At 43.2% G+C, this 63,836-nt stretch overlaps 4 protein-coding genes across 7 annotated transcripts in view; 2 read left to right on the plus strand and 2 right to left on the minus strand.

The window, feature by feature from the left end:
- Window positions 1-3,926, plus strand: part of LOC139215173 (cell division control protein 42 homolog) — a 12,791-nt gene extending 8,865 nt beyond the window's left edge. The window contains exons 3-6 of the mRNA XM_070846049.1: window positions 1,777-1,849; window positions 1,965-2,074; window positions 2,692-2,889; window positions 3,785-3,926. Of these exons, the coding sequence (XP_070702150.1) occupies window positions 1,777-1,849; window positions 1,965-2,074; window positions 2,692-2,889; window positions 3,785-3,874 (471 nt within the window). The 3' untranslated portion in view covers window positions 3,875-3,926. The remainder of the gene's footprint in view (window positions 1-1,776; window positions 1,850-1,964; window positions 2,075-2,691; window positions 2,890-3,784) is intronic.
- Window positions 3,927-23,456: 19,530 nt separating this feature from the next.
- Window positions 23,457-48,580, plus strand: chd4a (chromodomain helicase DNA binding protein 4a). 4 transcript variants are annotated; one of them, XM_070847124.1, is made up of 41 exons: window positions 23,457-23,636; window positions 24,122-24,278; window positions 26,787-26,896; window positions 27,579-27,821; window positions 30,939-31,057; window positions 31,378-31,643; window positions 31,931-32,061; window positions 32,181-32,319; window positions 33,221-33,390; window positions 33,737-33,970; window positions 34,683-34,886; window positions 34,984-35,192; window positions 35,493-35,624; window positions 35,709-35,808; window positions 36,025-36,216; window positions 36,942-37,142; window positions 37,287-37,424; window positions 37,778-37,899; window positions 38,403-38,576; window positions 38,712-38,853; window positions 39,167-39,298; window positions 39,458-39,575; window positions 39,788-39,912; window positions 40,111-40,203; window positions 40,493-40,631; window positions 40,736-40,905; window positions 41,131-41,320; window positions 42,146-42,235; window positions 42,603-42,694; window positions 42,825-42,958; window positions 43,298-43,442; window positions 43,808-43,961; window positions 44,061-44,170; window positions 44,274-44,541; window positions 44,865-44,930; window positions 45,046-45,222; window positions 45,343-45,451; window positions 45,809-45,941; window positions 46,348-46,543; window positions 47,011-47,180; window positions 48,261-48,580. In XM_070847124.1, the coding sequence occupies exons 2-41, from the start codon at window positions 24,218-24,220 to the stop codon at window positions 48,273-48,275; spliced, it is 5,913 nt and encodes a 1,970-aa protein (XP_070703225.1). In that variant the 5' UTR covers window positions 23,457-23,636; window positions 24,122-24,217; the 3' UTR covers window positions 48,276-48,580. The 4 variants fall into 4 exon arrangements, with proteins under 4 accessions (XP_070703225.1, XP_070703227.1, XP_070703226.1 ...); XM_070847126.1 differs by having other exon boundaries at window positions 41,131-41,308; XM_070847125.1 differs by having other exon boundaries at window positions 33,224-33,390.
- Window positions 48,581-51,874: 3,294 nt separating this feature from the next.
- On the minus strand, window positions 51,875-56,555 carry vamp1a (vesicle associated membrane protein 1a). Its single transcript, XM_070846810.1, has 5 exons — window positions 56,542-56,555; window positions 56,339-56,453; window positions 55,579-55,737; window positions 52,493-52,544; window positions 51,875-51,891 (listed from the first exon to the last, which is right to left on the minus strand). The coding sequence occupies exons 1-5, from the start codon at window positions 56,553-56,555 to the stop codon at window positions 51,875-51,877; spliced, it is 357 nt and encodes a 118-aa protein (XP_070702911.1).
- Window positions 56,556-63,393: 6,838 nt separating this feature from the next.
- iffo1a (intermediate filament family orphan 1a) overlaps window positions 63,394-63,836 on the minus strand; it is an 11,879-nt gene continuing 11,436 nt past the window's right edge. The window contains exon 9 of the mRNA XM_070846621.1: window positions 63,394-63,547. Within this exon, the coding sequence (XP_070702722.1) occupies window positions 63,394-63,547 (154 nt within the window). The remainder of the gene's footprint in view (window positions 63,548-63,836) is intronic.

Genomic DNA, 63,836 nt, shown 5'->3' on the forward strand with positions numbered 1-63,836 from the left:
ACTGTGTGAGATGCAGCTGTCAGTAAGATGTGACACCTACGCAGTCCTGATGAAGTGTCCTGTTTCCAGACCTCTTGAGTAACCGCCCACGCCTCTGATTTGCTCACAGAGTTGGTCTGATGTTGTGCTCATTAACTGTTGTTTCCCACAGTTGGTGAAATAATTGACCATATAATCAGAACTGTGTTGGCGGGATCAAGACAATGCGTCATGTTCTCGTGCCAGAGCCAGGAAAGTATTAACTGGAAAAATGGTCACAAACATGCCAACGGGGGATCAACACGACTGTAATTTGTTCCAAGTTGATGTGCAGGAATAACGCAGCCTGACAATGATGGACGACCGCAGCGTTTATGTTTCTTTCAGGCAGCGTGCAGGAATTCAGCCGTTTCTTTTGCATGATTTCATTGGCTTTACAGACTCGTCTACCAGGCGCAGATTCGGCAAATTCACTGTCCAAGCAACCGCCGCTGCAGCATTTGTGTGGACTAGAAATCGTCGAACTTGAACAGAGTCTTCAAATAAAGTGACTCAGTCTGATTATCGGGTTCCTTGTTAAACTTCTTCTCTCCATTGGAGGAGCCCCGGTGGCTCACGTGGTGGAGCGCCTACCATTAAGGCTTAAGTCAGAAGCCCAGGTTCGATTCCAGCCTGCGGCCCTTTGCTGCATGTCTTCCCCTCTCTCTCACCTGTTTCCTCTCTCACTGTCCAACAAAGGCCAAAATAATAATCTACTATGTTCTAAACTGTGATCTTTGCCCAGATGTTTAATGTCAAACACAAAACCTTCAGATTTAAAACCAAGTTTTCAGTTCTTTCAGAGTCGGTTTGTTAAAGGTCTTCAGCCAGCAGTCAATATACACCTCCTGTGTAACACACACATGTATATATTCTATATTTTTTCTTATATTTTTGTATTTTTATAGTCATTATATCCCTTGTTTTTGCACTGCTTCTGTCTCTTGTCTCTCTGCTGCTGTAACAGGTGAATTTCCCCGGTGTCGGAGAAATTAAGTCTCTCTTATTTTATCTTAAAATGTGCTTGTCAATGGTCACCACATGCAGTACAACAGTGTACAAAGAAGGCAACATGGTTCCCAGCAGTTTCAGGCAGTTAACTGTTCATTTAATAGCTAATAAAAGATGTATATGTGTTGTTGGAGACATTTAAAACCAGCTTCAATACTTCATGTCCACCTTTGACATGTGCAGGGTGGAGGGACAAAAAAGGAAAATGTGGCTAAAGGTTTGGCCTCAGGAGCCCAACTTGCTAATTTTGTGCAATAAAACTCTCACTTTGTATGGAAACTAGTTGAAATGCTCCAGTTTGGCTGTCTGTCCAAAGAGCTGTGTACTCTGTTGGAGCGGACATGAACAAACTAACGTCTCCCTGAAGCTGCCGTCGAGGCTGCAGTGATGATGTGAAAGCCTTTGCTGTGTGTAATTTCTATCAGGACCTCTGTGACTCAGACCGAGAGGACATTTTTGGTGAATGAAGACATTTTTGTCTGGTCCTCACTTCTTCAAAGTGGCCATCTGGTTGCAGAATTAGGTTTAGATTGTGAGCAAGGGATTGTGGGTCCGTACGGGTGAAGTACATAACATTTTGTGTGTGCGTGTCTGTCATAGGACGCTCACGAGCCTCGTAAAGATAACTTCCTGTTTTGTTTTGAAGGATGTCTGAGATCATATGTCTTTTTTTACATTATTACTTCCCGATTTTCACCTTCCGACCTCACCCTCTCCTCTCACCCCTCACCCTCTGTCCCCCCGCAGGTTTTCGATAACTATGCAGTGACGGTGATGATCGGCGGGGAGCCGTACACTCTGGGTCTGTTTGACACTGCAGGTAAAAATGGAGTCTGCGAGTAGTTTCTAAGATCCTGTGGGGGGTTTGTCTTGGCTGTATTTTACCTGCTGGTGTTTGTTGTCTGATGTGAGTGTTTGTGTGTCTCCCCCTGCAGGTCAGGAGGACTACGACAGGCTGCGGCCCCTCAGCTACCCTCAGACAGACGTCTTCCTCGTCTGTTTCTCCGTCGTGTCGCCTTCCTCTTTTGAGAATGTCAGAGAGAAGGTGAGTTTAGACGTTTAGTGCGTTCGTCTTTTCCAGTCTGGGGTTCAGGTCAGTTTGCATCGCGGTTTTAAACACAACAGACTAAATAAGATGATGTGTTTGATTTGCATCGTTCAGAAAGAAGCACTGGGCTTCATGCTAGATAACGGGACCATCTCGATACGGGATTGCAGGATTGTCTGATCCTCAAACTAAATGTGGAAGCATACATAGAACACACAGCTGAATATCTGAATCCAGATGTAATTTTAATCCAATAAGACCGCTCACTAACTACTCACTTGTAATAGCACATGTTGCCATACTGATATTTAATCCATCTGAAGAGATCTCTCAGGAGTTTGTCTTGTGTATGAGCTACAGGAGCTCAGAGAACTCCTACTGTAATGATCTAAGTTGAAGTGATTCAGTGTGAAACATCGTAAATTAAACCGTAAATCAAATGTATTAATAAAATCTGTTTACTGCCCAGCTGTAATGGAAATATCGAGGTTCCTTTGGTGTGTTTTTCTGGTCTTGTATTGGTGTGTTGTATTGGGCTGATAACTCTGGTTCACACTCCAACAACAGTTTTAGTCCTGCGTGTCTCACTCCTCTCCGACCTCGTCTCCTCACAGTGGGTGCCGGAGATCACACACCACTGCCCGCGGACGCCCTTCCTGCTGGTCGGGACTCAGGTGGATCTGAGAGACGACAGCAACACTCTGGAGAAACTGGCCAAAAACAAACAGCGAGCCCTGACCTGCGAGAGCGGAGAGAAGCTGGGCCGTGAGCTCAAGGCCGTCAAATATGTGGAGTGTTCAGCTCTTACTCAGGTACGTCTGATGTCTGACAGGGAGGAGCGGTCTTAGAGGTTCATGTCTTGTCACATGAAGTTTCTAGAATTGGTGAAATAAAAAGAACCTTCCAGGAAGAGAAGCTCAGATAAGTCGTGTTTTTGTCGTGTTGCAACATCACAAGAGGAGACGCGTCCGGACCTGCCTGACTGTGCACAGTGATTGATCGATTATGTCTTTGCTGATTGCATATTTCCTTTGCACAATGTGGGGAAAACAGGAAATGATCCAGATTTTTTGCCTTAGTCAGTCTTAAGGAGCCGGGGATGTGTGAGGAGTGACTTGCTGCTCAAACAGAAGACTGCAGACAGGACGTTTGTTAAAGAATGAATAAGGAAACATTTAACATTAGAAGTTTTCCAATAAATAGTGATTGATTGATTAGTTTTAGATTTTTGTTTTTGATTTTAAAACACCAAACATTTGGATGTTTCAGCTTCTCCAACGTGAGGATTTGCTGTGTTTCACTGGAGTGAATGAAACTTCTTTGGGTTTTGGGGAGGACTTTTTTTTTTTTTTATACATCAAACGCAGGATACTGGGGTTCGAGCCATGTGGGAAACCACGTTTTTCAGTCGCAGCTTGGTTATGTTTAGGCAACAAAGGTACTTAAACTAGAGGCATGTTATGAAAACTAAATAAACTAACAACATTTTATGATATATTTCTTAAATCCAAGTCACTGAAATCATGTCTAAATGAAAACAATTTACATAAACTCTAGATATTAAAGGCTTTTTTCTTGGGGAGGATAAACACTTGGTGTCTACACACGGGTGCAAATACATCTGCCGGGTATTTTCCACTTTTTTATGAACAAAGGGAGCTGATAAGATGGACATGTATCTCATCAGTGTTTCCGTGTCTTTCTCAGAGGGGACTGAAGAACGTGTTCGATGAGGCCATCCTGGCAGCTCTGGAGCCTCCAGACAACAAACCCAAAAAGCGGTGCGTCCTGCTATAGACGCCACAAGAGGAGGACGAGGAGGTGGAGGTGGATCGAGGAGGGGAGGGGGGCGGATGAAGGTGGACGAGGTAGACACATGTTTAAACAGTGCCTTCAGCCGTAGTGACTTAACGTGGGTGTGGTGTTGGAGGTGACGGGCTCTCGACAGGCTTTAATTTCGCCATAGAGACGTGTTGCTATAATATGACTAACACATGCAAACAACACGCCTCACCGAGCAGGAAACGGGGGGGTTAACTACAGGAGGAGGCAGGTTGAGCAGTAGAGAGGTTTGAACCTCAGGCGCCTTAAAGATACAAACGGTGGATGGAGTCACGGTTCCTGCTGAAACTGGCAACCACCCTCTCAACACGATGACATTTCTCTAAAGATCTCTACACAAATTACAAGTCTTAAACTTTAAGAATTTTAGATCCTGCTGCTGTGTTCTATTTCTCGCAAATCTATCGTGAAACTGCCGTTCTGTAGAGAAGAAAGGGCACTACAGCGACGGGGTGCATTCCAAACTGTTTCTGTCAGCTTCTTTCTTTTCCACCGCAGCCAAACTAAAAACAATTGTTGTGATATTTTGTCTTTTCTTACTTCGGGCATTCCCATGTAGGTTTTTACAGCGATGGAAACATAATATTTGTAGAACTAAACTGGTTTCCAGGTCCTGATGAGTTTGAAAGTGGCCATACAGGTTTTCCTCTGGAGAGACACTGAAAGATGCTGCTCAGTATTTTTCTAAAACTACAACCTTTAGTGGATTTAGGTCTCTCGTCAGGAACATTTTCACTCCAATCACACCTACGTCAAATCAACAGGACTAAGATCTCGGAAAAACCTTCTAAAGTGAGCCGACAGTTACGTCGTCGCACTTATAACTGATTTAAAATGTGTCTTTGCATTAATATAGAGGAAATCTCTCCAGAAGCAGAATCATTGAAATCTTTCTTTCAGCCAGTTGCATTTGGAAATTAAAGCCTTGTAGTCTAGTTAAAAAAAAAAAACAACATTAATGATATTTGTTACCATCCACTGATCTGATTAAAACAACGAGAAGAGGAGCGGGTGGAGGGAAAAAAAAACACACACACATTCCTCGAGCAAAAATAACGCTGCGTTTAATTTAAAGAGACAGACATTAAAACGTGACCCAGTTAGTGAGCAACATTCCCCGCAGCTCAGCGGACCATCGGGGGCTCAGCACTCGTTTTCTCGTTCACTCTGTTGTGTGTTGCTGCTTAAAACAAAAAAAAAAAGTGGTGACTGTAACCCGACTTCATCCATGTCAGTAGATAAATGGAGTAGAACTGAAAATTAGTTCCAGTAGAGCTTTACTGAGCTCTAAGAGGTAGTACACACACGTGAGCACAGTAGTTAATGAGGATAATAATGCCAACACTCTTACTTACAGCGATGGTCGAAGTTACTCACTTGACCTCGACCTAATCTGGCAACATGAAAAACCTGAAGTAATCTGCAAATTGTCATCACGGCCTCGTCTGTGCAGTCCACCGCAGGAAATAAAGTATTAACAGTTTGAAGTCTCGGCGCAGACGATTTTTGTTTTTTGTTTTCATTTGCGGCGTAAACGTGAAAAATGTGGACGATCTTCCGCTGATGTGAGATGGACGCCGGCGGTAATGAAGCCCAATGATTAGCCACAAAACCGCCTTAATGTTCCCGCAGCACCAACACCAGACCTCACCTCATTGATTCATTATTGTTTGTGTGTACTGAAGCTTCCGGCTGCCACAGTGAACGACTGTTAACACCTCAAAACGTTAAACCACAAGAACGTTGCTGCCTTATTGCTCGAAGCCATTCAAATCCTGGAAAGTCATATTCAGTAAATCCACATAGTGAACGGTTTTGGGGGCAAACTTTGTGAAATGCTCCTTTTTTACTCCTTAAATCTGTTAATTCACACGTTTTTGAGTCCAGTTGTTTTTGTGTGTGTGGTTACAGTTAACCAGCACAGTTTTATTTGACCAGCTCTCCTCCACATGGCCTCCTGATGTCAAGGTGCCAAATGAAATTTAAAATTAAAAGATGTCTCTACGATAATCTGAAGCTACGGCAAAGACTGTGTAAAGATGGACGACATGACGGCTCCCCAAAAGTGAAGCCTGGCTAAAGTCCCCCCCCCCTCTCTGTTAGCAGAGCGGCATTAGACAAACTAAAAAATCGAATTAGACGTCAGATAGATTTTTCTCAAAGATGGTTTCTGTCACTTTAAATAGTTCTTTCCACGCTGATGGATGTTCAAGTGTTTGTTTTTCTGATCGCTTTGGTTTTAATTTGTTATTTGATGGTGTGAGATCATAATTGACAGCTGATATTAACCCAGATTAAGTCGGGTGGGTGTGTGTGGGCGGGACCTCGATGCCGAGCGTACTCCGGCTCCAAATGGCGTCACATTTCAAGATGTCCGCGACTGTATCCCTGATATTTTGGCAGCGTCGTCGTGCAGTGGGAGGAAGTAGAGACTAGTCGTCCGTCATGTTCAGTCTATGAGCTGGAGCTGGGTTAGCTTAGCTTAGCATCAGGGCTGGAAATATGGAGAGGAAGCTGCCTGGCTTTGTCTAAAGCCGACAAAAACATTTTTACATTTCAGTTTTTGTACAGATTAAACAAAAGAGAGTTAATGTCTTAATTACTTTACTTTAGATGGGTGTTGCCTTTGGACGGGGCCACACTAGCTTTTTCTCAGTTTCTACTCTTTATGCTAAGCTAAGCTAAGCTAACCAACTCATGGTTCCAGCTGTGTATTTCTCCAGCAGACATGAGGGCGGATAGATTTCCTCACCAACTGTTCCTTTAAGCGATAATGGGGTTTGATGAAGATCTCATCAAATGGCCTCAGTTTCCCAGCAGCACCCTCACATTTGCCAAAACAACACTGAAAACACAGCCAACACTGTAAAATAAATAATTTTTGATGACCCGGAGCTAAATGTCAGCATCACACCTGATGTAACTCTTCTCCTTCACTGATATTTTTGTCGGGCTCCAGATATTTGGGGCCTTTTTTAGCCTTTAGTTTGGGAAACGATACACTCCGCTGCCTCTGTGGACTAAATCCTTCACTGTGCCGTTAAATGGGATCTCTCATGGCTACTGCTGTTGGAGTAGAAGTGCCTACTGAGCACGACACACATTTCACACGTGACTTCCTCATGCGGTCCGCTCCCGCTTCGCTCTCCTCCGGGCCGGACTGGAACCTCCTGGAGGCCTTAAAGGGGAATACCGCTCAGTTTAAAGGTTCATCTGTGTTGTTGCTTTGGCCGGCAGCGGGCTGATCAGTGTGTGTGTGGACGATTTAAGAAACCAGAAGACTGGTTACTCCTGCAGATACAGTAGACGTCATTAAGCAGCCTCTCAGATGAAGAGTTTTGGCCAAATTAATTAGTTTTTTATGGCTCTTATCATCTTAAAATGAGAACATGCAGCCACGTCCTTCTGAAAAGTCCCCCCCCTCCCCAGTCCTCTATCTATCTCTGTCTAAATGTAAAGAAAATCCTGATTCTTCCTTCATTTCCACTTAATTATATGCATCAAACACACTGCGGGCCTGCAGGCTAGTGTTTCTGTTTAATAGCTGATGATCCTTTTGTGTATAATAGGTTGTAGTCTGTGGCAGAGAGGCTTTGATATTCTTTGACCAAAGCGATAACACTTTAAATCCTTAAACTGAAGGTGTTCCTCGTTAAAATGAACTAAAATTCCACTTTGCTTTTTTTTTTTTTTTCCACTGTTTTGGAGATTTTTTTCTGATGATGTTTGGATCATTACAAGTATTATATATATATTTTTTTCTTTGCTCCTTATTGTTTCTTGGGGAACATTTATTTTAGCAGTTTCTTTTGGACACTTTGGTTTTTTTTACTATTACTTGACGGTTGAGTGCCAACGGTTTGGCCGGGTTTGACAAACTAAACAATCCTCATAATAAGCTTCTAATGGCAGGAAAAAAAACAGCTGGAGCAATAATTACAGATGTGGAAAAGTGCTCTGTAACGAAAGATGAATGTTGGAACTGGTGGGTGTTTGGAAATAATAAAAACAGTACTTGAATGTTGTTTCAACTCGACTTGATTTTGTTTGTATGAATTCACATTTGAACCATTTTATTCTCCCTCTGTTCCAAACTTCACTCCTTTTTTATATCATCTGCGTTTTCTAATTTTCTTTATTTGGAGTCAAACTGCTTTGTTTAGAATAAAAATGCATCAAAGAATTATTTTGTGATTAATGGGGAAAAAAAAAAAATCTTCAGATTTAGTTTGAATTGTCTTTTATTCATAGATATTATAGCTTGTTCAAGAAATCATTTGCACTGCAGTTTCTAGGTGATTTGTTTTTTCCAAATAAATTCTCAAACTTTTGACTTTATCTTTGGTTTTTTTCTTATTGTTACAAAAAAATGTCTCTCACTTAAAAAAAAAAAGTATTTAAATTAAAGAGGTTATTATGGAAATGAATAAATGGACTGTAGGATGAAATATGAGACGAATACACATTTATAAACAGAATAACAAAAAGTAAAATTCATTTATTCCTTTTATTTAAAGAAAACATTTAATGAAACACAAACAGCCCTGAGCAGAACAATCAAATAAAAAACATTAAAACTTTGCTTAAACTCCACACAAGCTCACAGACACAAACTTTAATTCTTCAACATAAACTAAACAAAAGCTGCTTTTAAAAACTCCTAATTGTCTTTTTATGTGATGTGCATGTTTACACGTGTGTGTATATTCACACGTGGATTGTTGCTGGAGATGATAAACGATTATTTCATCCCCTGAAGAGTTTAAACATGATGTCTCGCTTCTAGAAATAATAGTATTTGACATACTGAAAGATCTTTTAGTGGCATCATAGAATAATTAAGTTGACGATAAAGTGGCTCATTTCAGCTTCCTGCTTTGTAATTATATGTTTGTTTGCATTATATATGATATTGTATGATATATCAGGGTTATTTTACATATATCTAGGAGGAGATGGTGTCTTGACTTCATTAACTGTTCACAATGATTCTGTCAAAGCCTAAATTAAAGACGAAACACATAACAATCAAAGATCTTTAGGTCACAGTTGGGAGCTGGAGTTGGTTCTCGGCCGACTGTTCAGGAGGAGACCAGACTGAACTGTGGGATCTGAGTTAAGTTTTTTATTTTGTACTAAACAAATTAAGCTGAATTACTAAACCGTGAAGTGTTCTGGTGTACAGATGTGCTCTTTATGTAGATCTTAAGCATCTGTCTGTAACGGAGCTCCCAGAGCCAAAGTATGAATAAGTACAAGTGCACTGATTCAACCGCAGTGACATTGAACATCTTGAATCAAGAAAAACTGGAACGGCTGTTTAATCTTCGTGTGTTTTGTCTCTAAAGTCTGGAAACGAAGGTGAAGATTGATGATTAAATGAGTATTTATCCTCGTTTTTTCCAGCACTGCTCAGTAAATGCTGTAATTGTCGTTGCAGGTTTGAAGATTGTGAAAGAAGCTTTAGCTGCATTTATCTAAGAGTCTGCACACATGACCTTTGACAGGCAGAGGGTTGGTGTAGTACCCCCCAGTGAGCGCTAGGGGGAGGTGTCCCACTGGTTTTGAGCGGCCTCAGTGACTACAGTATGTAAATGACCTGGGCTCATTTTGATTGGCAGTCTAAAATGGATCCTCAGACCGACGTGGCATGGAGGCTCAGAGCCACTCGTCCTTTGTCTGACTGACGAGACAGAAGGAAAACCGTTGGGCTACTCGCTCACACACCAGTCTAGTCTTCTCCTCAGCCCCCTTTTCCCATCATCCCTCGCTCTTCTTCTTTAATGTCTTTGGTTTGAGGTTTGAGGTCTTGAGGATTGAGTCCTCTCAGCTGAGGTCGTCACCAAGGACTCGATTTCACAACAGTTTCTAACTGATACTTCTCACTATTGCTTCTCATCTAAACTTCTCCCGGTGTCGAGCACTAATTTGGGAACATGTCTGTGGCACTGAAGGTGAACTAACGGCAAAGAGTCTGCCAGGTCAGCCCCAGCCGAAGACATGAGCCATGTGAGGCGTTTAAAGGCCATTTATCACAGCCAGCTCAGTACTTTTCTATTAAGAAGAACCAAAGTGGCCCAAAACAAGTCAGACAGTATGTTTATATACTTTATTCTTTCAACTATATATATATATATATACTGTATATTTTATATCTCTATATTGTGGTCCTGATGTTTGATATTTAGAAAAGTCTCATTAAATCCTCTTTAAAATAAATTCAGTTTGTTTATCATGAAGTGTTTGGGTTGGAAAGGAAAGAAAGGCAAGAAGATATTCAGATAACAGTTAAATGTTCACTTCAGGGAATGACCTGTTTTTAATGAGCATATTAGCTGATTTTTAGATAAAAATATTTGTCACGTCAGCACTTCCTGTCATGAATGAACTTCATAAGCTGTTCGCAAAAGGAAATTTGAGGTTTCATATTTCAAATCTTTGATCATTAGACATGTTTTGTGCTACTTCCTCTACATAATGTTATTGTGTGTCTTGTCTCATGCAGGTAGTTGTGCAAAGTACCCTAACCGCCTAAGTACAGTTTTAGAGGTGATTAGAATCTGTTTCCTTTTGTTTGACAGATCAATAACAGATTCAACATCAGCTCTGATTCGCTCACACGGCAGACGGAGGACGATATTTAATTTTTGCTCCGCTTGGTTTTTGCTGATAAGACCTCAAACCTTTTAATGAAGTAAATTTTTGTGTTTTAAACCAAATCAAACTTCTTTGGTGTCCAAACTTTACCTGACAATAGGTAAATAAAAGAGGGCGTGGCAGCAAACGCCCTGATTCCAGATCACTTTGGGTTTCTCTTTGTGTGACTTGGTGAATCAGTGCCAACTTATTGTATTTATCTGGCGGCCATCTTGTCTTGTTGCTGATTCAGCCCCTGACACTTTGACTGCTGTCTGTCCCAACGCGCCTCGCTCTCTGCCGCTTGCTGGTTTGGCTGGTGAATATTATTGGATGTCCATCTGACCTCATTATAAGTGCGTTGCCACTGGCAACCAGCTTGGAGGAGGAGGAGGAGGAGGAGGAGGGGAGAGGGGGAACAGAACAGTTGCATCATGGGATAGAAACCTGACCTCTCTCTTTTTCTTGTCTTCCTATTTCTCCCCTCGTCTCTCAGGGGACTCGTGGCTGCGGGTGCATGAGCTGCACGTGCACACACGGTTTGCCTAAACAAAGATGCATTAAAGAGGAGCAGAACCGGCACGTCGAGCCTCTTTATTCCGACTCGGCACAACAATACGACATTTGTTTGTGGCTGAATGTAAAGAAAAGCAAAACACAACAACACTGACACACACTGGACGCTGTTGTTGAGGGAAACCAACAGTGTGTGTCCGTGTTTGTGTATGTTTTTTTACTTTTGTCCGTTCATGTCCTGTCGAGTGTTGTTGGAAGTTGATTTGTCATTTAAAAGAAATATTTAAAAATCTGTTCAAATTGAACATAAATTTTGCAGAACAAGTGCAAATCTGACAAAACCAGCATGAAGACAAAGACATTTAATTTCTATTCCTGTTCATTTTGTCTATTTTGTCGGACAAAAAGCGCAAAACCTTAAAAAAAAAACCTGCGAGTTAATGTTATAGTTGGCTATATTTTCTCTAAAAGAAGAACAAACGACTCCCCTGAAAGCTTCTGTTGATTAGAAAGATGTGTTTGCTGTGCTTCTGATAGCATTTAGTAAAAGTTGAATTTACTTGCTGAGCGTTACGTCACTCTGTTCGCTGCTCTGATTGGTCGAACCAGTTGCGTCCAGCAGCATTTTGGTCTACGCCCACTGATCACACCCCTTGGAGCGATGAGGATCCAGACAAAATCACATTTGTGAAACGGTCCAGCGATGTCGGACTGTGAATTTTGTGTAAAATGTGTTGAAATCAGAATTTTGTTTGACGTGTTTATTGTTTTCTGAGCTCATGTGTCTGTGATTGTTTAGGTTTAGTGTTGTAGTTTTGTGTTTGTGCGATGAATCTTGAGTGCATATAACATTGTGTTGAATTCAGATTGGTGTAAATGGATGCATACGTGTATTTCTGAGTCTCTCTTCATATGTTGGCTTTAGTGTTAATACTTTTTTTCCTGAAGTAGATGTGTGTCTGTGTTTGCACCTGTCTGTCTGTGCACCTTTGTGTCCTGTGTGGATCATTCTGCGCTCTGACCTTCTGTTGGTGTCTATATATAATTGTTTGCTAAGTTGAATGCAGTATTGTCCATTTGTGTGACTGTGTGACTGTTCATGCTCGTTTCAGTATGTTTTGAGCCTGTACTTTTAGTCTACCTCCTGTTTGTTTAATTTTGCGCCCATTTTCTGGCTGTTTTTGTGTTTTTCAGGGTGCACGGTTGTGTGAACATATCGGAGTTACAGCATGTACGTCGACCTCTCTGGCGTTTATTTCGTTTTGTGTGTTTTTGTTCATGTTTTTGATGCATGTTTGTCTCCACAGCCTTCATTTGTGTCTTTTGTCTTTGTTTCGTACACTAAATCTTCTGCTTACGCTCCTTTTTAATTTTTCATGTCTCTGTTTGTGTCTGTGCGTTTAGTTCTTTTGTGTGTGTCGTGTACTTTCGTCTGCCTCAATGTTCTTCTTCATGAGCACCATTATTTATAAGGACTTTTATGTGTGTGTGTGTGTGTGTGTGTGTTTCTGGGTGTGTACATGTGGCTGCATGCGCTCTTGTGTTTTAGCATGTGTGTCTGGATGTATACCGGTTAGCCTGTAATTTTGTGTCTGTGTGTGTTCTCGTGTGTGTGTGTGTGTGTGTGTATGTGGGAGGTGTGTATGTGTGGGTTTGTGGAATGTTTGTGTGTAATTTTGTGTATCCTCAGTGTGTGTGTTTATTTATGTATGAAGTGAGCATTATCTGCAGACACAGATGTATGAATGTGTGACTGTGTGTGTGTGTGTGTGTCTGTGCTCATATATACAGTGAAACACACACACACACACACAGTGCCTTCATCTCTGACATAACTGGTTACCATGCATACTGTGCGACTGACTATTATGGGGTGTTCTTTGTTTTGTCACGATGTGCCCTGGTATGGAATGGGAGGGGGAGGGGAACTGGGCGTGTGTGTGTGTGTGTGTTAGCGTGCACGAGTGTGTGTGCGCTTGGAGGGGGGGGGTTGGAGGGTGCATACATGTGTGAGGGGGAGGTATGTGTGTTTTGGCGTGTGTGTGTCGAGCAGAGGATTGGGTGGGGGTTGGGTGTGCGTGTCTGCGCGGACGTGCGAGCATATAATGTGTGCATGAGAGAGAGTGAGCGAGTGCATGCATGTGTTTTTGAGAAGGTAAGAGGGTAAGATAAAATGGCGGCTCATGTGTGCACGCATGCAGGCCTCCAAGGTAGAATTTCAAAGTTGAACACAAAAGAAAGTCTTTTTCTACTTTTGCAGACACCTTCATCTCTTTGTTAACTGTTTATTCTGCGTGTGTTTTAAGGTGTGTGGCGCTCAAAAGTTGTGATTTGTTGTCACTTTTTGCCCGATCACAGCCCAAAGGGAGCGAGAGGAGAAACTTAGAGGCACTCAGAGAGCTGGAAGACCTACAGACGTCACTTCCTGTAACTGTAGTCTGAGTTTACAGTGAATCCTTGACTGTGACGTCCCATAAATGGCCATTTATTAGACAACGTGTGAATGTTCTCATCCTACTGTGTTTCTACTTCCTTCCAAGCAGCCGCTGGTTCTGATTAATTTCTGTATGTTATAAAAAGTCATGTGACACAGTTAGTTGTATAAAGTCCATCAGCTCGGTCGCCATTTGTCAAATTTATGTTACTGGTGTGAGATAAAGCAGCCAATGCACAGCGCTGCCATGCAGCCACGATGGAAGTCTGAACGCAGGCTCCATCTTCACCGTGATGAACTACACAGCTCAACCAAGTGTCAAGAGTGTGCTGATTGATTTTCACGCTGTACGGAAATAAATGGAAACCAATGGCTGCCTGATTAGTGGGACAAGACATCGGGAAATTGTTATTATGCGTACATAATTTGTAATGAAGGAGCTGCACCGTGCAAAATCGCTGCTATAATTCCTTAAGGTTTAGGATCTGGGATCACATCTCTTCTAGTTTAAAATAGCTACAGTGCTTAACAAATGTATTAGACCTCCACCCAGTGGAAGGTGTTTCCCTCCCCTGCCCTAAATTAACAGTATTGCTGATCACCAGAATATTTTTTAGTTCCTGTAATGGTTAACCCACCAGTATGTGCAGCTCTTTAATCAAAGTGATGGATTTGAAATGATGGAAAAGGAATCTGGAGTAGAGGAACTGATGGACTGGACAAGTCAAAGTCCAGACTTGAATCCTATCGAACAGATCTGGGATCTATTGGATTAAAAAATAGATCACACACTAATTTAATCCAAAGCAAGTCTGTGGGAACAGCTGGGAACTATTTGGAGCTCAATAACAAAAGAGACGGTGGAAAAGTCCATGAAAACAATCAGGGAGGTCAAACTAGATATTAAGATTTCTGGTTAAAACATGTGAATAAGGACTATTTAGTTGTTCCAGTTTATTTGCCTAATAAATAATAATACAATGTTTAATTTGAAACACGTTGTTGACAGATTTCTAAAATATTTGTGTTTTCTCGTTTTTATGACAGCTGGTCTGATACATTTGTGAAGCACTGTACATACAACCAGAAAGGTCTCATTAGTGAACTACGGTTTACCTCTCCACCAAACTTTAGGTTAAAGTCCAATAAAGAAGATCTTTTTCCTCACGTTCTGCCTTCAAGCCTCACGTGGTTCACATGGGTGATTTCTAGTTACTTCTTCCCCTGCTGATCTTTTCCATCACTGCTGCTTTCCCACGCTGTTAAAGTCTCAACCTTCATAATTCTGAAGTCACAATCTCTGGCTATGATACGTCTACCGGCGTTCCTCCGGTCTGTTGCTCCTACCGATCGCGGCTAAGTAGTGTCCTGCTTTGTTGCTGACCTCAGACAGACAGATGGATGAGACATAAATTGACAGGAAGGAGTTTCCAGAATCAGGGAGTCGAAATGGAGTTCGGTGCACCTGTTTAACTGCCCGTATATGTGTTTGAGCTTGTCTGTGGAGTTCCTGTCACTAAGAAACAGATGGTTGTAACTCTGTCAAGATGGACATTGTGCTGGGTGATGAAACTAAGAATTTAAAAACGATAAACCATACTTAATCCCTCAAAATTAATAAAAATCACATCAGCAACAAGTTCTTACTTTTAAAATAATACATGCTGTTTCCAAAATCATGTAAAATCATCTTTGAATGACATTACAGTGAGGCAACTGTTAGTTTCAACAATGCAGGAGATGCCCAGAAAGCCTGTGAGAGAGGGAAAAACATTATATACAGAAGATAAAAGTCACGGTACGATGTCTCACAGATGACAGTCCTGACCAGTTTGGCTGAAATTGTGTAAAAACTGAACTAAATAACATCCCTGGATGACGACAAGATCAATCGGCGTCATCAGACACTGGCCTCTCCGTCAGCTGCTGCACAGCGTCACTCCTCCACGTCTAAAAGACTTCCCATCAGCCACTCTGCCATTGATTTCTTCAGCGATCAGTATGTACAGCTCCATACGTCCTTGCACCGTGACTTTGACATTTTGATGCAGCTGCAAACACACGATTAAGCCACGGCGACTCCACCTGGAGGATACACGCAGTTCTGGTGAGGATTATGGTTTAATATGAGGTGGGATCAGGTGACTGAGTCAGAATTATTGCTGTGTTCCTACAGAGATCATGTGTGATTGAGGCTGTCATGGCTGGAGAGCTCGTGTGTCTCTGTAGGTATCCAAAGAAAACAGGCCCCACAGATCATCGCTGTATCTGTTCCCGTCTTCGAACTACACACATTTGGAGTAGTTGACTGGATCGACTGGAACAACGTCTGTAAAACCAAAGCTTCTCATCGCAGCCTTTGTCCAAACTAAACCTGCTGTTTTCTATACACAGGTGTCACTACGCCTAAAACTGTGCCCACACTGGTGTCCAAACAGGAGCCCTTTAGTAGGCAGGGTCATCGCCAGTATTTGTGAAATAATCACGATGCAGAGTTTGACATAAACAACTTAATCAGTTGGATTTTGTTGTGCACTTGGGAAGCATCGCTAGAGATTTAATCATTCATTTATAAATAAAATGTTTTCAAAATAAAAGCAAGTATGGTTGTTATTTGAAGCTATGCATGCAGTGCCACAGTGCCAAGAGGTCCAAACTGGGCCTTAAAGAGCCCATGTAACGTCAGTCTTCTAAACAATAGCTGCAACCCTATTTGTGAACATAAATGCAGAAGATATGAGATATAATGTGACTCCCTGACTGCATTACAGGCCTGAATACTCAACTGCAGCACCTGCATTTACAGTGCAACTGTATTGTTTGCCTGGTGTGTTCTTCAAGTATCATCCATGAGAAAAGAAGTGAAGCAAAATCTGATCACGACAGGTCAGTCAGGCTGAGAACGCAGCCTGTCTCAACACATCTATAGCTGCAATGTTGGTACACCATCGGCCGAATCGTTAGTGTGATTCAATCGATGTAAGAGCATTGATTTGAAGCAACTGAAATCTAAATATAATCCCAAAAGACAACATGAGTATGAGCAGATCTCAGAGTTTTCATTTAACAATAGAGCAATGCTGCTGCACAACATGTCTAACTACAGCACCAGATTCCAACTTCCACAACATTTTAACAAACACTATAGCTGCGACCACCTACACTAATGCTTCTGTATGTGCATTCATTCACGCTCACGCACACAACCTCACAAACACCTCAGCTCCAGGGCAAATTTCAGCCTCATGGGGAGAAAGTTGCAGTTGCTAAAGGGTGAAAGGAAGCGTCCTTCTGGAAGCTATGCACCTTTTTGTTTGTCACTCCCACTGGCAGATCCCCTTTCTGTCGACGGTTACTCAGCTGCCCGTCTACTTTGACCAACATTTCCACAAAAGATTCAAGATTTTGCCATATGGTGAAAACTGTGGTGGCCAAACTGCGGGGAAGCTTTTGTGGACGGACCAACCAATCAACCAACCGACAGACGAAGCTACAGAGCTGCTGCTTGCAGCTAAAATTGCAGAAATACTGGACTATATGCTGATGGAGAGCACCATTATAAACCATTACAACACAGCGGTTCCCAACCTTTCCATGGAGTGGATCTGAGATGTATGCAGTTCAACCAAAGAGTGTTTTTTTCCCTTCTCAGATTATCTCCGTGGAGGGATTTTTAGACGTCTGAATAGGTGCAATTACCCAGAATTTTCCAAGAATAATGCTGCATTCACATGGACTCAGACAGACAACACCAGGAAAATCAAACAGTCTGAATGGCGAATGGCAGGACGGCAAATCGAAACACACATGGCGATATGCTGCTACCATGATATCGTATTGTTTTATGCCTTGCGTTATTATAATATAATATAGCCTTATATGGTATCCTGTGCGTTACTGCATGTTTTCTCCTTGTGTGAGGGAGCTACGTAACATCTAGTTGTAACTTCTGTCTCAGCGGACGGCAGCAAGGTCAAATATTTCAACTTATTTCAACCATCTACTGTCACCGTTGTTCGTATTCTCTGCCAGCCTCACCTGATTTTACTGTTCTCGCCCACCGAACTGCATAAAGCAATCGAATAGGTAGAAGTAAAACATGTTTTTGTGACCTCTTAAGTTTATCTTGGGACCCCTGACTGGGGATGCACCAACCCGGTCTCTGTGCCTATGGTGGAGCTTGTTAATTGGGTCTGGTATCTGATTGGATTTTCTAATGACCAAGCCATGAAAAACAGAACAAGATGAACTTCCCCTCTGTGGTTCATAGCGTGTAAATGGTCTGTATCTCATATTCATTTGTTTCTGTGATGATCTCTACTACTGTGTGGCTGTGGGAGAGGGAGAGAGAGAGAGAGAGAGAGAGAGAGAGGAACCCCGGGTTGGCGAATTGCGATGAAGACGTCACAGATAGGAAGGCTGGGTATTTTCAGCCTCTTTAAGTGGCTGCTGTTTGGAGAGACATACTGTACTCTGCACTTCAGGAACCTATAAGACAGGAAATGATGATGGCGGTGGCGGTGGAAGGAGGGAGGAGGGGGGAGGGTGGGGGGGTGGCAGGCGGTGGGAGGGGGGGGGGGTGAATTAGCAGTGTGATTATTATAGAGAGGCAGGCCAAGCAGTGAAGAAAGGAGGGGGGGGGTGGGGGGGGCACATGCTTATTATGGGATGTCTGTGTTGTCAGGCGGGGGGAGGGGCGGACGCAGTGAAGTAAGGAGGGGGGTGGCGGGTGGGGGTGAGTATTATGGTCTGGCCTAGGCCTGTTTTTGTGTGCGGTGGCTCCCCCACCTCCTTCCCCTCCCTCCCCCAGTCCAAACTAGCTTTGTGTGTGTGTGTGTGTGTGTGTGTGTGTGTGTGTGCGTCGACATCACAGCTCGCCGTGCACAGACTATGGGTGTATGTCAGGGAAATAGTATCTATCTTCAGGTACAGAGTGACTCACATACAAGAAGGTAGCGAGACTCGAGAGACGAGGCAGCACAAAGACACAGAGGCAGACTGGCAGCTGGGAATTCATCAAAAAAAAAACTTCACTGGCAAACTATCTGAGCAGCACGCTGAGCACAATGCACTCCCTGTCCCCTCTAATGTAAATTATTGAGGCAGCGATGGAGCCATGAACATGTTTATGTGCGATGGTTTGTCTTCTTTACTGCCCAAACTGCTGCAGATCCTTCACGGTGTCCATTTGTGTCCGCTCAACTAATTTGGATTTACCAGGAGGGAGTTTTAACGTAACCTGACATGGACGCTTGATCGGTATCGATTCAAAACTGCACAGAAAAATTGGTGAAAAATCGTTCTTACAGACGTTGTCACAACTGGATTTTGGCTTTCAGCCCGCCTGACTGCTGTTCCCACACTGTCTGCACTGGGACCAGTCAAACTGTGACTTGGAGGGACAAAGCTGCTCCAGCCGTGACAGAAAAATAATACGACAGACCGGCGAATCGGAAAATTTCCATTTCTGTGCAATTAAGCAACAATTGCCTGAAGATCCAATATGCAGATATTCCGTTTATGATTGTATAAAAGAGAGAAAAGTTCTTTTAGCCACGCTGGAAGCATCTCTGAGCTGAGAATGAATCTGAGTGACTCAGGTGATCCTCTCACTTTTCAACATTTGTACAGATTCATAGTCCTCAGAGGACGAATCCCACTGACTTTAGTGATCCTAACTTTTCCTCTAGTGACACTATGAGGTTGGCGTTTGTGGTTTTTTAGCTAACATGAGTCTTATTATTACTTCATCCAGGTGTTGCAGCAGCACAAAAGCTTAAATAACTTCAGATTAACAGAGAAATGTAATATAAACTGCACATTAGCTGCTGGATGGTCATTTAGTTTGGGTCCCTTCAGGATGAACTTTGGAGATCTTCTGCCTTTTCATCTGGCGCCTTCATCACGTCAACATTTTTAAATAGTCCAATACTTTCTGACCAACAACTCATATTTTGTGTTTTAATGAATATCAGCCTGCTAACAGGTCAAACCAGCAAAACACCTGCATGTTAGCATTGCTAAAGTTAGCATTTAGCTCAAAGCACCGTTGTGCTCAAGTGCAGATCATAGCTGTATCATAAGAGCTGGACACAGACCCAAAGATGGCGCCTATGCAGTGGCTTTTCTGGGCTTTGGTCGGCCATCTGAGCAGTTCCACAGTCCCGATTTCCCTCATTGCTGCAGCCAAAAGATCGGTTATAAACTATAATCCGCTTCTTTTAATATTACTGCAGTTATATTTCACATGTTGCGGCTAAAACTGAAGTCTCTACTGAGGCTGTGCTCTTGTGTGTGAACCTGAAGCTCCCTGGTGAAGAGACAGACTGTGTGTCTGCATCCTCCAGCTCTTCTTACTTTCTCTTCAGAGAAGTACACAAAGAAATGCTGCCTCTCTTTCTCTCTTTGTCAAGATTCTTAAGGAGGAAAAAAAAAAAAGAGGCTTTTGTCTCATTTGAATAAACTTTATTAGAACTGTCACTGGACAAAACCTGACCATTGATCTGTGCAGCGTGTGCACAGAAGAAGAGGCACAGACACGAGGTGGTGGTGACTTTTTAGCTTTAGCCTTGTTAATTGATAAATGACCTCAACAATTAAGCAATTAGCAGAATTGTGTGTTAGTTTTCTGTCTGTGGGCTGATTGTTTTCGCGCTATTGTTAATATACAAAGTGAGGCTGGAGGGATGACACACTTAGGGAAGACGACAGGGGATGAAAAGGTCACAGGGCAGATTTGAACTCCACCACATCAGCAGCACGTCTGGGACATCCGGACAACCTCCATGAACCAATCTAATTTTTTTTGTTTTCTCCATCTGTCAGCCGCTGCTGTGCGTTATCTCCTGTGGCAGACATGTTGGGTCTGATCAAATCCATTTGCACTTTGTTATCTGGCGCAGCGTCAGAGCGTGCGGTGTAGGGCAGGATAGGTGGAGGGGAGATGGTGTCTGAGCGAGGGGAGGAGGGGGGGGGAGAGCAGTCAAGAAGTATTATGGTATGCATTTTGACTTACATGATAATCTGACCCCGCCTGTAACCCTCCTCCAACACCGCCACCACTCTGCTTATCTCCATGGAAACCAGCAGCACAGGAGCACTATTATGGTCTGTAGTCACCCCCCACCTCCCCTCCCACCCTCCTCCTCCTCCCACCTCCTCCTTTTTTTGCCTCAGAAATGATATTATTATCATTATGTGATATGCAATTCTGCGAGTGTGGTGGTGGGAGGGGCGTCTAGAGCCGTGCACGAGGTTTCTATGACAACTGCCCCCAGTATCCCTCTGATTGGTGATTATGGGATGTTACCCCCCCCCCACACACACACACACACACACCAACACCCCATCCCACCCCACCCCACCCGTCATCCTACACTCCCCCAAATGCTCACATGAACACTGTGTCCATAGTCAAGGAAAGGAGAAGTGTGGGGGAGGGGGGAGGGAAGATGCAAAGCGAGGGAGAGAGAAAAGGAGGAAGTGGAGAGAAAAGAAAGGCAGAGAAGTTGTTTTTTGAGTCCGTCTTTGTGTCGGCCGGGGTGAGAGAGATGCAGCGAGGGAAGCTGCTCTCTGCGGTGGGACAAAGGAAAGGCAACGAGAGGAAGAAAGAGACAGAGACAAAATAAAAAGGTGTGCTGAGTCAGAGCCGACCGTGGACCCGTGGCAGGAAAAGAGGCCAGAGGGAGAGAGGAGAGGGGAACAGCTTGAAGCAGGTTAAAAGCCAAAGAGTCGGGGCACTGCAACAATATGCTGACATGAATAATCTGTTCGTGGATTCATAAATCCTCCGTGGAATAAAGCAGTCTCACAGCGCGTGCTAATTTTCCACTGTCACAGGAAAAACGACACGCTGACATTCGTGGACTTTGCAATATAATCTAACACTGACTGCTACAGAATAATCTGTCATGCTACGGTGTTCTGTGCAAGAAACTGGGATTTTATTCTGCTCAATCAGTCATTCATAATGAGCGAATAAAGCACACTCACCTCAGAAAATCCCCACCAGCTGTTGTCTTTAATTGCTTGCAAGTTTCCCTCCAAACCAGACATTGTTTTTTATATTCTACAACATCTATATGGTCATAACTTTTTTTTATTTTAAGCCAGCTTCATAAAGAAATGTCCCATGCAACACCTCTGGGGAGAACAGGAATGCTAGGCCTTATCGGCCAGCACAAGTGGCCGAGTTCACTAATAAGGCCGCGTTCAAAAACCATAACAGCGCTGCGTGGAAAAACACAGCACCCTTGATTTATTTCTGTGACACCACTGGGGTCCCGACGCAAAAAATAACGATGCTAACAAAAAATCTTACTGCATCAGCCAAACAAATGCGTCAACGTGCACCTTGCTGCTAAAGTATTATTGTCTCTGTGTCCTCATTCTTAATGATTGATGTACTTTTGCTTGAGTTTAATTAACATACTTATCTCAGATTGATGAAATCATCACCCAGGGTGAGTTAGATGGTTAGCACACCTGTCATCGCAGAGCTAATCAGGTATATCCTGTCTGTCTAGACCCGATAAAGATGCGACTGAAAAAGGTTTGGAGTCAGTCCACATACTTTTGGCTATATGGTGCATGTTAGCTGCTAAAACAGCTGTTAAATCTCTTTTTTTTTGCAGACTTGTGAGTGACACGAGCAGCATCAGCAGCACCACCGTTGCATAACTCATTCTGAAGCTTCACAGGCCCCAAAATGCAGAACTCCCCATTAGCTGGCATGTACAGTGTTGATTTCCCATGAGGTAGAACGTCATTCAGAGGCCTCTCTGCCACACTAAGCACTGACAGTTCTGCATTTTGCCCCACAGTGCTCGTGTACTACAGACAGTCAATGGTGGGAAAAATGTGTCTAGGACCCAGACGTTTTTCCCACCATTGACTGCAATGCATTTCCAAGCAGCCTGTGGAGCAAGCCAGTGTGTGTGTGTGTGTGTGTGTGTGTGCAGAGAGCTTACCTCAGCTGTTGGCTTGGCTCTTGTACTTCTGGGCTCCCTCTTTCTTGTTCTGAGGGGGGCTTAAAGCAGCAGACATGAAGGTTCTGGCTACAGCTTGACCTCCGTGACCTCCTCGCTGCAGCGCCGTGGATGTAGCTTGACTTTTTAACCTCACACTGACCTGCTCGCAACTTTTTTTTTTTTTTGTTTTCTTTTTGTTTTGTCCCAAACTCAGCTTTCCTCCTCGGCCTCCACGTGCCGACGAGACGACTACCTCAAGTCGCGGTATATAAAAGAAGCCTTATGTTTTTGGCTCTCATGTGTGGTGGGGGGTGGGGTGGTGGTTACACCTGGGTCACCCCGGTGTCGCCCGACTTTTGGTGACCCTCGGGCGCTTCTCAGAGGTGGTCATCAGCCTTTGCACTGCATCTGCATCCTGCGCGCTCTCCAGCAGCAGCAGCAGCAGCAGCCGGGCTCATATACAGTAACGGTGCCTGCGCATACATGCAAACATGCACACTCAAGTTAAGCAGTCATGTGGCACACACAGTTGCCATGTGACGGCTTTTCCTCCCCCCCCCTCCCCTCCTCCTTTCTCCTATCTCTCTCTTTTTTGGAGTTATGCTCATTGAGGGATGTCAGTGACTGCGCTCATTACTATTATGGGATGCCGCAAGCAGGGTGGGAGGGGGGGGGGGGTGAGTGTCTCCATGGTAACCGTGGTTGCTAAGGGAGGGGGTGGAGGTGCAAGGGGGGTGGGGGGTGGTGGTGGTGGTGGTGTGCATGGAGGAATGGGGAAGAGACTGTAGGAGAGGGAGGGGTGAGTTGACTATTATGGTCTGTACGTTGCAAGGTAACTATGCAGAGTGGGGGAGGGGTGACTGAAGTGTGTGTGTGTGTGTGTGTGTGTGTGTGTGTGTGGATGGGGGGGGGGGGGGGGGGGGATATTATGGGATGCCTGCCCCCTGATCTCTTTGTGTGTGTGTGCGCGCGCGCGGGGTGTGTGTAGTGTGCGAGGGAAAGAAAGAGGAGACGGCGTCGTGCGCACACGCTGCCACAAAACACGGAAATATATTTAAATTGTATGTATACCGCTACCTTGACAAAAAAGAGCTCCCAAGTATTGATTGATTGACAAACTGAGCCCGGAGTTACTGTTTTTGGAAGCTGTGTGAATCAACTTGTGAGTATCTCAGTTTCTGTGTTTAATTGTCAGTAAATGTACTTGACTCCGGCTGAGGAAGCCTCGGACACCGGGTGGCCACGCTGATATATTTTATCATTTCATATCCAGTGTGTGAGCCGCTCGCTCCTTTTTAGTTCGTCTCAAATCTGAACCTGGCCGCCGGTCAAGCTCGGCTAGCACGCATGCTAACGTTAATGGCACGGAAACTAACGATAGTGGCAAGATGGCATGTCAGCTGCACGCAGAGATGGAGTGAGGGTGCTAATCTTTAATAGCCCGATAAAGTTAGATTTATTGTCCGGGAGGGAGTCCATGCGGTGAGTGTTTGCTACTCGGTGTTTCACCGGCTGTGTTTTGAATGCTCTTTCTTGGTAAATATTCACTTCCGTTTTCTCTTTTTGTTCTTATTTCCCCTGTTGAAACCTGGCCGGCTGCCCTCTCCTAACTACATAACACACGCCGCCGACTTGGACCGACTCAAGACCGGGTCAGAACTCTGGATTATCCTACAAACACATAACTTTATTTAGTTAGCTAAACTGCTAGCTAACTAAATAGAAAGTTTTCCGCTGTCCGCTATGTCTGGAAGCGAGGATGACAGAGATGACTACGGAGCCCCCGATGACCGGTTAATGCACGGTAAGACGAGGCTCATTTGTTAGCTGAAATTGCTAATGTTCACACTGGTTGTAGGCTAGCATGAGCAGATGTTTTGTGACATTCATATCAATCATGTTTCGTTAGCAAAGCGCTAGTGAATGCTGCTAAGCGCCGGGCAGCTAATGCTAACGTTAATGTTAGCGGCAACATTAGCAAACTCTCTTTGCGGCCGCGCTGCCGTTTAACACCTCTTTGGGAAAAAAATAGCATAATTTTACCCCAACCACAGCCAGAGGCGGCACGGCTGGTAGCTGCATTGTCGTGAAGTCACGCCGACTAACCGGCATGTTCCCGGGGCCTAACGTTAGCCAGCTACCGGTATTTTTTTTTTTACGTGTCGATGACAAGATGGAGGCAGCCAGTTAGCTTGGAAGCTGGCGGATGACGTCCAGGAGCTTTCCCCTCCTCATGGCCGGCGCCTTCGGTTTGAGTGTGCGGGGGGAAAAAAAGTGAGAATAATACCGTAACAGCTTGTTTTTAACAATAAAAAAAAATCACGTTCAGCATCTTACCCGAGTGTTTTATCTCCTGAAAATAGCAGCTAGTTTTCACAGGCTGCTGCGGCCGAACATCGCCTTGTTTACAGTGTGTATGATTCCGACGAGCACGCGCGGGTGCACTGTGTGGAGCCATTGAGAACAAATAGTCCTGCAAGTTAGCTGCAAGTGCTAAAATGGACTCAAACTGCATTTTATTCAGCAAATGGCTCGGTTTTTATATACAGGCATGACAAGTGTGGCTGTGTAAACAAAGATGCGTGCAAACAGAAATGGCAGTCTGTTTAAATTATGGAGAAATCTGTTGAATTTTGATTATAAATGCTGATTATTGTTGATCTGAACAGGCAATGTGATCTTATTTGGGTCGTCTTATATCGGACTCTGCATCTGGAAATGCATATAGACTCAGATTGAAGGTGGAAGTAAAACGAGCTGCATCTATGAGCTTATATTCAGTATTGATTCACCATTTAGTCTATTATGTCATTAAATAACAAGCAATGTAAACAAATGATAATGTCAATCACAGTGTTATCCCAGAGTCCAGGCTGAACCCTGCACATGTTTTGTCTCGTCCTGCCAACAGAACAAAAGCCAAATGTTTGCATTTTTATAAAGATCAAGCAGCAAAACGTCACTCTGGAGCAGCTGAGAGCAGAAAATGATTTGTGTTTGTGCTTGAAAACAATTGGTTTCCACATAGTTAATGTTGGGATTATACAGTATCTGAACATTTATTCTCCTCCTGTAGCTTTGTTAGTGGTGCACAGGTGAGACGTCAACAAGAACTCAAATCTCAACCAGGCCTTTGTCAAAGTGCAAATAACCGTTTTGTGACTTAAGTCTGATTCAAGTCTCGTCTGCAGCCTGTTTTCCAAAAGCAGTTTAAGTCTAAAACGTGCTTTAATCCACTGTAAGTCAGTGGACTAAGATGATTTTAGCCTTAAGATGCTTCTTGAACACTGTTTTTATTCAAAACACGCCTGCATCAAGTAGAAAACGCTACCCGCCTTTACAGCGAGCCTCAGTGTGAGCTCTGCATTTCTTTTAACAACGTTGAGACGTTATTTCTTTCCGTATGAGTTGACGGTTAAGCACCCCCCCCCCCCCCACACATACACACAGCTTGGTCTCCTTTATGTGACCTAAAAAGCTCATCACATTAAAGCTTCCTCCTTACCAGGTGCATCTTAATGGCAGCTTGCCATTTACTTTTTACCACAGTCAATTACATTAATAGGCAGTGAGTGCCACACCACTTCACTCCGGAGCCACTGACGCAGCGCCGAACGCTGGGCCGAGGTCCTCTCCGTCATAAGGCCTGCAGGGGTGTGTGCTAAATCATAATGACTAATCAGTTGTAAATTAGAGTTTTAACCAGAGCAAAGCTGATTTGAATCACCCCCCTAAGGGTGCCTTGTAAAATAGGGTAGTGACCCAAACCAGCAGCTTATCCTCTACTCGTCCTCGTGCTCGCTGCTCGCTCCAGGTGAATGTGGTCGCAGCCTGGCAGGAGTGGACAGCAGGTTTAATCATCCTGCTCACGTTTAAAACTGTTTGGTCACTGCAAACGGGGACGTGTAGCATCCTGGTTGCGATAATTCAAATAAGGCGAATCAGCCTAATCAGTCGATCCCTCTCTTGTGCTCAGTGATGCTCTAAAAAGTGATGACTGTGTGTTGGAAGTAATCTTAAATGACCAAAATCCTCCTGATTGAGATGGTTTATTCTGTAAAAGCATACCTATGCAGAAGTACAGTCACAGATTTAAGAAATGTATCAGAATAGAAGTGCATGAGAGAAGCTGGAGCAGACAAAATGTCACTTGTGCTTTGTTTACAGCAGGATGTGTGTGTGCCGATATGCATTCTGTCTTCACGGCTCTCTGTTCACTAGTGTTATCGCCCGAATACACCGACACACACACTCGCTCCTCTGTGGTCCCTAACCATGAAATGTCTCCGCTGGCCCGATTTTTTTTTTGTAGACGATGAAGAAGAGGAGATCTCGGAGAGCGAGACTCCGAAGGTGAAGAAGAAGAAGAAGGCCAAGAAGAGCAGAGAGAGCAAAGGCAGCAAGAGGCGGTCGCGCAGAGAGGTAAGGATGCAGATTATCTTCTGGGTGTGTGTGTGTGTGTGTGGTCTCACAGCCCAGATGATGTGTTGAATGGAAGCTAGGAACAAAGCGACTAAAGCCCAGACACTGTTAGTTAAGCTTCACAAACAGTAAAAAGCATGACTGCCTGCAGACTTTGATAATCGTCTGATGCAGGCAAAACAGCCAATAAAGTCAAATTTGCTGGGAAGCAGTTATGATTATGAAATACTTGATGCTTTGCACAGCGGACTGCTGCTCCAACTCTTCTCCTGCTCCCTTATGGTGGAAGTTAATGGACAAAACACACAAGAGTTCTTTTTTCTTATATTAGATGCCACAAACCTGTTTAATCTACTTATTTATTGCATCCTTTTCCCCATCCAGTTATATTCATGAATACATTGATACTTTAAACACCTTTTCTATAGCATATATCTCCACTTTAAGCTATCATGAGAGTAAATCAAGAAGAAAACGTGTTAAATTTAAGTTCACAGATATTCTGTCTACCGTTTTTGGAGTTTAGATGAATCTCATCCCATCTTTCCTCCATAAAATGTTTCTTGCAGTATTTTGTGCTCTTGTAGGAGAATCTGCAGAGAGTTTCGGCGTCCTGCTCCCATTATTCTTGAACATTACGTTCTCAGTTTGCTGACTTCAGTCTTTGATTTCCTTGTTCCAGGAGCTTCCCATGAGCTCCCCAGAGCCCATGGACGTGGGCGGGGTGGAGGAGGCTGAAGATGGCGGACCAGCCCATCGCTCTGACAGCGAGGGCAGCGACTACACTCCAGGACGCAAAAAGAAGAAGAGAGGCAGCAGCGGCAAAGAGAAGAAGAGGAGCAGCTCCGGGGCCGAGAGGAGCGCCTCAAAGAAGAAAGACCCGGAGCCCGAAGAGGATGAGGACGATGATGACGACGACGGCTCGGTGAGGGAAAACCTGGCAGGGTGTTTGAGGGGAATGAATAATATGTTTTTAGTTAAGTTTCTCAGCACACACTTCTGTGCTGATGATGGCTTACTTCTTATTTAAAAAAAAAAAAAAAGAGATGTGGGACATAAGAAGTGCAGAGGAAGGAATTTCATTACAACTACAAACCGCTCAAGTGGCACAGAGGAGTTCCCCCTCTTCCCTATCATTGCACTTTAAAGAACAGCTGTTAAGTCTCTGTTGTTGCAGCCTAAATCCTCTTTAAATGAAAACGGTGATCTGCAACTGTAATGTGTTGGATTCTGTGAGCGTTGGAATGATATTGGACGTCCCTTTTTAAAGGACTATACCACCACTACTACTGAGTGTGTTTGCACATTTTAGCTCCACAAAGACTATAGATTATAGATACCGAACATTTTAGCCAGTTCTGGATGTTATACAGTTGTTCTAGATTGGTTTTTCTGTGTTTTTCCTGTTGTGCCATGCAGCCACTTGCCCTGTTTATCTCTGAAGCACAACTTGCACTCATGTTAGGGTTGCTGTGTGTAAGTGTGGTTAAGCGCAGGCTAAAATAAGTTGTTGCACCTGCACCACCTCATATCGATAATTCAACAAAAATGAAAACTCTCCTAATGGATAATAACACTAATGCGCGTTTTTAAGGCCCGCTGATGGATTTTATAATGCACAGAAATGAATGGACATCCAACATGCTTACTATGCACATCATTTGCACAATGATTAGATGCATACATGAGTTGTTTTTAATGGGCCAAAACACGCAAAACCACCGACGTTGTCTTTCTAAAGAGTGCTGTGTAACTGCACAGGAACAACGTGACACTGTGATATGCAGGGGGGGGGGGGGTAATGTCTACCCTGTTTTTAGGTTAAAATGTTGTAAAAAATATTAATGAGCATCTACGCTGAGTCCAATTTCTATCAACCAAATGTCTTTGAGTGGAATATCAGTGATGTAGCAGCCCTTTCTTTGCTCCGCTGTGAACTCCTGACTGCGTACCTGTAATGGAGTCAGTCATGGTTTGACAAACAGAGATGTGATATGAGAGATGGTTAAACAAAGAGCTGTGTCTGGTGGACTCGCAGCCTGGCGGCCAATAGGGGGCCTTGTAGTTAATGACACTTATGCAAGGGTTGGCGTGGGGTGTGTGAATGTGTGTGTGTGTGTGTGAGTGTCTGGGGCGGGTGTGTAAGGCATATATGCTGTTACCATGGTAACCGCGCCTAGCGCCGCTCTTGACCCTTTTCTTTTTGGTTAGATAAACACATTTTAATTCATTGGCAGAGCCGCCCTCAATCCAGTCTGCAGCCCGCTCCGTAAGACGAGGAAATAGGAAGCAGCTTTGGTGAAAGGGAGGAAAGGGGGGGGAGGGAGGAGGAGGAGGAGGAGGAAGGTGCTGGGTGGCGCTCTTTATGCCAAACTGATAGTGGCTGAAATTATTGCTCACCTGCTCACGTCCTTTACCCTTTTTAAAGCTGCAAGAAATTGGCTTTGTTGGTCAAAATGTTCAGAGATGATGTGACATCTTATAGAAAACAGCAGGTTAGAAGGTTTAACGTGTAGTAAGCAACCACTTATTATAAATAAAGCATTAAGAAGTGTGATTGATGCAGAGAAAAATATCTGCATCTATTTTGATCCGTTTATTTTTAGGTCATGGCACAAGCAAAGATGCCAATATTTAGCAGTTTTAGCATCTGAATAGCTTTTTGTTGTTGTTTTGGCTATTAGTTGTACAAATGGGCTGTTTGAGGATGTTTAATTTGGGTTTTTGGAAATCAGGATCATGGAACATTGTGATTTTTCACTGTGCTCTGATATTTTATAAATCAAAGCCTGTTAATCAAGAAAATACCTGGCAGATTGTTTCAGCCTTTGCTTTGACCCTCAATCAGAGGTGAAGATGCACATATCCATATTTCTTTTTAGCTTCTTCATTTAGTCTGAAGTACTTTTAAAAGTAACTTCACAACAGAAGAGCTAAAACCACCAAGCTGTTTGGAAGTTTTACTCGATAAATGTCTTAAATCCCTCAAATTTGCCATCAGTTTGTCGATGAACTAACATATCAATTGTGTTGGCACTAAATCAGCCTCTGTATCACTAAGCAGTTTAATATAATTATCTTTAAAAGCTATGGGGTGGTAAGTAAATCCTAACAGACTTACCACTTATTAGTTTTGTACCATTTCTTTGCTTCTCTGTCACTAAATTCATTCCCTCCTCAACCTCATAACCATGCAAATGTGGTTTGGTAGAGTCGATGAAATCATTTAGGAAGAAAAACAACAACAAAAACCCATGAATTCCAAGTGAAACTCAGTTGTTATGTAAAGACTATTCTGCTTGCATTGTCTGTGGCATAATAATTTTGTATATTGTGAGGTAAGATAATGTCTGTCACTGACGCAGAAAGGGAACAAAGGTGTTTTTGTAAGAGGTGGAAGGTTTGGCTTTTGTGCCACGCTTTTTAAGGACTCCACATGAAACTGTGCGTTTTGAGTTTTGTGCCGCAGACCCACACTGAGAAGCCCCTCATGCTCGTCACTCGGTCGGTGCGTGATCGGTCGATGGTGTAACCGTCCTGCTGGAAACCTGTTTGTTGTGAATGATAAAGCTCAGAAACGCACTTGGCACCAGTCATGTCGACTCTTTAGCACATATTTATCTATGGGCAGAACGGCTTTGCGCACTAAACCAGGTTCTCCTCCACTCTCGGGTCATCCAATCAATTGATCAGATTAGTATTGATAACTCCTCACTTACTGAGTTAAAGTGGTTGTGAGGAAACAGGCGGTGCAGTGTGTTCTATGTTCTATAAGTGGCTTGTTTGTCAGCTGATGTGCTGACTATATCGTTATGTGAAAGTGATCTCTCATCCAAGGGTTTTAATTTTTTTTTTTTTACCCTCTGATTTATGGTTTCATGGTATATATCATGTCACATTTATGTTGTTTTTCAGTTTCAGCTAGTCTGCTACGTGCTTTAGCTGAGCATTTGATGCTTTTTTAAATGATTGGTGAGAGTATAGAGATACAAACACTTTCCTGATATCAATGAAGCTCATTGTTATTGGTCGATTCCTGTAGGAGCCCAAGTCGTCATCCCAGCTGCTTGATGACTGGGGCATGGAGGACATCGACCACGTGTTCACTGAGGAGGACTACCGCTCTCTGACCAACTACAAGGCCTTCAGCCAATTCGTCAGGTAGACGCACACATTTTCACTCATACAAAGCTGATGATGTGCCTGGAAAAATACAACAACAACAACCAGCTGATGGTATCAGAGGAGAGTTTTGGAGCTAAAATTGCACTTCAATCAGCTGTATTTGTCAAATATTCAACCATCTGCAATCTGAAGACAATCCAGTCAGTCCATATGTAAAAAGAATAATGAGGAGGGAACTAATTAAGAGCCTTTATTGCACTGGCTAAGTCACTAAATACCTAATATGTTTTGACCACTAAGGGTCTTTGTCAGGGCTCCAAAAAGCAGATGCAGATAAAATTTGTATTCCTCCCCAGGCCCCTCATCGCAGCCAAGAACCCCAAGATCGCCGTGTCCAAGATGATGATGGTTCTGGGCGCTAAGTGGCGTGAGTTCAGCACCAACAACCCCCTGAGAGGAGCTGCCGCTGCCAACGCAGCCCTGGCCACCGCCAACGTACCGGCAGCCGTCGACACCATGGTGGCGGAGGTCACCCCGGCTGCCGTAGCACCGCTGGCTGTGGCAGAGACGCAGCCGCCAGCTCCACCGCCGCTACGCAAGGCCAAGACTAAAGAAGGCAAAGGTAGAGTCGGGAGGAGAAGTCAAAAGAAATAACAGGAGCAGATATATTAAAGCTGGGTTCGGGTATTGCTGCCAGATATCATGAGTTATTCAGAGCAAATGTCAGAGGGAATCTCTACCAGGGCACCAGTTTTTATTTATTTATTTTATAGGAAACCACTGGCCCTGAAGGCCGCTGGTTCTTCAAGATATAATCACAAGCAGTTTGTGGATCTCAGCTGTTCTTTATGCTCATTCTCCTCGGCTCTGTGCGTGACTAACCTCTGCCTTTCTGTTTTGCGTCGGCAGGTCCCAACGCCCGCAAGAAGTCAAAACCTACACCGAAACCACAAGAGAAGAAGAATAATGCCAAGACCAAGAAAGTGGCTCCTCTAAAAATCAAACTGGGAGGCTTCAACAGCAAGAGGAAACGCTCATCGGTACCACCAGCCTCTTCCTTCCTTGTCTATTGCTTGCATGCACTTTATTGTGTGTGCATGTAGTCAAAAGACGTACAGCAGAGTGTCTATACAAGAAGTTTGTCTCTCATGTTGCACAGAGTGAGGAGGACGAGCCCGACGTGGACAGTGATTTCGAGGACGGCAGCACGAACAGCGTCTCCGTCTCGGAGGGGTCCAACAGCCGCAGCAGCCGCAGCAAAAAGAAGCCATCAAAGAGCAAACCCAAGAAAAAGAAAGGTGAGTCTGGTTTGAAACGATCCATAGTTTAGTGTAGTTAGTCGTGTAACCTGTGGAGCTGAAGCTGTTTTCCTGGATGTTCGATGCTTTACCTGTTGAGCTGTGAACGGCTGCAGAACCGCTGTGAACGGTAATGACTGCATGCACGGGAAAGCATTAAAATCTGTGGCATGCACAACATGAGGAGGTGTATGAACACACGCACACACATTAGTCACCGTGGCTGAGTCAGCACAGTTGGGTTTATTTAGAAGGACGACGTCTTGCTCTGGGTTGTCGCCCACTGACGCATCCTCTGTGGCTGCTGTCACAAGGCCGAAACGCCGCTCAGACGACGTCATGGATGAATTCAGATCGGCAACTGAAAGAGGTCAACGGGCTCTCGCTGAGACGCGGCTGCTTCAGCGCGGAAATCTCTTTAACTGCAGTTTGTGTTTAGTCTCTGAGGAGGTGAGATGCAAGGTTGGGGTCAGGTGCTGCACATTTAGCCAAAACACACACCGTATATTATTTCTTTCCAAAATGTCAAACACAAGCAAGAAATCCTACAAATTGTCTGACAAACTCTTTACGGTGAGTTTTAGCTTTAACTCCTTCATTAAAACTAGCAAATGTTGTGGAAAGAGCAGTAAAGATCAGTTTTACCTGCCCAGATGAATATTCATATTTTCCCTGTGAAGCCCTTCATTTTCACTCTGTTGGAGTTGTTGAGGAAGTGTCTTGTTGAGGGGAGAAATGACTCACCGAGTGGGTTTTCCTCTGACAAACAACATAAACACACAGCAAAATGTCACAAATGCTGCGCCTGGATCACAGCACACATTCACATCCTGTGTGTCGGCTAAATGTTAGACGATAGTGGGTGTTTTTTGGTTTAAAGCGTCTTTTCTCTTTGAACCAGAAGCTGAGGACGGTGACGGCTATGAGACAGACCACCAGGACTACTGCGAGGTCTGCCAGCAGGGCGGAGAGATCATCCTGTGCGACACCTGTCCCAGAGCGTACCACATGGTCTGCCTGGACCCCGACATGGAGAAAGCCCCCGAGGGCACCTGGAGCTGCCCACACTGTGTAAGCACTGTGTGACATTTTCGTAGGTTTCAACTGACACTCCACTTGCGAAATACTCCACCTAGAAAAGATGTTTTTGAAACCACAACATTGTATGAAATGCCATATTGTGCGTTGATTTGTAATTAAATGCACCACTTGGGTGTCATGCTAGTGATCATTAGCCCCACGAAGCTTAGCTGCATGTCGTATTTAGCTATTCATTAAGAAAAGAACAACTTTGGAGTATACTGATCAATACAGATCAGCACAGATTATAGAGATAATGGGCAGAATTTCACAGTTTTCTTGCGTTTGAAAGACAAGTTTTAAGTTTAAAATGTGAATTTTTCCTGTTTGATTCCAGGAGAAGGAGGGCATCCAGTGGGAGGCCAGGGAGGAGGCCTCAGAGGGCGAGGAGGACAACGGAGAAGCAGGAGAGATGGAGGAGGACGACCACCACATGGAGTTCTGCAGGGTGTGCAAAGACGGAGGGGAGCTCCTCTGCTGCGACTCGTGCCCCTCGTCCTACCACATCCACTGCCTCAACCCGCCGCTCCCGGAGATCCCCAACGGAGAGTGGATCTGCCCCCGCTGCACGGTGAGTCGCCAGCTGTCAGGGTGACTGATGTGAGGTTTGGCAAAGTTTATTCATTGATCCAGTGGATGTTTTTGCTCTTTCTGCCCACCGCTGCTCAATTGGAAAAAATATTCTATTGTTTCAGGGGGTATTTCTGTGCAAGAAACCAAATTTAGAGTTTCATGGAGAGGTTCTGGCTGTACAGATTTAATTACATACACCGCATTGTTTTACCAGATCTTTGGCAGCAGCTAAATAACTTCAGAGACAAGTGTTACAGTCGAGGAATACCTGGAATATGGATGGATGATTCTTCAGAGACATCTCAGCACATGGAAACAGAGCTGTGAACGTTATTTTTAGAGCTGGAACAGTTAGAATGTTTGATAATCAGTTTAGCAAAATGCCCATAAAGATTTAATATCACAAATAAGAAAATGGCAGCAATTTAGATGATAACGACAGCATTGGTAGTGTATTGGTTTTGTCTCATTAACTGTTGTAAAGATGCTCAGTTTACAATTGAGCAATAAATCCTGACATTTGAGAAGCTGGAACCAGAGAGCGTTTGGTGGTTTTGATCTGAAAAAGGAGACGACAACATGTCCTCCTCTTTATCTCTGACCGGCTGAATTAAACAGTTGATCCCAGGAGTCTGGGTGGGTTTAAAGGAAACCTGTGATCAGAAGATGAGGGCGAACACTAACATCTCTTTCTCTGTCTTCCCCTGCAGTGCCCACCCATGAAGGGGAAGGTCCAGAAGATCCTGACATGGCGATGGGGCGACGCTCCTCCCCCCACACCGGTGCCCCGGCCTCCAGACCTTCCAGCCGATTCTCCCGATCCCGCCCCGCTGGCAGGGCGACCGGAGAGGGAGTTCTTTGCCAAGTGGTCCAACATGTCGTACTGGCACTGCTCCTGGGTCACAGAGCTCCAGGTGTGTGTGGAATACGCACAGGAACTAAAAATAACGTGTATTTGACCCTGTTTCATACGCATGACCAGACATTTCTTCTGTGACCTTCTTCCTCCAGCTTGAGCTTCACTGCCAGGTGATGTTCAGAAACTACCAGAGGAAGAACGACATGGACGACCCGCCGCCCATCGACTTCGGCGACGGAGAGGAGGACAAGAGCGTCAAGAGGAAGAGCAAGAACCCCATGTATGCACAGCTGGAGGAGAAATACCTCCGCTTTGGAATCAAGATGGAGTGGCTCATGGTCCACCGCATCCTCAACCACAGGTCAGCACACACACACACACACTTTTGACTTTTTATTCGAACCTTTGTTTGGCCTTTCCCCTTTTTTAAGTGTCCTGACATGAATTGACAAACACTTTTTACCACAAGTGGCCTCATTTGAAGATTATCTAAATCAACATTTCATTCAGCTATTACTTGAAGGGATGGTACATTTTACTAAAGATGAAATTCAAATGTCTACTTACATTTGTCATTTCAGATATTAATATACTTTTGTGGAGTCAGTCGTCTGCCAGACATGGAAACAAATTGAATTGCTGTCTTTGCTGTTTTTTCCAGTGTGGACAGGAAGAATAACGTCCACTACCTGATCAAGTGGAGAGAGCTGCAGTACGATCAGGCGACCTGGGAGGCCGAGGACATGGACATACCGGAGTTTGAGCCCTACAAGGTGCAGTACTGGAACCACAGGTAAGATCCAGACACAGGACGGCGCCTGTTTTAAACAGCGGTGTGATGCAGGTCCACCATGACGGAGCTGTGTGTCTGTTTCAGAGAGCTGATGATGGGAGAGGAGGGGAAACCTGGGAAGAAGATCAAGGTGAAGGGAAAAGTGAAGCGGCCCGACAGACCTCCAGAGAACCCTGTGGTTGATGTAAGTCTGCAATATGGATATTTAAAGTTCAGCCTGTGGACCAAACTGTCTTTTCATGGTTGAAACCTACTTTGAAAACATGGACAGATTATTTTTCATATTGATGTAGCAATCTGAAATTGTCTTTTTGCATTTTTTTATTAAAGGGCTTTCCAAGTGACCTTTGACTTGACGTGTCTCCATGTTAACCTGTTTTCCTCTCTTTTCCGTCCCCAGCCGACTATTAAGTTCGAGCGTCAGCCGGAGTACCTGGACAGCACCGGGGGGACGCTGCATCCCTACCAGCTGGAGGGACTCAACTGGCTGCGGTTCTCCTGGGCTCAGGGCACCGACACCATCCTGGCTGACGAGATGGGTTTGGGAAAGACGGTCCAGACCGCCGTCTTCCTCTACTCGCTCTACAAAGAGGTGGGTCGCTGTGAGATGCTTGGTTATGTTTGTCTGTTGTTCAGCTGTGTGTGACGTGCCCTCTGGGGGCACACACACTAAAACTTTACACTGGTTTTGTGGTTAAGTCCTTTTGGAAATTGCTTCTTCTCATCTGGTTTGTTGGAAACTTGAGCTGCTACACGAGTTCAGCACATACAGTTAAAGTGAGGTTTGGCTTTTAAATATGTTTTCTTCATGATCTTTTGTTGATTTCTTCTTATATTTAGTTAAAAATTAATTAATTTGACATTTCTTTAATTCAGTTGTGACTCAGCAGTGATGTTTTGAGCCTTCCTGTGTGTGAGGCCGTGTAGCTGTCGTCCCATTGGCCAGGAGCCATCCAGCCATTTTGTATAAGTCAGGTGAAATCTGACGACATTAAGTTCGATCTCAAACAGTAAACATTCACGGACACTGATTGTGTGCGGCTGCTGCCACCTAAGGGTGGGAGGACAGAATACACTTCCTGCCGGAGCAGCATGAGATCGTTTATCATTTTTAAACTTGTTGGAGGAATTTGTAAACCACAGATCTAAAGTTACCCGTCCCTCTAACACATGTTTTGTTTTTATGTTGTTTTTTACAGTGTGCTCACATTCAGAACTCATAGAAATCCATGAATGAGTATCAGGATGTCTGAATCAAGTGTTTCTTATTTGTAAAAATTAGACTCCACTAATCCATATTTGTTGAAAAACCACCAGGGCCACTCTAAGGGGCCGTTCCTGGTTAGCGCCCCACTTTCCACCATCATCAACTGGGAGAGAGAGTTTGAGATGTGGGCCCCCGACATGTACGTGGTGACCTACGTGGGAGACAAAGACAGCAGAGCTGTCATCAGAGAGAACGAGTTCTCCTTCGAGGACAACGCCATCCGAGGAGGGAAGAAAGCCTCCAGGATGAAGGTGAGAGGAGACGACAGCTGAAGTCTTCATGCCTGAAACACATTTATTCAAAAAGACACAGCTGAGCTCCACATAAATCAATAAACCTATTAGAGATTTGGTTGAATGTTGTCTGACATCTGTTATGTTCATTTCCTCCAACAGAAAGACTCGTCTATCAAGTTCCACGTCCTGCTGACCTCGTACGAGCTGATCACCATCGACATGGCCATCCTGGGCTCCATAGACTGGGCCTGCCTGGTGGTGGACGAGGCCCACAGACTGAAAAACAACCAGTCCAAGGTACGGACGCACGGGGCCGCTACATTAGCATTGATGTTCGTCAAACAGTCCCTGGAAGAGAGAATACAGATGTAATTAACAGCATACAGATACCAAGTGTTGGGTTTTGTAATTGCTATATTATTGTTATTATTGTTAGCACACAAGCAATACAGTGATATGAATAAAACTTACATTATATTCTGCTTGTAAATACAGTTCAGCCATCTGACTCTGTTTTTCTACAGTTATTTTTTGTGACCCGCTGGCATGAAACCGCTGTAAACACGTCTGAATTGAACGCAGCTGTTACTGAAGTTTAACTGAAGCAGAAACTGTTGTAAACATGATCCTCTTCGCTTCCCCTGCTGTAGTTTTTCCGGGTCTTGAACAACTACCCTCTGCAGCACAAACTGCTGCTGACTGGAACTCCTCTGCAGAACAACCTGGAGGAGCTCTTCCACCTGCTCAACTTCCTCACACCTGAGAGGTTCAGGTAGGCTCCGGACTCTGTTGTACCAGATATTCCTTTTAGTGGAGGACATTTCTAAAGCCTTTGCACACAGACAGGTTTTGTCCTTAATGTTTCACTTGGCGAGTCTTATGCCTCTTGTTGTTTTTCAGTCTCTAAATCACAATAAAGGCTGATGAACTTGAAGAATTAGTAGATATTATTGTAATTATATAGTTTAATTTGAGTTTACAGGTGTGCATCAGAGTTGTGGGGAGCTGTTGACAGTGATAAAGGTTGATTTTGAAAACTTTCACACATATTTAAAGTATCTTATCTCATTCAGCTTCTCACAACCCCTCAGATTTTTATGTAATCAGCTGTTCTGCCAACCAACAAACACTCATTTAAAGTAACTTTTAGGGTATAAGAAAATATTTAAATTCAATATGTAACTATAAAATATCACAGTGAAGAAAACAAACATCCACAGCAGCTGGTGTCTGTAACTCCGCTGTCTGTCTGTCTGTCCGCCGTTCTGCTTACAGCAAACTGGAGATCTTCCTGGAGGAGTTCGCTGACATCGCAAAGGAGGACCAGATCAAGAAGCTGCACGACATGTTGGGTCCGCACATGCTCAGGAGGCTGAAGGCCGACGTCTTCAAACACATGCCCTCAAAGACGGAGCTCATCGTCAGAGTGGAGCTCAGCCCCATGCAGAAGTGAGTCAGCGGGGGGGAAGGAGGACGGTCACGGTGGCTGGGTTCATGCTTTTTTTTTGTTTTTGTCTTGTTCCCTCAAAAAAAACAAGGAAGCTGAAAAAGAAAATGGTAAACGTGTTTATCGTCTGCTTGCAGGAAGTACTACAAATTTATCCTGACGAAAAACTTTGAGGCTCTGAACACCAAAGGAGGAGGAAACCAGGTGTCTCTGCTCAACGTCGTCATGGACCTCAAGAAATGCTGCAACCACCCCTACCTCTTCCCCGCAGCTGCTATTGTAAGAGCCAAACACCACTGTTTGTTTTAGAGAGGGGTTATAGAGGTGAAGTGTTAGTGGTATGAAAAGATCTCTGTGGAAGGAACCATCTCTGTTTATTTGGGAAAATGGTGACAAGAACATAAAGAAATATTTTTTTTTTTTGTGTTGTTAAATTTTAACTTTCATGAAATCAAAACTCAGTAATTCAAAAATGTAAGTTCTTTTTTTCCTGACATTTAAGGAAACATTCCTTTTACAGTGATTCCAGACTTTTTCAGACTTCATTTCAGAGTTTATAAAACTGAAATGTTTGTTTGGTTGCTTCAAACAGGAAGCTCCAAAGATGCCCAATGGGATGTACGACGGCAGCGCTCTGACAAAGGCTGCTGGGAAACTGCTGTTACTGCAGAAGATGATGAGGAAGCTGAAGGACGGAGGACACAGAGTGCTCATCTTCTCTCAGGTAAGAGGCCAGGAGGACACCTGAAAGCGCTGCACGTCGTCTACACATTCTTTCTATTGACTTCAAACAAAAACCAGCTTGAACTGGGGGAAAAAAGTGAGTTTTAAAAGCCGGAATCAGTTTTTCCTAACGATCTACGTCCCCTGCGCTCTGCTGCAGATGACCAAGATGTTGGACTTGCTCGAGGACTTCCTGGAGAACGAGGGCTACAAGTACGAGAGGATTGATGGAGGGATCACTGGAGGGATGAGGCAGGAAGCTATTGATCGCTTCAACGGTGAGACTGAGACCTTTTGTCGTCCTCCATCTTTGACTCCCTTCACACAAATGAAAACCTGTTGTTATTAAAGCTACAAGTCACTTTAACTGAAGCTGAAACGTTCTTTCTTAATTTCTTAAAAACCATGTCTAAAACATTTAAGAAACACTTCAAATGAAATGAAATCCTGTCAAATGACTGTTTATTTTCCCCTTGATTCCTTCCCTCAGCTCCTGGCGCTCAGCAGTTTGCCTTCCTGTTGTCCACGAGGGCCGGAGGTCTGGGCATCAACCTGGCCACGGCCGACACCGTCATCATCTACGACTCTGACTGGAACCCCCACAACGACATCCAGGTACCTCCATCCTCTTCTTCTGGTTCTCATTGACAAAGAGTACCTCAGTCTGAGGGTGTTAATCTTTTGGTGTGAAGTTGGTTTGACTTCAATGTGACATTAATTGAGAAGTTCTGGAAACTCGTTGCTTGTTGAAAAGTTGAGAAAATGTAAATTTGTTACTTGAACTCTTCCTGTCTGCTCCTCCTCTGCGTCCAGGCCTTCAGCAGAGCTCATCGTATCGGTCAGAACAAGAAGGTGATGATCTACCGCTTCGTCACCAAGGCCTCTGTGGAGGAGAGGATTACTCAGGTAACCTGCACAGGTGCAGTGCATCAACACACAACCAGTTAACAAGGTCCTCTGTCAACCACTGTCAGGCAAAGGCTGCCAAACAGACCTGCTTATTGTTTTTGGAGCATAAACTGGGAGTTGATGTCCTTTTTTTACTGTAGGACTGGAGTCAAATCCTAGAAATATCTTAGCTACATATAATATATAGCTAGTTAAATGATTAACATTTACAAAAACAAAAAGCCTGTAATGTTTTTAATGTTTGACCCGACATAATGACACTTTGCTCTCTTTCTTCTCTGTCCAGGTTGCCAAGAAAAAGATGATGCTGACTCACCTGGTGGTCCGACCCGGTCTCGGATCCAAGACGGGCTCCATGTCCAAGCAGGAGCTGGATGACATCCTCAAGTTTGGAACAGAGCAGCTCTTCAAGGACGAGGGAGAAGGTTAGAGTGGAGACCGTGCGGATGCACAGAGAGGGAGAGGGAGCGATTCATTGGCGCATGGATACATTCAGAGGTGATATATTTTGGCTGATGTGTGTTTTCAGGTGAGAACAAGGAGGAGGACAGCAGCATCATTCACTACGACGACAAGGCCATCGACCGTCTGCTGGACAGGAACCAGGACGCCACAGACGACACGGAGCTGCAGAGCATGAACGAGTACCTGAGCTCCTTTAAAGTCGCTCAGTATGTGGTCAAAGATGAGGAGGAGGAGGTGAGCGTGAATCTGACCCCACTAAATGTTGGAATAAGTCTGGTTTGCTTTATCACAGTAGTGATACAGACTATATTTGCTCTTTTGCTCTCACCTTGGCTCTTATGAGTGATCAGCCAGTATTTGGTCATTAATGGTCCTGGTTAAGTATTTGGTTAGTTAGGCACCAGTTTCCATCAGCAGCGAGAACGTTTCCCCCTCTGACCCTCTCCCCCATTTCCTCAGGAGGAAGAGGTGCAGCGGGAGATCATCAAGCAGGAGGAGAGCGTGGATCCAGACTACTGGGAGAAGCTGCTCCGTCACCACTACGAGCAGCAGCAGGAGGATCTGGCCCGCAACCTGGGCAAAGGCAAACGTATCCGCAAGCAGGTCAATTACAACGACGGGTCACAAGAAGACCGAGGTAAGAAGAGAGGTCGGTACTCCATGATATCAACTAGTAGTTAGACTTTGGGTTATGAGTGCTTTGTCCTGAATACAAACTTTCTTTTTGCTGCATTTAAGGAATTTTGAACCTTTCTTATCCTGATTTATGTTCTTTGCTTGTTTTTTGCACATTTTGGAAAGTTAATGTTCAGCCCTTCAACCTTCTGTTGAACTTTGACTGGGTGTTTTTAAAGTAGCAACACTGGTGCTAATTTGATATTCAAATTTTAGTACAATGCTGACATTTCTTTTGACTTTTAACTTCTTAAAAGTTAGTTTTAGTCCTTGCTTACTGTCCTTTTTTAAACTGAATTAGCTTTACAGCGGCCCTATAAAAACAGTCTAAATATGAATTAGAAAATATATCAAAAAATAAGACTTTTGTTACTAACGTTTGTTAGTAGAGTTTTCAGAGTTTCTGTGCTGCAGATGTGTTTTGTGCTCAAGCTGTTAAAGGTTTGATCCCTTCGTTACATAACAGAAATCAGCCGTTTGCAGTTGTCCTGATGGCCTCACTGGGAGGTGGAGAGAGAAAAGCCAGAGTTGTAGCACTAATCGTTGAATTGAAAGGGAGTAACGATGCACGTTGTCAGCAGCGTCTTACATGTTTATGGTGTTTAACTCCGTTCTTTCACAATTATTTCTGTCACTCTTCAACCGAGTGAGAGTTCAAACCCAGTTTAGCTTCTGACCTCCACACTGCTGATCAGTCACGGCGTGAAGTGGGTGTGAATGATGGATCATCTTCGTCGTCTTGTTGAACTCTTACTGGACTCCAAGTTAAAGATCTTTCTCTCTGGTTTCTGTCTCAAAGCCGATTGGCAGGACGACCAGTCTGACGGCCAATCAGATTACTCTGTGGCGTCCGAGGAGGGCGACGAGGACTTTGATGAGCGAACAGAAGGTGAGAACCACAGTGGACTCGTCTGTAGAGGAGCAGTGCCGACATCATGCTAAGACTTAAGTTTAGATTTACAAACATCTTATTTATCTTAGTTAGAGAACAAAAGTAGTTTTCAGCAGCACCTGCTTTCATTAAGTGGCTCATAAACAAGTTCATATTGTGATGTCTGTTCTAGTGTCTGTGTGTGAAAAGAGTGACACTGTCAAAAGCTCAAAATATCTGTGAATCTACAGAACATAAAAACTTAATTTTAGGGTTGAAATATATGTTTTGATGCTCCTAAGCCTTAAAAACACTTAATAAATAGCAAATACAGTGAAGATTTCTTATTTTCTGTATAATCACCACATCTGTTTCCCCTCTGCAGCCAACTCTCGCAGGCCGAACAGGAAGGGCCTGAGGAACGACAAAGACAAGCCGCTGCCCCCCCTGCTGGCCAGGGTGGGAGGCAACATCGAGGTGAGCCGCTCATCTCTCGTCTGGGGCCGTCCGTCGCCTCTCTTTCAAACTCCCAGCTCCATGGTTCAGAAATATGGTAGAGTTGTTGTTCTGTGCGTGACGCCTGAACGCCGTCTGTTGTCGCCGCCAGGTGTTGGGTTTCAACTCTCGGCAGAGGAAGGCCTTCCTGAATGCAGTGATGCGTTATGGGATGCCTCCCCAAGATGCCTTCACCACCCAGTGGCTGGTCCGAGACCTGCGAGGGAAATCTGAGAAGGAGTTTAAGTAAGAAAAGCCTCTGTGGCTCCGACACGATATGAATCCTCTGGAAAGACGATGTCTCTTTTACATCTTGTTCTTATTCTGCTCATTTTGTGGTTTTTAATATTATTATTATCTGTTTTTCCCTCAGTTTTTGTCACATTTTTTAATTCATGAGATACATTTACTGTAACATTCAGCTGTCCTTAAAAAATGACTGGATATTAAACGGTGCATAAACAGAGATCTCTCTCGTTTAACATCAGACTTTTGTTTTCCCACATAGTCCAACCCCCCCCCCCGTGTTTTTGACCCTCTCACATGCGTCCCTGTCTAACCCTCCCGCCTGTCTCGTTCCATCAGGGCCTACGTCTCTCTGTTTATGCGTCACCTCTGTGAGCCCGGAGCCGACGGGGCGGAGACCTTCGCAGACGGTGTCCCTAGAGAAGGGTTGTCACGGCAACACGTCCTCACCCGTATTGGCGTCATGTCACTTATTCGCAAGAAGGTAACCGCCGCAGCTCAGCCTCTGCTCTGGCTTTGTGTGTTTGTTTTTTTTTGCAATAAGAGTGAGAGAAATGACGGTGAAAGACTTTTATAATAAAGCAGCCGGAGTCGTCTTCATGATAACGCTCTCATTTTCAGCCTGTCCAGTTTGGTGTGGTGGTAAAATCTATAAAAATGAATCAAACAATTTTGCAAATCAACTAATTAGTGAATAACACTTTATCAAGCAAAGAAGGAAACTGTTCAGTGAGACAGACTTTGGTTTGCAGTGTACTTTGAGCCCCTGTGACAGCGTTTGGATGACGGTGGTGCATTCAGGTGAAGCCTCCGGCCTCGTGCTGACAGTTTGCTCTTCGCCTCCTCCAGGTTCAGGAGTTCGAGCATGTGAACGGCCAGTGGTCGATGCCCTGGATGGCCGAGCTGGAGGAGAGCAAGAAGGCCGCAGCTCAGCCCGACTCCCCTGGAAAAACCCCGTCCACCGGCACCCCCGCCGACACACAGCCCAACACACCTGCTCCAGGTGATTAACACGAACACACACTCTGTGCATTACAGTAACATTCCTAGCCTGGGGAAGGTTATAACTTATGTAATGAATGAATGCGTTTGTCTTTTATAGTTGACGACTCGTCTAAGAATGACGAGGCGGCGAAGGACGCAGAGAAGGAGGTGAAGAAAGAGGGCGAGGCGGAGAAGAACGGCAAAGAGCTTCCAAACACCAGCAACGAGGTAAAAGCACGATATGTTTTTAGTGGCCTCAATAAATCTTTGACTTCTCAGCATATTTATTTTTCTAAGCAATGCTTCACTTTTCCCTCCTCGTCCCCTCCAGGTGATCGCCATCCCAGACGACGACGAGAAGAGTCCGCCTGCAGAGCAGGAGAGCAAGAAGAACGGGGAGGAGCCGATGGAGACGGACAAACCGAGCAACGGGGAGGCGGAGGGAGTTAAAGAGAAGGAGGGTGAGAAGGAGAAGGAGAAAGAGAAGGAGAAGGAGGGAGACGGCGAGAAGAGTCCAGAGGAAGGAGAGGAGACCCCGTCGCCTCCAGAGGCCAAGAAGGAGGCGTCAGAGGTCAAACCTGAGGAGTCTGAGGTCAAAGGTAAAACTCCTCAAATGGTTCTTGTGATTTATTTCTGTCACTAAAGGATAAAAACACTGTACAAACACACAGATGCACATATAAAGAACACAGATTCAGTCTTTGATACATTTCAGTTAAAGGGGTGCGTTTAGGGAACTTAAACTTAGAAGATTTTAAGTTTCATTTTAACGACATTCATCAACATGTTTCACACAAACTTAATAAAAGGTGTTGAAAATGAGTGTGTTTTTGAAGGTGTGACACTTTTTCTTGTCTGTTATGATCTTTAAAGTCGTAGCTGTCTTCATTTTTGATTTTCACTGTTTCCTTCTGTTCTGCAGCAGAAGAAAAGAAAGAAGAAAAGACAGAAAAGATGGACACCACTCCTCCCGCAGATGAAAAGAAAGGTACCCAACCTGTTGTTGTTTTACTCGTGGATCATCATTCTCAGTGGGTCTCTGTGATCAGGTTCACTGCCCCTCTCTCGTCGCTAATCACGTCTCCTTCGCGCTCCTGCTGCAGATCTGAAGGAGGAGAAGGAGGCCCAGAAGCCGGAGGAGGCGACCAAACTGCAGAACGGAGACAGCAGCAAGGAGAGCGGAGCCTCAGCCGGCGCTGCCACCGCTGGAGCTGCCAGCGAGGAGAAGAAGAAGGCCAAGACAAGATTCATGTTCAACATCGCTGACGGAGGATTCACAGGTACCCCCCCCTCCCCGCGTACACACACACACACACACACACACACACACACACACACACACACACAGAAGCGTTTGTCTAATTGATTTCTAATTGACATCTTTCTTCTGTCTTTGTCAGAGCTTCACTCTTTGTGGCAGAATGAGGAGCGCGCTGCCACCGTTACCAAGAAAACCAATGAGATCTGGCACCGTCGCCATGATTACTGGCTGCTGGCTGGCATCATACAGTATCCTTTTCCCACCTGTTATTGGCTCACTGGTCTTGCTGGGATGCGATGATGATGATGATGATGATGATGATGATGATCAAATTTCTTTAACCAGGAAAAAAACGGAGATTAAAAATCTCCTTTTTACAAAAAGACAGTTTCAGGTTACAGGAGACAATAAAAGATTTTACATCACAGCATGAGAACACCAACATAAGAGTCAGGTCATCGAATGCAGGAGCTCCTTCAGTCGGGTTTTTTAAAACATCTAAAGTGCAGAGTTCAGCAGCAGCAGCACATCTGGGGAGTTGTTGTTCAGAGATCGGCCTTTGTCCACTCCAAGCAGTTGTCCCCCTTGACCGCGCCTCCCTCCAGACATGGCTACGCCCGCTGGCAGGACATCCAGAACGACATCAAGTTCGCCATCCTCAACGAGCCCTTCAAGGGAGAGATGAACCGAGGAAACTTCCTGGAAATCAAGAACAAGTTCCTCGCCAGGAGGTTTAAGGTATGAATCAGAAGGCGTCGTCTAAACAGCCTCTGAATATTAGTTTTTACTCTGTCCTTGTTCTTTTGTTGCAGCTTCGTGTGCTCAGTAACTATATTTAGTTAATATTTTAAGGCTCGTTATTTCAGGAATCAGGGAGTTAATCAATTACTTATTTAGTATCACTCTCTAAGTGGGATTTAAATGTCCCTTTTCAGCCAGAAATAGTAACTTCTGGGTGCAGTGGAACGCAAAATTTAAGATGAAAAGACCCTTTTAAACTAATTTACTTCCTGCTAAAGATTGTGGGTATAATAAAATAAAAGTTAACAGATGAGGATGAACTACGATGTTTAGTGGAGGTTAAGTCCATTTTACAGGGATGCTGACACTCCCCCCTCCTTCCCCCTTTGTCTCCCCCCTCCAGCTGTTGGAGCAGGCGCTGGTGATCGAGGAGCAGCTGCGTCGCGCCGCCTACCTCAACATGTCCGAGGACCCCTCCCACCCCTCCATGGCCCTCAACACCCGCTTCAGCGAGGTGGAGTGTCTGGCCGAGTCCCACCAGCACCTCAGCAAGGAGTCCATGTCCGGGAACAAACCGGCCAACGCCGTCCTGCACAAAGGTGAGACAGAACAGGCAGGAAGTGGCAAAAATAAGCACATGAACTGCATCACGGCAGGATTTTCCACTTTTTAAATATTCCCAAGTATCCTGTTGGTGTGATTTGAGCTTATGGTTTAAATTAGATAGTTTTCTCTCCTGAAAATGATGGTGATGTTTTATTTGAACACTAAAATGGTCAAACAGGTGATTCTGCTGGTGTTATCACTGCTGTTGCCTCTTACTGTGGTGTACTAGTCATTTATTACAACTTAATAATTCATTTTCTTATCTAGATCTGTTGAAAACCTCGTAATGATCTTGAAAAGAAAAAACTTAGTCCTGTGTGTAATGTGGACTGAAGACTGGGACACTAAAACCAGGACAGGAAATCTAAAGTAAAGGAAGGAAATGAACTGTGGCTGTGCAAACAAACTACAGCGAGCGAGCGACTATAGTTCCTTATCTCTGCGTCTCTGTGTGTCTCAGTGCTGAAGCAGTTGGAGGAGCTGCTGAGCGACATGAAGGCGGATGTCACCCGCCTCCCAGCAACCATCGCCCGGATACCGCCGGTTGCCGTGCGACTCCAGATGTCTGAGAGGAACATCCTGAGCCGGCTGGCGAGCCGAGGGCCAGAGACACAGGCACAGACACAACAGGTACGACAGATAGAAATGAGCTCAGTGTCGTCATTGCAGGCGGAGGCGCCGGTGTTTTAATAACTGTGGAAACCACGTGAAGCTTTGAGAAGCAATTCTGTTAAACACACTCCCCTCAGGACAAGCTCACATTAGTTTATATGTTAATTTGTTCGTTCATGTCAACAACACTTTATATAAACCACATCAGAACCAGGATGCTGCGTCTATATGGTCAAACAATACTGTTTATAAAGCGTTAAATTAGAATAAAAAGAAAACTATTTGCATTAAAAAAAAATTTTTTTTTTTAATTTAAATGAAGTATTAAACAAAAATTAAGAACCTTCGATATTGGTCTCATGTCTCAGAGCTTAGCCTTAATCTTAGCTTAGCTTAGCATAACAGCTAGCCTAGCTGTGTTAATTAGTGAGCTGAGGTTGGCACACTGGTTTGGTTTTATGTAAACTGACTGAAGCAACATTTGTCATCAATGAAACTTTGTCCTGCATCAACAACCTGAATCTGACTTGTGTTACATAAGTAACAAGCTACATGATTAGCATATTATTTAGTCCGTTTAGGCTACAGACGGATCCACTAGTGTTTGAGTAAAGTTACTGATGTTTGTTTTCAGCGTCTGTCGTTCGTACACGGTGTCAAAACTCTGGTCCAGTATCTGGTAAAACCGTCTGTAGACGCTAACATCAGCACTGCTACGTTAGCCTCAGAGGCTAAAAACAAAGATCAGCTGGGTGGATCAAACACCAGCTGTTGGCTTTCTTTACGACCACGCTGATCGTCCATGCTTCCTTCATAACGTCACCTTCATTTTTTATAATTTAGATTTTAATTTTGGACGTAGAAAGCAGAAATTGAATGGCTGCCCAGTCGTTCTGATTAAGGTGGCGCTAAACTCTTATTCATGGGCTCTGATTATGTTGCTCTAAGGAGCAGCTGAGTGACGTACGACACCTGGAGGTATTGCAGTCTGATCTTGGGCTTAATATGTTTCTAATCTGTGCTATGCTAAGCTAACGGCTAACCGCTTATATTTATTGCATTATAAATAACTTTTCCTGTTCTGTTTTCCTCCTGCAGATGTCTCAGCAGTAGACGAAATCTCTGCTCTTTACCTCGACAACCACCCCCTGCCTCACCTCGACATTCCTGATTGGCGCACAGCAGAATGACGGACAGCGCGCTCAAGCTTGAAGCCACGCCGAGTTCACTTTTTTCCCCCCAAACAGACTTTACAGAGTTTTTCTGGAGGATCGAATCCCTTCACGACACCCAAGTTTGAGGCTCTGGACAGAAAAACGATTTTATTTTTTTCCTCCTTTTTTCAATTTCTGTATTAATATTATTGATATAATGTTATTATGATGGTTTTTTGGGACCTAAATAAAAAAAATGTAATAAAGAAAGTGTGTGTGTAGTCAGTCAAGGGGATTCACTTTGGCGTTAAACTACCAGCTGATGGTTTAATTTGTTACTGATGTACATAAAGGAGGAAGAATTAAAGTAAAAATCAGATCTCCAACAGTAGTATGAAGATAATCCTGTTAAATGAACTCCTATAATTTTACTTTCAGCTATAATTTCTTTTTAATCAACCTTTAATGGGGGCAGTTGTTGAATTAAGCCCTAACCCTGCATTAAGAGTTTTTAATAGAGTAAGCAATGGTGATTTTTAGTGAATTTAAATTAAAACGTGCCGAGTGTTAATACTGGGGAGATGAAAGTTTATTAACACAAACCTTTTCCCAAAGCTGCGATGATCTCTGTTAAACCAGCGGTCGTCACTGCCGGCTGGTTCGAGGGTTAAATTCCTCTCAGAGGCAGCTTGAGCAGAAAAACATCCAGGAACAGGCTCCCTGGTCGTCTTTTACAGGTCCAGATTAAAACGTTAGCTGACGTGTAAAAAATGTGTGCAAATGTTTTAAACCAAACATTCAGTGTTTTTATCTATCAGCTTTTTCATTATTCACTCTAAACTTTTAAACTCATGGAGCAGGAGAAAAAGAAAGAGGGTTTCTGAGGGAACATATTTATGTTGAAGAGACATTAAAATGTGCATTTTGCATAATATGGGACCTGCATCACCGGTATTGTATTTAAACTCAGACGAGCTGACTCATAATTACTTAAAACAGGCCGTGCACCATCAGTAGATGGTACTATAGATCCCACTACATGTATTATTCTCTTCCAAAGGCATTAATCAGACCCTCACTTTGGACTTTCCAAAGATTTATTTTACTCTTTTTTTTAGATTCTGTCTCAAGCTGCTTCATTTTCTCTTTACAATACATTGGACAAAAGTTCATACTGCTTTTTAACCATTGTGTTTTCATGGTTAAGAATTCAAATTTCTACTCCTTGAAACACCAGATTATGTTGAAAATCCAGCAATTTTAGCACCACGATCACTCATGTAAACCAAAAACCTTTTTAAAATTTGAAATGAAACCCTGCTCATATCTTTTTGTCGTCTCCTGGCATCCTCCTGGGAGCTACACTTGGGATCCAGGTTCTTTAAAGGTTCTTTAAAGGTGCTTCAGTATTGATTGTTGAGAGTATAGTTGGTGTCACTCTTTCAGGGTGAACACACTACAAACTCCATCTCTATTTATCAGCATCTTTTTTTTTTAATCAGTGGCAGATAAACATCAGCATGTTTTAAAACATCTGGGTTAAAAAGAAAAGAAAACAAAGGGATGAACACAACATTTCTGTTGCAAACATGAATTTATTTGAAATCCCAGGTTATAATCAGACCGTGGCGCCTGAAACCTTAAAGTGTAACATTTCTTTTCCTAACGTTTGATATCCAGCAGCACTGACAGACAATGTGATTAACTCTCAACTTCACCCATTCACAGTTTTACACGTGATACAATCCATAACAAAGAGACACTCGAACCACAGCTGGAGCTCACAAACACAAGTCAGGTTGGTTCACAAGACGATAAAGATAAAAACAGGGCTGCTGTTGCACCACAATGACTCAAACTGAGGCTGGATGGACAAACAGAACAACAACAACAACAACAAAAAGTCTCTTCCGCTCAGACATCAGCAGCAGTACCAGAACTGAGAGCAAGGGGGCATCTTTCCTCACAACACACTGTTCACGTGCAGCACAGCTGGACCAGAGGACACAGAGGGAAACAGCAGGAATCCATCAACCCAGAAATTCAAAATCCTGCCTCTAAACCAACGGGAGCAGCTGAGCCAGAGTCAGATTAAAGTCCAAAGTTAGTAAGTAAAGTTGTCTTTGTACAAACTCCTTTTAGTGCACGAGGCCTCATGTTTCTGTGTCTTTACGACCTTCACATCTCCACCGGTAAATAACCTCCTGGCCTGACGTGTCTCCTGCTCATGCAGCTGTAAGTAAAAGAAAATGGCCGCCGCATTCACAAAAAAGAAGTTCAAATGTGGAGGTGATGAAGCAGCGCTGTCTTCATCTGCTGCTCAGATTTCTGCTCCCTGAAACTCAAAGATGAATAAACAAGTAAACACTGGTGGAAAGTTTTCTGGATCAAAGTATCATTTTGAGTCACTTGTTTTTTAATTGAGCGTTTCAGCTTTGTAAGGTGTTTTTTACTCCCCTACATGTATTTGACTTTAAATTAAGATGTTACATGAAGAAAATAACAATCAGCTTATGAAATAAATTGTTCACGGTGAAAAAACCTCTTTAGCTGCTGATCTCAAACACTAATTGCGTCCTCGTCGTGTGTTTCAGGCGTCTCTGAGCTGTTTTCAGTTCCACCAGAGAGACGTTTCCCCTCAAAACTTCTCACATGTTTTCAGTAGATAATTGTTCAACTTATCAAAGTGTTTCACAAAAACAAAGACTGGAGAAAAAGTCAGAAAAATCTAAACAGGATTGTGAAGTGGACCTTTGTTGTTTTCTTCTCTTCTCTCCCATTAACGATCTCAGGACCCTTAATAATAATATATCAGTCACAGGGGACATTTACAAGTATGTTTCCTTTAAAACTTTAGGTACTTTTCACTGATTCTGTACTTTTACTCAAGTAGGATATTGAGTGCAGGACTGCAGGTTCTTCCTCCACCACTGTCAGATGGCTCCTACGTCACCACGACTCTCCTTTACACTTTGTTTTTGTCAAATGTTTGATTCCATCTGATTAACACGACCGTGTGTCCTTTACAGGTCGCTCTCTCTAAGGAGGCAGGAGGGGGTGAGATCACCTCCTGACCCTGGAAGAGTTTGTTTTTTTAATCTAATTTAATCTAAATCTTAATTTTCCCACCTTGCAGATATATGAGAAAGTAAGCTGTTGATAGCTTGAGTCATGTTACATGGTGTTTAAGACATGACATGAATGATGACAGACCTGGATCAATAGATTTTAGACCTTTTTGTGTTAAACTGAGAAACGCAACTTTTTATTTTATTAATTTAGGACAATACAACAAAGTCAGTGTAACTAATGACAAACTGTCCTGCTGCAGTAAACCCCAAACACTGGTTGCTCCCAGCGTCCCGCCTGCAGACACCTTTTTCCCACGAGGAGCGAAGAAGAAGAGCAGGAGGCACCGGGGCAGATTACAGACCGTGCGTGGAGGTTTCAGAGGAAGGCATCGGTGAGGAAGAGGAGGAGGAGGAGGAGCAGGAGGAGAGGCTGGATTTGGCTCGGCGGTGCTGGTGCAGACCTTTGAGTCCGTCCCTGACGACCAGCTCAGTAGAAGAAATACACTGAGGGGGGAAATCAGCATGTAAGTAACTTTATTTTGAAATAACACACAGGCTGATTCAAGAAAAGTGAACTCAAACACGAACAAGAACTCCTGCAAACTCCATCTCCAGATGAAGCTCATGTGATTGAAAGCTCCAGAATTAATCAAGCGTGAGGAGATTATTTTGTACAATTGCATAGGAAGAATTTTTCAAAGCTCTTCTGACGTTTTCAGAAACATTTTCAGCCACTTGATTTGGTCCTTTTGCTAAATAATCATGTTCTGTTAATGAATTTTAATGAAAACTTTTCCTCCTGCTGTCTCCTTCTTCTTTTTTTTTACTGTGATGCACCTAAATATCAAAGAAAATTCCTTTTTTTGTGAAGATGAACTGATTTCGGTGGTCACAGCGGTGTTACAGGGGCTCTTTTGTTCCTGATGTGATCCACAAAAGGCAAAAACAAAGCTACAGTTTCACCGGAAAACCGGATGAGTTTGTCTGATCAGGACCAACGAAAGGAGTCAGAAAAGAAGAAATAAAATGTGTGTGTGTGTGTGTGTGTGTGTGTGTGTGTGTGTGTGTGTGTGTGTGTGTGTGTGTGTGATGTCTGACTACTTACAGAAGATGACTCCAACACATATTACACCTATAACTGCCATCATGATCATCATCTGGAAGAAAACACAAGTCAAAAAGTCACATTCAGAGTTAAATTAAACTATAAAAGTGTCCGTAAGGGAAGAATATTCCTAAAGTACCACTGTAAAAGTACTTGTAGGGCAGATTTATACTTTTATATACTATATGTATCATATTATCCACATGTTAGTACTGATTCTTGAGCAGCATTTGAATGGATGGAGCTCATTTTAACTCCTTTATAAACTGTTAGATTGTTCTAACATCTAAAATAATCTCAATCTCTAACTGATTATGTTCTGTTTGTTGAATCTCTGCAGTAAAAAGTAGAATATTTCCAGTGCAGTAGAAGTATGAAGGGACAATATGCAAGGTTACACAACACAAACACAGGTGGTGTGTGTGTGTGTGTGTGTGTGTGTGTACCAAAATACTCCATAGATAAATCCACATGATGGCATGAGAATCAGAGCTGCTGACAGACAGGAAATCACACCGAGCGAGATTAACACGAACAAGGGGAGAGGGAGGGAGGGAGGGAGGGAGGGAGGGATTGGTACTGGCTTGATTGCATGTGTGTGTGTGTGTGTGTGTGTGTGTGTGTGTGTAACCAGATGTTGGTGGATTGTGCTTGTGAGCTCGTTTGTGCTTTGAAAACAAATGAAAGCGAATTAACGGTTCAGGCTTCTTCTACACTTTTCTCATTGCCAACAAATCCCAAACACGGTTTGGTCACGTTTTAAAAAAAAAAAAGAAGAATTTCCCAAATCAGCTGTTAGCAAACAAAGAGGAGGGAAGTCGTGCGTTTGTTGGGGACTACTTTCAGAGGCGGATTAATCCACATTTGGTCCTCTAGTGAGTATTTGGGGCAGCAGGATGGTGCATCAGCCGTATATGGATACACATAAAATAGTTATTAATAGATTCAGTGGTGGTTTGGGTTAAATATCAGCAGCCTTATACTTAAAAAAGCCATCAGGAATAATGTGTGTCGTCATAACTTCTCCTAAAATCATCAAATCTCATAAATTCACCCCCCCAGAAACAACGGAGAAAGCTTGTGAGGGTTAATGTTAGAGGCTAGAGAGCACATTAAGCCAATGAGGGTCCTCACAAGTATAGAAGTATGAGGATGTGAGCACAGGGGGTGGGTGGAGTTGCATCACGAATCACAGCTGGCTCTTTAATCCCCGGCGGTCACTGTAATCCAGATTGGGATTTCTCTCTCTCTGACTGCCTGCTCGCTGTCAATCAAACTGGCGTAATCCTCCTCGGCCTCTCTACACGGCGCGCTCTGATTGGACGTCTGTCGGCCGGAGGCGGGGCCTCTGAACGAACTGATGCTGAGATAAGAATGGGTGAGGGAGGTGGATAAATCCCACTGTGGGGCTGTGAGGGAGGTGGATGGGGGACAAAGATGGCGGCTGATCCTGGACCGAGCCGAGTCAAACTTTATTTTCAGCCACGACGAGTTCAAATGAACGCATCAGTTTTTAGATCATCATTTACACGTCGATTAATCAATCAATCTTTATTTATAAAGCGCCAGCTCGTCACAAATGTAATCTACAGACACTTTCCACAAAGAGCAAACTGTTGAATTAAGAGACTACAAAAATAAGGATCCAGGAATCCCCACATGAGCAACAGTGGCAGGAAAAACTCCCCGTGTTCAGACTTTATAACTTAATAATTTAATAACCTGATGGCGGCCGATCAGAGTTTATGACATGAGCGTGTTTACAAGACGTTCAAGACACCTGACGGATTCATCCTGAAGTCCCTGATATAAGACATTCAGGATATAAGATGTGATATGAGACTATTAGACTATTAGAAATCTACATTGTGAGGTATGAATACACGTGGGGGGGATGAAATGCATTATGGGAGAGTATGGGAAAGTAGAAACTACTTTCAGTGTATCTGATCAGTCACTTCATCATTCACGTCATCTTCACTCGCTGAGATGTCGTCATGAGCTCTGTTCCTTTCTTCCTGTGACTCTTTTCATTTACTCATTTCCCATCGCTGCGCTCTTTGATGTCAAGTTGCTCTCAGTGTGTCACCGAAAACACAAACCGGCTTAAGCTGAATTAAATCTCATTATTACCAGCGGGTGAACTTAATCTAATTTATGAGTGAAGTTACAGGAGGGTGGTGAGGTGCACTTCCTGTTCTCTACTTCCTGTTCTCTACTTCCTGTTCGCTCACAGGTAAAACTAACTGTGGGTTATTATGAGGTACTTTATGTGTTTTATTTTTAATTTATTTATTCTGGTTTTTTTTTTGTAAAGAACTTTGAGCTGCATTTAACACATGAAAGGTGCTTTAAATAAAGTTTATTATTATAGTTACTATTAGTAGTAGTTACTTTCCACCACATCATCAGTTACTTTGCAGATAAGACAAACTCTCATCAGCAGATTAATGAATGAACGAGTTAGTTTTACTGTCACCAGCCGAAACATTAAGGTGAAGTTTACAGGTTAATGCATCCACAGTTAAAATGTTGGAAGTGGGCATAAATATTTTTCACTGTTACTTTAAATGCAGGACTTTGATTTCTCTACTGTGGTGTTGCAACTTTTACTTAACAACTTTCTTTTCTTTTTACAGATGTTTTGTCTTCTTCGCTGTTGCAGCACCAAACATTTAAAATGTGTTAAAATACTCCGGTTCTTCTGCAGCCTGACCAGTTTTTTTTAACCCTTCAGAGCATCAGTGATTTCTACATCGTCATCTGCAGCAGTGGTTCCCAGTCCTGCTCCCGGAGGCCCACCGCAGGTTCTAGATGTTTCCCAGCTCCAACACGCCTGATTCACACTGGATGACTGGATGACGAGCTGAGGAACGTCTAAAACCTTCAGGGCCTCCAGGAGCAGGTTTGGGAAACGCTGATCTACGACTGCTCGTAGTTTTCTGCCCGTCTGCTCTCCAGCTGCCAGACTGTCACCAGATGTTTTCCAGACTTGACCCACAGAGAGGATAAGAGATAAAACCCCTCAGGATGGATGCCACAGTGAGCAGGAGCGATGCATGATGGGAAACAAACTTCACGCCCACCTTGCAGTTTTTCCACCAGTACTTGTTCTTGAGTTTGGCGGCGCTGCTCTCGAACTGCGAGGCTCCGGCCTGCAGGGCGTCGGCCCGGTCGTCCAGCTCCGACAGCTTCTGGTCTCGCTCCAGGACTTTGTCCACGTTCACGCGCATGATGTCCACCACCTGACGGAGAAGGACACCTGTCAGCACCACCGGCACAGGTAGAGGACGGCCCAGTCCAATCACGTTCACAAAGCTGAGACGCCTTTATGTCAAATTTTACACTGAGCATTAACTGTCGTCATTTCTACTCTGTTATTCCTCCTTGAATTACAGACTGTGCTTCTTCAACCTTTTTGAGTTCTGAAGTTTCTTTTGTTTCTTTTTGTTCCTTTATCACTTCTCACAACCAAATTCTGGCTCCATTCTTATATTTTCTTATATCAACCAGAGTCACTTTATGTGGAGGATCATTTCATCCAGATATTCAACTTAAAAATAACAGTTTTCATTCTTAAACTGATGTTTTCTGGACAGTATTTGGCTTTTTAAATTCAGTTCTCTTGTTATTTGTATATTTATTTGCTTCCAAACTGTTTCTTGTGCTGCAGTGCAACATTTCTTAATTTGTTGATCAATTTAATATCAAATTGCCTTTTTTAGTCCCCTGATTATTGTCATAATAACAGTTTGTGGTGAACCTGATCTCCAGCTGATGGTGAACTCCACCACCCTCACCATCACCCTGGAGCCCGTCGGTCAGCACCACCAGCCCCCTCCTCACCTCATCCACCTGCGCCTGCGTCTGCTGCAGCCGCCTGTTGCTGGTGAGGTTTGGGGCCGCGGCCGAGGGGCCCCCGTCGCCCTCCGAGGCCCCGGCAGCAGCATCTGAAGACGACCTGGATGAGAATCCATGTGAGAGAAGGTCAGAGCGACAGTGGGGTCGTACACTTCATCATGCAAAGAAGGAATCCAACATGTTTTTACATTAACCCTTTCATGCATGAATTCTGATGTGTTTTTATTCATCTTTAGGCTGAAAAACAAGATTTGAACTTTTTTATGTTTCAACCCAAATTTTATAAAGATATATTTACATGTCCAGTAGTTAAAATATAGTTAGTGATGCATGATTAATCATAATTTCCTCCCAATATAAAATCAATACTTGGAAAATGTAACAATTGCATGACTCCTTAGATGTTACTTGATGTCACCATATGTTTCTAACCTGCAAGGGTTTCTTTTTATAGAAGGTTTGAACAGAAAAAAAATTAGCAACTTGGTGTTTCTGGCTGTCTGTCGGCCATCTTGGTTTCTTTTTTTTTCACTTGCAATGGCTTCCCACTGGGTAGCAGTTTATGAGATGATGCAGTAGCATCCACTGTAGTGGCTGATGTGCAACTATGCCATCAAAACTCATGCATATACAAGAAAACAGCTTTTGAATAGCTGAACACTGCAGTGACTTCTATGCACGAAAGGGTTAAATATGAGTGAGTCTGTTTCCATGTTGCAAAAAGGAGAAACGTTAAGCCTTAAAACATGAGAATGTGATATTTCTTATCACATAATATTTGATGTTTATTGAGTTTATCGAGTGTTTTTATTAATACGGAAAAGCAGAGATGAGAAAGGATGGATCAGTTTTGATTTGAAATCTTAAGTCTTAACTTTTTCTGGTGATTCATAATAATAGAACATAATTTAAAGAAAAGAAAATGATGTAATAAAACTATGAGGGAGCAGCTGTAGGGTTTCTCAACCAGTGAAGCAACATCTATTATAGGAAGTTAGGAAATTATCGTTACAGCAGCACGAATAAGAAACAAATACACAGCAAGGAAAAAGTTATAACACTCGAGGAAGGAATATATACATCGATGTGCGAATGTAGAAAAATAAAGTTTACAGATTAAAGTAGAAAAATAAAGATTACAGATGAAACTGGCCACCTTCACCAGCTGTTTACATCAATAATCATCATCCAACAGTGTGATATATACTGTATATATATATATATATATATATATATTCTACTATATACTATTATTCTGAAACAGGCATGTTGTATTAATCAATAAAGAGGACTTTTATTTTTGGCACTTCAAGTAGATTTTGATGATAATACTCTCCACTATTATTATTACTATTATTATTATTATATTATTGTTATTCTTATTATTATATTGTTATTGTTATTATTATTATCATCATCATCATCATTATTATTATTGTTGTTGTTATTATTATCTATTCGTTATGCCCAGCTCTTCATTCATGACACTCAAAATACAAAATATTTATTAATTAATCTAATTTTTTGCACTCTGTTGTTAACATGAATATTTCAGGTAATATTTACATTATTTCCACATTGTGGTGTTTGTGTCAGGAGGAAACACATCTATAGCTCCGCTGTCTGTCTCTGTACGCAGGTATGATTATAAAATCTGTGCTCCTTCGGCTGCCGACACATTTTAAAACACAAACTCTAATTCAGTAATAGAAACATGACTCATCAAACTTTGGCCTCCGTCCACATAATCAGAATATCTCAGACTGGAACAGCTCAGCAGCTCGAAAGAAGAAAGCAACAAAATCCCCTCAAAATAAGAGCACGTTTAAAATTCAGGTTTGTTTTTTTACTACACACACACACACACACACACACACACACAGCAGGTGTGTTGATTAAACCAACAGCAGCTGACTTTTACTGCCTCTGCTCCAGCAGACAGGCTTGTTTTCCAGAAGCAAAATGGAGAAAGATTAGTGCAGCAGCATCAGCGGACAGAGGGGAGATAAACACACACACACACACACACACACACACACACACACACACACACACACACACACACACACATTACAGAAAACACACTCAGTAAAATAATCTCCATTTATGTGTTTGGTGGTTTTGTGACATTTGCAGCCACATCTCATTCCTGCGTCCGTGTTTGTGATGCCGAAGCTTCAGTTTTAGCTCAAAATGAGTTAAAAATAAGATCAAAGATGAGCTAAAATCAGATCTTTGTTTCAGGGCTGGACAGCCGATCACGGCGCTGATGGATAGTTTTGTGGGTGAGTCAGCCGGTGAGTCACTGTTTCATTTCTGCAGCTGCAGCTCAGAAACATTTCCAGACTAAAGACCAAAGTTTCACCTCAGAAATAAACACGATTCCAGTAAAACAGCTCAAGAAATCAAGCAAATGTGAAGCACAATGAAAAGTTAGTTTGAATTCAGTGGAGGCTACATGGAGCGATGTGATGCTTCCTAAAAATGATGCAGATCAATTTAGACAAACTTTGATTCAGGACATTTTAGAGCAGGAAGATGTTCAGATGGTTTCTATGGTCAAAATATATGAAAATACAGGAAATCTGTTGTACTCACATCTCAGCGGCAGGATGATGGAGATAATCTGAGTCTGAGAGGGAGAGAGAGGGAGAGGGAGAGGGAGGGGAGAGAGAGAGGGAGAGGAGAGAGGGAGAGAGAGGGAGGGAGGGAGAGGGAGAGAGAGAGAGAGGGAGGGGAGAGAGAGGGAGGGAGGGAGGGAGGGGAGAGAGAGAGAGAGGGAGGGGAGAGGAAGAGAGAGAGAGAGAGGAGAGGGAAAGGGAGGGAAGGAGGGGAGAGGGAGAGAGAGAGAGAGGGAGAGAGAGAGGGAGGGAGGGGAGAGGAAGAGAGAGAGAGAGGGAGAGAGAGAGGGAGGGAGGGAGGGGAGAGGGAGAGAGGAAGAGGAGAGAGAGAGGGAGGGAGGGAAGAGAGAGGGAGAGAGAGGGAGGGAGAGGGGAGAGAGAGAGAGAGAGAGAGGGAGGGGAGAGAAAGCGAGAGAGAGGAGACAGAAGGGGGAGAGAGAGAGAGGGAGGGAGGGAGAGAGAGAGGAGGATGGAGGGAGGATGGAGGGGGAGGGAGAGGGAGAGGGGGAGGGAGGGAGGGGAGGGAGGTCTCAGCTGAATATAAATGAAGGATGACTCCAGTTTTTCTTTTGATTCACTTTTTTCTAAAAAACTACAAACAAAAAAACTACAAATGAGGCAGATGACCCCCCCTGACCCCCCCCGAACCCCCCAGGTGTTTGTAGTCCCATATCAACTACAGACTGTTCCTTTAAATACCTCACCTGTTCAGGTGAGCAGTGAGTCGTATCTGGAGCTTTCAACCACATGGTCATCATCATCTGCGTTTTGTGTTTGAAAGTGAAGTAACTTTAACATTAAAGTAAAGTAAAGTAAAGTAAAGTAAAGTAAAGTAAAGTAAAGTAAAGTAAAAGTAAAGTAAAGTAAAGTAAAGTAAAGTAAAGTAAAGTAAAGTACAGTAAAGTACAGTAAAGTAAAGTAAAGTAAAGTAAAGTAAAGTAAAGTACAGTAAAGTAAAGTAAAGTAAAGTAAAGTAAAGTAAAGGGCCCTGTGGTGCCAGTGAGCCTGACTCAGTACCTGACAGAGGATGTCCTCCAGGTGAGGGAGGCTCCTCCAGCTATTGTTCACAGATCAGTTAAATATCTCCCCCCTGCTGTGAAGCAGTGACTCCTAATCAATACCAGAAATAATTATTACTTTATTCTATTGTTATAAATATCTTCTAGTTGTTTTCAGGAGTTTTCATTGGTGCCAAATCAATACCTGAAATGATTTCTGTTGTTGACCAATAAGACGCACGTCTCTGTTTTGGTGTTTTGTTTTATCTTTTATGAATATTTTTATATAAAATTCCTGATTTTTTTCCTCCCTGTAATGTGAGACAGTGACTCTAAATCAATATAATCAATATCACAATGGAAAACACCTTTTTTTTTTTAAAGATAGTTTAGTTTAGTTTATGGAAAATCATTTTTATTCCAGTAGCCTCTCTGTAATGTGTAATAAGATGAAGTATTACGGGACAAATAGGACTTCAGTCACTTCTGTGAGACCTGGTGCAGTGACTGCAAATCAATACCAGAAGTGATTAATATCTTCATATTGATTTTAGATAGATATTTTTATGGGAAGTTTGTGATTTATTTTAATCAGATCATACCTATTATTAATATCGTCACTGTATGCTGAACCTTTACATGCAGTTATGAGTTTCTACAGTGTAGTTTCACTACTTTTACTGTTATTTAAGTTAAAAAAAACCCTCAAACGAAGTCCCATTTAAAGATTTAGACACAATTACCTTTTTATTTGAGTAATTTGTCTGTAATTGTAGAAGATAAACTTCTATTTTAGGTCAAAACAAGTGGAATTTAGTGGAATTCCTGAATATCTCCTGATAAAACACTCTTAATTAATACTGCTGCTGTTAATAGTGTGCTGAGGCAAAGAAAAGAGAAAATATGGAGCAAACATGTTTTTATCAGAGTAAAAAAAAAAACAAACTCACACAGCAGAGACTCTTTCATCATCTTTTATTCAGTGTTCATCTCACTAAGCTGATCGAACGGTCCAGCAGAGTGACTCAAGAGGAACAAACCACACATTTAAGACCTCACGAAGACAAAAACCACTTGTTGCTCAGTGAAACATCTGCATCCACACATTATTCTTTATGTGACTCCGTCTGTGTTTCCTGCTCCATCGGCTTTTATCTCAGCCTCACTCTCCTCTTTCTGTCTCATGAGGCCTTCAAGTGTTGGTTTTTTTTCCTCTCACATTTGATTTATTCCTCTTTTCTCTCCACAGATGCTTTTTACATCCTGATAATATGGATCTGAAGAGTCCAGCTAAAGCAGCTTCTGCACACAGTTTGTCACGAGGTTCGTCTCTTTTGCTGTTTCATACACTTGCATTTGCTGTTTGTTTTGTTTCTCCTCGACATTAAAGGAACAATTTGACATTTTAAATTTGAGTCCATTTCTTCTCTAAGCACTAAGAAGTATCTGTAGAAAGTGAAGTCATAGTTTAGTATATGGAAACAAGCAGCGTCAGGCTTTTTTTTTTTTTTTTCGGGTCTGTTATGTTTGTTTTTTTTAAGTCTTATTTTGAAATGTGCTCAGTGAAGAAACCCACAGGACTGAAACTAAAAGTGTTCCTTTAATGAGTCGGTGAACGGAGCAGGTTACGGGACAAGCAGGCATTCGTTTAGGTGCGTCTGAAGAGGTGAACTACGACACGTTCGCTGCAGGACGTCGACAAAGAGAGAAAAACAGGCACACAAAGTAAAAATCAGGACTTTTGGCGTCTTTCCCCCCCACATATGTACAAACACGTCCTAAAACCAGAAAGTAAACTGACTTCTAATCATTGCTGCAGGTGCCTCTGCTCTCTTACGGCTAAGATGTGGAGTTTAGTTGAACATTGCTAATAACAACAATGCTGAAACTAAAAAGAAAGGCAATTTACATGATAAGAGCACGAAGCTTATGGCATTACGGTCCAGGATTATTCACAGCCTTGTTATGTACATCAAATACAATATTTAGCCTTTTTTACAAACTGTACATGTTTGAGGACAAATCGCTCTTAAAATAGGTTTTCAGCTTGGTAACAGAAAATAATTCAACCTGGTTAAACACGTCGCACACAGAGCAAACGGTAAGACGGCATAAATGTGACACCTTCTTTAAACTCAGAGGAAAAGAAAAAAAAAAAAAAAGTCACCTTTTCACATTATGTTTAATTATTCAGTAATAATTTTATCTTCCAACGTGATTTAAATGATCTAAATCTGTGAGTCGCAGCAGTTTTTTTTAGCTGAAGTCCCCTTAAAATGAAGCCGCATGCATGACTCCAGGAAAACTACTGGACATTTTGCATCATTTTAATTCAACCTGATCCGTTTTTGACCTAAAAATCAGTCCCATTTAAAGCTTTTGACCCTTAGGAACATCATAACCACCCTTTTTAAATATCCACCATGCTTAACTTAACACAAACTGCTCCTTTAGGTGGAATTCCCAAATATCTACTCATTTAATTAAAAAAAAAAAGAAAATAGGAAACTTAAATGATTGTTTTTCATCAGAGAAGGTGTCATATTTCTCAAATGTTGGGCTTGGATAGCTGGAGATCTGTCAAACAGTTAGTGCACCTACAGTTTTTGAAAAACGGCAATTGGGTCGTTCATATTTCACGAAATTAAACTTTTGCAATACTTACAATATTTCTTTAAAGCTGCAGCACATGGCAGGATTACAAATTAAATATAATAAATACAGAATGAAAATAAGCATTTCATTAAAATAGATAAGTAAAATTCATTTAATTATATAGTGAAAACTGGTCAGTCACTATAACAAACTGTTGTGTGCAAACTATTTATGTGCATTTCCTGCCTCTCTGTGCTGTAAGGCATCATTACAGACTGTGCAAATAATCAGCTCCTGCACTAATCGGCAAGGTCGCTGCGCAAAACAGAATAAAAAGCGTCCTTTTCGTCCGGTCAACAAACAGAACCGGTGTCTTTTTGTTCTGTTTGACCTTCACTGAGGTGCAGTTAGAGCTGAGAACCACAGGAGGGCAGCAGTGACGCACCCACGTGAGGATTATTGCCTCTTTTTAAAAAGAAATCAAGGTCAAATCTTTCAGCAACGGCCTTGAAAATGTAGAAATTCTATATAAGCACAATACATCTTTAGGAGGACGTCTTTAAGTCGCTCTAATTATCCTGCTGTCGCTTTCAGAGAAGCTTAAAACTAAAAAAAAAAGACAAGATGTTTCTACCTCTGCTGGTTTTAAAAGAATTTCTAACCAACAAGATAAATTACATATGTGTGGAAGTTGTGCAGTTTTACTAGCTTGGTGTGTTTCGCTGCTCTCAAACTGCACCAGAGGACGAGAGGAGAGTTGTTACTGTTATTTTGGAGCACCAGCAGTGTGTGTGTGTGTGTGTGTGTGTGTGTGAAGGAGTGTGTGTTAGGGTTTCCTCCAGGTCAGGGGAGGGATGGCGGCGTTGGCGTCACAGTAAGAGTCGCTGGGCTCAGAGTCAGCGGGGAGGACGGGCTTCTTCCTCTCCCTCTCCTCGCCGTCGGAGTCGTCCACCGTCAGTGGGATGAGCGAGGTGGACTTCCTGTCCAGGGAGGAGAGAGATTAAAGTGGTTTCCTCCACATTAGACACGACAGCAACATTTTGCCCTCTTCCTCTCTGTGGCCTTTTACCTCCAGGCACAAGCACACCTGGAGTCTGGACCTCTTGTGGGTCGTCACACAGGTAAGCTCCTCCCATCACTACAAAACAGGTTCATTCTGCAGCTTGTCCTTCAGATACATGACGGATTTAATATTTCTATGAAATCTAAAGCATATTATTATACAAAGAATCTGAATTTAAAGTATATTGTTTTTCAAAATAAATGAAA

Source organism: Pempheris klunzingeri, chromosome 16, assembly GCF_042242105.1.
Source record: "Pempheris klunzingeri isolate RE-2024b chromosome 16, fPemKlu1.hap1, whole genome shotgun sequence".
NCBI lineage: Eukaryota > Metazoa > Chordata > Actinopteri > Acropomatiformes > Pempheridae > Pempheris > Pempheris klunzingeri.

Bases quoted from the DNA above. Each gene is read 5' to 3' on its own strand.
- chd4a (XM_070847124.1), top strand. From the start codon at position 24,218: ATGTCTGGAAGCGAGGATGACAGAGATGACTACGGAGCCCCCGATGAC. The intron at 40,632-40,735 runs GTTAGAGTGGAG...GTGTGTTTTCAG, and splicing joins CTTCAAGGACGAGGGAGAAG to GTGAGAACAAGGAGGAGGAC. The intron at 43,962-44,060 runs GTGATTAACACG...TGTCTTTTATAG, and splicing joins GCCCAACACACCTGCTCCAG to TTGACGACTCGTCTAAGAAT.
- vamp1a (XM_070846810.1), bottom strand. The intron at 55,738-56,338 runs GTGAGGAGGGGG...CTTCTCCGTCAG, and splicing joins CGCAGGCGCAGGTGGATGAG to GTGGTGGACATCATGCGCGT. The intron at 52,545-55,578 runs GTGGGCGTGAAG...GTTTTCTTCCAG, and splicing joins ACTGGTGGAAAAACTGCAAG to ATGATGATCATGATGGCAGT.